Source organism: Pteropus medius, unplaced genomic scaffold (assembly GCF_902729225.1).
Source record: "Pteropus medius unplaced genomic scaffold, Ma_sr-lr_union100, whole genome shotgun sequence".
Lineage (NCBI taxonomy): Eukaryota > Metazoa > Chordata > Mammalia > Chiroptera > Pteropodidae > Pteropus > Pteropus medius.
In genome coordinates this window covers 3,844,171-3,915,877 of record NW_024350927.1, presented here as the reverse complement: position 1 = coordinate 3,915,877, position 71,707 = coordinate 3,844,171, and the positions used below count along the sequence as shown (strand labels likewise).

The following is a 71,707-nucleotide window of genomic DNA, read 5'->3' as shown; positions in this document are numbered from 1 at the left end:
GCTGGATGAGCAAACGGGGCAATTCCTCCAAAGATTCCTGACAAGGGCACGGTGGCACTGACTCATTTTCGCTGGGGCTGGTGGACTCACCTTGAGGTTGCAGGCAAAGCCCAAGAATTTTGGTTATCTTTCTTCCTGTCTCAGGAAAGCACCTGCGAGGCATAATGGGGTGTTGGTCATGAGACGGGCACTAGGGTGGCACATGCCGTCCATGCTATTAGCTGGGTGACTCAGCACATGGCTCCAGGACTTAGATTCCTCAGCTGTCAAATGGGAATACGAGAACCCCTCCCCCCCAATGGAGTGAGCTCACACACGTGGTGTACCTAGTTCACTCAAACAACAGTTATTATCACCATCATCATTGGTTCCCGCAGGTGAGACTTACGCCTTCTTGTGAGAGAGCGGATGCTCAAAAAGGTCTTCTTGAATTAATGGAATGAAAGGCTCCATACATCAACAACCAACAATGATGATGATGATGACGAAGTCACACCTTTCACTCAACAATACAAAGCATGCAGTACAATTTGAACCTTTGTCTCACAAGCCATAGTCTCAATTTAGTCATTTTTTTTCCATGCTGGAGAAATTTCAGAAGAATCCTCATCTGTTGGCAAAATACAGACTCAGAGGCAGCAGCTGTGTGGTGCCAGGTGCCCCTGGGTAATTCTAACCCGAAGACGCACATGCAAACATTTAGTCGATAGCTTAAGCCAGACTTAACTCGAATCAAGCTGCCAAGGGCTCAGAAGCTATAAATGGCCCTGCCTGGCTGTTGGGCCTTCCCTTGGCCTTCGGGATTGTATCCGAAGGGTTCAAGTGGGAGAGAAAGTGCCAGGCGTTCCTTCTGGGGCTTCAGGACACAGGTTGGATCAACCGCTGACGTCAGAGGGGAATTCACCCCCCACCCCGCCTGTTCTGGTCTAGAATTTCACAGCTCCTCCGCGCCAGGAAGGGCTGTGCCACCAGGGGGGACACAGAGCGGGGCTGGTGTGGCAGAAGGGAGCTGCCTTGGCTGGGCCTGCACGCCGGCATTCAGCAAAGGTGTAGAGGAAAACAAGTCTGCTCTGCAGTTGGTTGGCGCGGTTCCCGTGCCTGTCCCCTGCCCTGCCCCACGAGGCACACACCCAACCACCCTCCTGCCAACTCCTGCACTGACACCCGGTGCCCACAGGGCCAACTCTGTGCTCTGAGTGGGGACACGGCCATGGGCAGGCGACGTGACCAACAGGAGACAGACAACAAACATGGAGAAAAGTCGACAATAAGGTCATTTCAGACAGAGATGGCGTCGTGAGGAAAATAAAACAGCTCCATGCCCGAGGAAGATCGGGCGGGGCTCCTGCGGACAGGTGGCCAAGGAAGGCCCCTCTGGGGAGGTGACATTTGAGCAGAGAAGACCTGGATGACTGAAAGAGCCAGATGCGCCAAGAGCAGAGTGTTCTAGATAGAGGCAGAGCCTGCCACACGATTCGCTGGGCTTCGGGCAAAATAAAAATGTGGGGCCTCCTTTAAACCTATTTAAAATGTCAAGATGGCAGCAGGAGGGCATTAAAGCAAGCCTGGGGCTCCAGCAAGCCCAGGGCCCCATGTGACTGCATGGGTCTACGCCCAAGAAGCCAGGCCCGGTAGAAGGTTGAGTCAGTCTGAGAACCCTAAGGCTCGGATGGGCTTGGAAAGTTCCGGAATGAGAAAGAAAACCGGTGTGCCTGGAGGGCAGAGGGCATGAGAGGTGTGATTGGGGGTTTCGCACCCCTCTCCTCTGTCCGAAATTCCCACATGCCACGCATCCTCAGGACCTCTGCCTTGAACACCCACAGTCATCACATAACTCCACCTCCAAAGCCACCCCCTCAGCGAAGCCCAGCCTGCAGGCTGGCACCCACCTCCCCAGTTGGAGCGGGAAATCTTTTGTTTCTGGTGTCCTACAGAGTGCCTGAGACATGGTGGTTTGTGCTCAATCACTAGTTGACAAGTGAGTGAATGAACTTATTAAGTTACATTAAAAGAAACAGGGGCCTGCTCCAACCAGAAAAATCTGAGCCTAGACCCTGACCTGAAGAAGGAGGCTTTTTATTTCCAAACCCAACCCGTTTCCCTCTCATTAGACATTTAAAAAAAAAAAAGTCAAAAAAAGAAAGAGAAGAGAAGCTGGCATCCGAGGCTGTGGCACCCAAATTGTACCCTCTGACTATTGTTTACGCTATATTTGTCCTGTCTCCAGGCGTCATCCTGGGGCACAGGAAGGAACATGCCAAACTGTCCCCCACCCCCTCCGGCTGCAGCACCACAGCAAGAATGTTGCCCTATTGCGCTCTCTAGTGCCCAGGATGGACATTACATGTTTCCCAAAGTGATTTTTCCAAAAACTGAAGGAAGAACAGGATGGTTTGGACCCTGAAGGATTTAGCCAGAAGGAGGAGTGAGCTGCTAGAGAGGTTGGGTTGCTGAGGGCCTCTTGGGCTAGTGGCCTCCATTAACCTGAGTTGTTATTTGTCCTGGATCGTTCCACAAGCCCCGGCTTGCCAAACTGTACAGGAGTTGGATGAAAGCTCTCCTAGACAGGCGACTTGCAGGCTTTGCCGGAAGAGGACAGAAAAAATTGAGTCTTTACATGGCTTTTTACGGCCCCTTCACAGGGCTGTTTTATTTACCTGCAGCATGGATGAGGTCTAAGAAAAACCCAGATCCACCATATAATTTAGAGCTAAGTACATGATGGATGCCCAGAGATTTAAAATTAGCCAGTAAACTTAATACCGGGGCATTATGCTTGCTTTCAAGCGCCTGGATGTCTGTCAGAGAGGCCTCACTTGGGACGGACTCTTGATAAAATAATCAGACTCTATCCCTCCTAGAAATAAAAAAAAAAAAGGACCCACTCTGAAGGGCACCGATTGTCCCAAACCAAGTCAGTGAGTAGAGCTGGTTGTCCGTGCTCATTCACGTCCCACATGTAGGATTACTTTGTGGTTTGCACAAATTAAAGTAAGGGTTGGGGTGATTTCCAAAAGGCGAATATATATTTGCTATTTTATAAACACATCTCGCTTAGCTTACAAAACCGACGTCCTCCTCTCCTCCCCACTCCTTGGTGGGGTGACCGGTATGTGGGGTGGGAGCAATGGAGAGACTTGTCCCTGGGCACCTCGTGCAAGTTCATGATAAGAAAAGAGATGGCACAGATTCCCGTTAATAGCCAGCTTAGGAGGGAATGCTCATCCTTGTGCTCTTTATGTGCATTATTTTATTTAATCCTTACAGCAACTTTATGAAGTAACTATTATTACTTCCATTTACTAAGTAAGAGGTGAGGCTTCGAGTGGGTAAATAACTTGCCCGTGATCAAGCAGGAGGAAGTAATTGCAGAGCCAAGATTCAAACCCCGGTTTGCCTGACAGGTGCTCAAGCACTCTTCTTAATTTTCTCCCAAAGCAGAATGGAGTCTGCCAGGTGTTATACCTCAGACGCTGTCATCTGTTGGAATTGTAGGGAGACAATCAATAACACCCCTTTACTCCCCTTTGCAGTGCACAATGATTGAGAAATAGACTGTATTCGTTATCTGTTGCTGTGTAACAAACTATCCCCAAATTTAGCAGCATCTCAAAACTAATAAACATTTACTGCCTCAGCTTCTGAGGGTCAGGAATCCGGGGGTGGATTAGCTGGGTAATTATGAGTCAAGGTCTCTTCTGAGGTTGTGGTCAAGAGGTCACCAGGGCTATGGCCCACCCAAAGCTCAGCTGAGGTGGGAGGATTGGCTTCTAAGCTCACTCACATGGTGTTGGCAGGAGGCCCCGTTTCTTGCCATGTGGGAGTCACCTGAGGGGTGCTCATGATATGGATGCTGGTTTTTGCCATTTATGAATGGTGACATAGGCCACCCCTGATACAATACAGCACTGTGCCAGGGCATGAATACCAACCAGGAGGTAGAGATTACTGGGCACCCTCTCGGAGGTGCCTACTATGTAGACGGAGAAGTTGGACAGATGGGGAACAAAATGATGGCCCTAAAACTGTAAAAGCCGCATTAAAGGATGTGGCATAAGATGTGTAGCCTCAAGGGACTTCTTAATACTTTATCCCTGAAACAGACACACTTAGCCACCTGGTCACAGGTGGGGCTGGGAAACCACATCTGCACAGCAGGCCAGGAGGCTTAACACATGGAGTTGTTGAGAACAAGGCATTCTGTGAAGAGAATGGGTTGAGCTGGGCAGGCTCAGCAACCTCTTCCAACAGCCCATCCCTGGTCACTTCGCCTCTCCCAGGAGGCTGAGAGTGCTCCTCATATGAATTTATGGCCAAGAAACTAACACCTCACCTGGTCCAATCAGCACCCTGGTCCACCACTGCCTGTTCCATCGAGTGGATGCTCTATGCACCCCTGTGGGCGACAGATTTTTCTCATCGATGTCAGTGTCCCCAGAACCTAACATGGTGCATGACATGTGCCATCATCCTCATTGCCACCACTATCAGCATCATCCGTCATCGAGTGTCTAGTATGCAGTGTACTAATTCTTTCACAGGAAGGATCTCATTCCATTACCAGAACCCTCCGCGGCAGGTACTGTTACTACGTCCATTTAACAGAGGAGGCAAGTCGGCCTTAGAGAAGTCAGCGTGTCCGTGATCACACAGTGGAGCTGGAATTTGAAGCCGGCCAGTCCGACTCCATGGCCTCGCTCTTAAACCCCACGCCAGAGAGACTGTTTAGTAAATATTTGTTGAAATCGATGAATTCAAAAATAACTATTGACTTAAAAAGCAGAAGGAGTGTCTACGTAAGTAAAGTTGTTGGAACATAGCAAGTTCCAGAGAGAACCTGATCACCACAGAGCTTTTCCCAGGTCTTAGAAATCAGCTTAAGGTTGAAGAAGGCAAGAATGTCCTGCAAAATGAATGATTAGTTTCAAAACGGCAGAAGCACAGACGGGCTGGGAAGTGGCTTTCTTCTCAGTCTAGAATCGCCTCTTCTCACTCACATCCGCTTCTGTAGATGCTGCCTCCGTGGTAAACACAAGGGCTGTCCGTGAGACCTTAACAAAGCAGGCGCAGGTGTGAGCTTTGCTCTCCTAAATGTGCACTGGAGGCCAGCACGGCAGTCAGTGCAGATGGTTTCCTGGCTTTGAGCACCAGGAAATGGGGATGGGTTCATATCGTGCTTCTCTAGAAACAGAAGCCCAGAGTTTGTTTGTTTATGAGACAAACAAATGAAGGGCCAGGAGACAAGATGGTTAGGGTCTCAATGCCTCCACTCCGATCGTTGGCCTGCCTGGGAGCAATAACCCATTTGCTGTTACCCACTGGTGTCTTGCCTGACCCTTTATGCCTGCCCCTCCCCCACCCCACCGCCACCCCTGCCAACCATGTTCCTCTGGTTACGGCAAATCGTTTTAATGTCCAAACCCAACCAGAGTTCACCAACTGCCACGAGAGAACCAATTATGTGTAAGACACAGGACAAGGCTTATGGGGGTGACAAGAGCCGGGGATAAGGGGAGGTAAGCCTCATGGGGAGACTTAGAGATGTAAGGAATCACTCTGTGGAGAGTTGGGTTTGGGTTTTTCTTTGACTGTCCTCAAGAAGCTTGCTTCCGTCTTGGGGTGACTTAGGGGGCGTGGACCTGAATAAAGAGGTGATGATCAGGAGAGAGTCTGAGAGGCACTGGCCACAGTGCCTTAGTCACTCAGAGAAGAACGGGAGCCCTTGGGGCTGAGCCGAGGAGGGAGGCTTCTTTAAGGGGAGGACGTGGGATTTGAGGAACTGGGAAATGCAGTCCAGTGTGTTCCGACCCTCGTTGTCATACGATTTTTGCAATATTTGGCTATAGCCTATACGATTGTTTATTTAACATTTTCTTTACATCAAATCATTTTTTTCATGTATCAATTAATTCTTCCTTAAAGGAAACTTAATGTCACTACAGTAAATGGAAATCCAGTATCATTTTCCATCATAGAATGTAACCCTAAGATTAAGATAATGAAAACAAAACAATGGTATTAAATTCTAGCTAGATACTATTGCTGGTGAGGTTTCTGACTCTTAGCAGGTGTTACAGAGGCATTAAAGACACAGGAACACATAATTCAGACTTTCTCTATGATATAATCCAAAGATTAAAAATGAATTGAATTCCTCTTGCAGAAGAATGGCAAATCTGTTCTTCTGAAGGCACCTCCCACTATGCTATAAGTAAATCCTGGGACGATTACAGTAAACATACTTCTATGATTGCTCAACTTGTACGAAAATAAGGACAACCTCCAAGGTTGATAGGGGAATGGGAAAGAACATGAAAATGACTGCAGAATGGGAGTCGTCATCAAATGTGACGGCGGGAGATGGCTTACCAGCCCTGGGATCAGGACACCACACCTGAGCTCTCCGCAAGATGGGAGAACTAAACTTGAGATTCTTGCCATAAACCCCACTTTTCTAAATGGAGCTCAAGTGTGCCCAGTGTGGTAACGGCCTCTGCCTCTTGGGAAAAGCAAACATAAACCCTCCCCAGAAGAAAGCATCACCTGAGATTTAGGCTCATGATAAAAAATTACCAAATACAAGGAAACGATCTTCACTGAGTGCGATCAGCAGAATTAACAAGATCTACGTAGACTTAAGAGTCATATGGATTTCTGATATTGGAATGATAAGATACAAAAGATAACATATGACATGTTTATTGACAAAGTTATGTAATAAAATTGAACCAAGAAGAGGAGACTATCAAGATCGATCAGGTAGGTTGGAAAAAGAAGCAAATAGATCTTTTAGAAATTAAAAATATAATCATTGAAACTCGATGGGCGTGTTAAGCTGCAGATGAGAGAGAATGGGTCTGAATAAAGTATCTGGACTGCAAAACAGAGACAAGGAGATGAAAAATATGAGAGAAAATGAATTTATAAAGAGAAAAGTGTTATATACGCCCAATTAAATTAGTTAATATAGGTAAACACTTAGTGTGTGGCAACGAGTATGAACAAAGCCAAATATTGGTTCTTCAAAAAGAATGATAAAAAGTTTTACAACCTCTCGTAAGATGAATCAAGGGGAAAAGAGCCCAAATAAACAAGGTCTGGCATAGGAAAAGAGATTGCAGATATAGTTGAGATTAAGATAATGAGTATACGATAAACATTACTCCACTTAATAGGAAAATATAGATGAAATAGACAAGTTCTATTAGAAAATATCACTTACCAAAACTGATTAAAGGAGAAATAGAAAATTTGAACACTCATATAATTATTAGGCTTTTATCCTGGCTCCTCTGAACCTTGGGAAGGCAAGAACTTCTCCATGCCTTAGTTTCTTATATGAAATGGGACACTTTTTATATAAGTGAAACCTTATTCAAAATTGGCTCCCAACATCCACCTAGCTCTATGTTCATTCCATCAACTCTATAACAATGCCACTTGGTGTCTTAAATAATTGTGGGTTGTTGTTGTTGTTTTTTGCTCTCGTGTATAAGATTATGGTAGGATTTACTGTAATACCTGATCTATAAGGTTATTGTGAAGATTACATAAAATTCAATATATGTAAAATACAGGCCAGTGCCTGACACAGAGCAATTACATAAGAATTAGCTATAAAATGATTGAAAAGTCTGACATTAACAAATGATGACAGTATATGGATTAATGGAAACTCTCTGCTGCTTCAGGGAGGAGGCAGGGGTGTCGATTAGAAGAATGAATTACTTCGGAAAACAATTTAGCATTATCTTGCAGAATTAGTGCCTTAGTCCCTTCTGGCTGCTGTAACAAGACATCATAGACTAGGCAGCTCATAAAGACAGGGGTTTATGTTTTACAGTTCTCGAGGCTGGGAAGTCCAAGATCAAGGGGCCAGCAGATGTGGTGTCTGAGAACCCACTTCCTGGTTCACAGACAGCTGTCTTTTCACTGTGTCATATAGTGGAAAGGCCAGGTAGCTCTCTGGGGTCACTTTTATAATAATACTAATCTTATTCATGACCTAATCACCTCCCAAAGTTTCTACCTCCAAACGCCATCTTGGAGAGGGATAGATTTCAACATATTAACCCGGGCAGAAACTGACATTCAGTCTATGACAGTAAAACAAGCATGTGAATATGCATATTCCCTATAATCTAGTAATTCCACTCTCAAGTTTATACTAGTGGTTATCAAATTTTAGTGGGTGTCACAATTGCCCGGAGGACTTGTTAAAACACAGATTACTGGGTCCCACTCCCAGAGTTCTGATTCAATGGGCCTGGAGTCAGGCCTGAGAACTTGCACTTCTAACAAGTTACCAGATGATGGTGATGCTGGCCAGGGACCACACCTCAAGAATAATCGGTTTAGAGAAATTCTCAAAAGCAGGCGCCAGGGGACTTGTACATGAATGTTCATAGCAGAACTGTTCATAATAGCAAAAAACTAAAAACCCAACCCAAATGTCCATCGGTGGGAAATGAAAAATAAACTGTGGCATTTCCACACGATGGGATGTTACACGGCAATGAAAAATGGATGAACTATGCTACACGCAATAACAGGGATGAATAAAAGCAACCTAATTTTGAATGAAAAAGAAAGTTGTAGAAAACTACATACTTTAGGAAACTTCTTTTTTTTTTTAGTTTAAAAACAAGCAAGTTGCTAATTATTGTTCAGGTATATACATATGTGGTAAACCTATTTTAAGAAACTCAAAGGGAAGATAAATACAAAAATCGTGATGGTGTTAGCTCTGGAGGTTGGTAGAGAAGCATGGGGGGTGGGTGGAAATCCAATAGTATTTATGTTATTCTTGTTCTTCAGTTGTGTGGTGCTTTATAACTTACTCCTATGTTCTTTATTTTTGACATGTGTCAATTATGAAATAATATTTTTTATAAAGGAGAATTTAAGAGAGAGTAACTTACTGTGCGATTATTATTTAATGTAGTGAAAAACACTTTGTAGCAGAAACCAAAACTTAAACACTTCTTGGGGTAAGTGGAGAATGAATTTTTTTGTATTTTTCATAGATGTCCTCATTTTGATCCAGATATTAAGTATTAGAGGAACTTAATTAAATACTCCAATTATTGCTAACTTGATCTCGGGCTCAGAACAGCCCCTAACATCTATTCATTCTCTTTTTGGGAAATGCTCGATATCTCAGAACGTCTCTCCCTAAATATCTGGGTGCAGGTGAAGTTTTCATATCTCATGAGACAGTGGCTGCCTAACTGCCCCCCATCCTTTTATTGGCATTGATGAAGTTTTAATGTCACAGCGATCACCAAGCAGGTATCTCGATAAATTGCGGCTGTGAGCATGTGTGCCGCCTCTGGAGCCCTAGCTCCAAGCCTGCCATCTTCAGTGGGATTGGAGATTTTAAAGCACTATTAGTCTAAGCCAGTGGCAGGGGTCTGGGAAGTGGATGGTGGGCTGTGCAGGTGGGCAGGGCACACCTGCCACCTGTTGCCTTGTGCGTAGAAGGAGGTGATTCTCACACATGTTGTGACTGCTCAGGCTTTGTCCTTGGGCGTCCTGCTTGTCTTTGGGCCTTGATCCCTGTCCTTGCTGAGTTGGCTGGTGATGTCATCGGTCTTGCCTGCTCTTGAGCCGTGAACTGACATCTGTTGTTATTGTTGTTCCTCAACTCTGCTCTTTGCTCTGGTCCCAAAGTCACCGCTGTTTGAGGTCTCCCCGTACTGAACGGGGCTTCCGTTAGGACCACTGGTCCTCTTAGCATCTTCTTTCCCACGGCGGACACGAAGGACTTCTCGCTACGGGGAGCCTGCTGTGCGGTTTCATGATCACCTACCTGGAACTTATCTGGACACCTCCCTCACATGCCACCCTACTTCGTCCTCACCATGTTGGATGTTTCTGGAAGTAGAACGTCAACTCATAAGTTCTTGGGAACTTTCCCTCAGCCTGTCTGGGGTTTCTGTCTTCTCCCATCATCTCCATTTAATTTGATGACCTGCCCTCTTCCATAACCTGGCTCTTGACCCCGAGGGACTCTGGTGGCATCTGCCCTCCCTTTCCGAATGTCTTCTTTACTCTTCTCTCTCGCTTCAGAAGCATTCATCACTTCCTCCCGAGGAGAGGGCAGCCCAGCAGGCAGCTGCACGTATGACCCTGGAGCTTAAGTCACAGATTTGTCTGGAGACCTCAATGTGGGAGTTGTCACTACTTAAAAACCATCATTCTGATGAGGGTGGTTTGCAAAAACATATGTCATTTGAGCCAGTTTCGGTTTCTGGAAAGCATACCCAAAACATATTACGAACTCTCATTAAGTGACTAGTAATTTCCCTTATTCTTTCACTGAGAGGCACTTTGTTTAGTTGGTTATACGCAAAAATCATTTTTTTTTTAATTTCAAAACACCTTGGCCAATGTATTTAAATGAACCGATTTTATCTTATCACATAAGGGATAAAGATGTAAATGTATAAATAAATAATTTACATTTATTTTCACAAAAACCCACAGGGCTGCAATTTGGTTCATTCAATTAATGGGAAATTCTCTGCCATGAAACCTAATTTTCAGATTTCCAATGCTCTTTATTAAATCGGTCATCTCAATCATTCTTGCCTTCTGTCAAGAGTCTACCTTTACTTCAATTCCAAAGCACGTTATTATACACCTTCTTGAGAGTTCTGATTCTTCTGACTTCTCGTTCTATAGATTCATATGGATATACAGACACAGGGGGAGCCTTGATCTTGAATTTGCCTCCTGTTTGAAACAAGGTGCCCCCACGGTTTCCCTTCATCTTCTCTTTGCTTTGGTGTCCCAGGGCCCTCCCCCGGAGCCACACATCTATTCTGGGTCAAGAGCCAGGGTATGGAACAGGGCAGTTCATCAAATTAAATTGTCATCACTCTCACCACCCGAATTCAGAATAACCCAGCCTCGGTCCAAATACCCCAACGCCAAAGCTGGATTTCACGCTTAACAGAAATATTCAGGACAAAAAAAATACAGCATAGGGAATATAATCAGTAATATTGTAATAACTATGTGTGGTGTCAGCTGGGGTCACTTTGTAAGTTACATAAATGCCTAGCTACTATGCTATACACCTGAAACTAACATAATAATGAATGTCAACTGCAACTGAAAAATGAAAAATTTAAAAAAAAATAGAGAGAAATATCCGTATTCCAGGAAAAAACATAAAGCTTTCCTGTGGGCTGACGGTACTTCACTTAAAGGAGGCTTGCATGCCACCAGCTTTTCACACTGTCCCTTATCTGCCATTAGGAGGTTTTGACATCCCTTAGGCAGTGCACTGTAGCAGGATTAAAGATGCTTACGAGGTTTGTCTTTCTATAGCAAAGTGGAAGAAAAGCAATTGTGAAAGGGGAGGTAGGTCCATGTTAACAGAGAGGACACATGTTCATCGAGAATCTATAAAGTGATGTACATTCAACTTCGCTGCCTATGTGTCCCCTCCGAGGGTCAACGCTGCCTCCAGTGGTGTGCGCCCCACTTGGGAGAACACTGACCCTTTTTTTTTTCTTTTTCAAACACTCGGCACAACCTCTACTTACCTTATTTATTTCCATACCTACCATCTGCCTCCCCCACAGAATATAAAAGGCTCTGAAACAGCCACCTGGATGCCTCATTCCCAACTATGTCCCTGGAGCCTGGGACGCTGCCTGGCACACAGTTGATGCTCAATAGATAGTTGGCGAATGAGAGAATCAGTAATCTGTCACCGTAGCTTCCTGTTGTTTGTGCCAGTAAGAAAAAGATGCTCGTTTTCCAGCTTTGCTAAGGACGGCTGTTAAACAACACTTCCATTCCACCCCCCACCCCACTCCACCCCGAGAACATCTCCCAGAAAGTCCCCAGTGCCTCTCGCCATTTCCAGAAAACTCAACTGTGTTGTTCCAGTGCAAGGAGAGTCCTCGTCCTTTCTGACGGCAGCTGGGGATAGGGGTGGGGACCAGGATATTGGACGGCTAACATAAAAGCTGTTTTCTTCCAGCTTTATTAACTTTTAAGCCTTTTCCTGTTTTCCCATCACGGCCAAACCCACCTCTTGGCAAACGCTAAAGTCTGAATTTTTGAATTAGATTCCTGAACGGCGATTAAAACAGATTTGGGACTTCAGCAAAAGAGACTCCAAAATACCAACAAAATCCAGACGATTCCAAAGGGATTGTGCCCAGTGGAAGGAGGTGGGCAGGGGCTTCACCTCTGGGGAAGGTACCGTCCGCTCTGGGGAGGGAATTCCGGGCTGGAATGGCACGAGGTCTGTGGTGGGGGTTTGCTGTCGCTGCCCTCAGCATTTGGGCAGGGCGAGAGCTGGTGGAATGCAGGGGGAAGCGTCTCAAGCCTTTGGCAGACAGTCACGCCTCGCAGAGTCTGTGTTCTCAGTGACGTGCAGAGGCCTTGCCAGCAGCATTTTCACGAGCCCACTTTCCACCCAGGGAAACTGAGGGAGGGAAAGGCTGGGATCGATGTCTTCAAGGCCACCATCCTTTAAGAGCACAGTAAGATAAACATCAGCCTCCCAGCCCTGTCCCTGCCCGACCTCCCAGCCTCCCACACTGAGACGCATTCATTCAGATTGTTTTCCAAGGAGCAAGGACCCTTGTTAATGAAGGCCTCTCTGAACACACCGATGAAAGCAGCTTTCTGTGTGTCCTGGTCCGAATTGTAAAAAACATCAACCTCTCTCAATGCCTGTCTGTCCATTAACAACTCAGTGTCAATCCCTGCCCCCACACCCCCCCCAAAAAAAATCCCAAACAAAAAATAAGCAAAACTAACAAACACAAAACTGACTCTACGCTCTCAACCATTCAAGTAATCAGTAACCTTTTTCTCCCTAACTTTTTCTATTGGGTTGGGGTGTGGGGGGTAGTGTGTAAATAAGCAATTTGCTGTGATGGAAAAAACATTCCCAGTGGCCAGAGGGACTTCTGTTTGCATTTCTTTGGTGCAGTGTGGAGCCAACATCAGGTTTAGGGTAAATAAAATGGGGGTGTCATTCTTTCTGGGAAGGGAACACTCACACCCTTGGCCAAGTCAGAGCTGTCTGTTCTCTCAGATTCTGTGGCTCTCACTCTGTCCGGCAGAGAGGCCCCAGGCTTCCCCAGGACGACAAAGCACACAGAAGCCTGTTGATACACGAGCTGAATGTTTTCCTTATTGCTTCAAGCGAAAGCCCTGATGCTTTTAATAGACCAGTGAAAAAACTAAATATCACACCTCATTCCTTGTCCTAATGCAACCACAGAGCCCCGCCTGGCCAACCTTCCCCCATCAGAATGAGGTCTAAGCGTGGTGACCGAGGGGCTGATGGCATGTGTGTCTGTCAGGTAGAGGATGGCGAGAAGATGACCAGCTCCAGCCACACCCAGGAGATGTCACAGCCGAGCTTCCTGAATGACTGAGTCAACAAGTGACAACATCAGCATGAACCCTGAGCCGCCACTGGACCAAACACAATGAGGAAACGGGCAAATCGTGTCTTTAGCGCCCCAGGCCTTTCTCTTTTGTGTGCTTTCTCCTTGGCAGTATCTAAGAATCTAGTTCCTTGACGCCTTATCAAAACTTGATTGAAACCCAACTACATCAAACACTGCAGTTCCCACCATGCTAAGTGCCATCCTTGATGCCTGAGAGGGATATATCCTTAAGCTAAGAAATGGATCTCTGTTTATGGAATTTTGGCCATTTGCAGTGGGAGAGGTAGGGTGCACCAAGATTTAGAGAGGTGCCCATAGGGCTTTCTCAGCATCACAGAAATCTCAGAAGCCACTGTTTAGTTTTGGTCCTGTCTCTGCATAGTCAGGCTGGCCAGGGGTACATCATGGGCTATTGACTCAGTGTCTGGCCTGGGCTAGGGGGTTGGCGGGGAGAAGGATATGAGGGGTGGGGAGGTCCTCCACGGTGAGGATCTTCTAGTGGGTCAGATATTATCCCAAGCTCCCCTTTCCCAAATATCTACGGACCATACACCAGAGGCAGGGGTCACAAAGATGAAAGTATCAGTGAACATTGGCCTCAATCCTTTTATGACAGTGAGATGGGGTGAGTTGGCCCTAATGCTGAGAGGTCCAGCCAGGTGGGGGGACGGGGCAGGGCTCTTCAAACTGGGGAGGCATACAGATTTCCCCAGGGGCATGCCCGGCAAGTGGTCGGCTTCTCAAACCCTCAGCGTCCGTAAGTTTTCCTTTAAAACTGCCAGGAGAACGCAGCACCTGACCAATAACCTCTCTCCCACTCGTAAAAGGAAGACAGCCCCTTATCCACCCCAAGCCCTATTATGGAGCATTTTCATTCTACAAAATAACTAGCCTGTAGTCTTCAACAAGCATTGAGTTCAAGAAAGACAAAGAAAGGTCGAAGCAGAGGTCCAGGATCTTCTGGAGGCATGACAGCCAAGTGCCAAGCGTGGTCCTGGATTCGATTCTGGGGAGAAGAAAAAAAAAAACTATAAAAGACATCATTGGGAAAATTGTCAAAATTTGAATATGGAGTGCAGATGAGACGAAATTTTATTTTATTTTTAATTTATTTTTAAAGTGCTGTTTTAATATTAAATCTTGTGATTTTGCGATTCCTACTGCGACTATGAAAGAGACCATCTCTTTGTTCAGGAAATTCACGCCCAAGTATTTGGTACTAGTATCTCATGACTGACTCTCAAGCGCTTCGGAAGAAGACCAATATGCAAATAAATGTATATCAATCTAGAAATAATGATGCAGCACGCGGGGCAAAATCTAAACAAATCGGTGAATATGGGTAAAGGGTACATGGGAGTGCTTGCTCTATTCTTCCAATTTTTCTTCAAATTTGAAATTATGTCAAAAGAAAAAGAAAAGAAGCACACAAAGAAATCTGGCCATACAATAATTTTTCTGCTTTCCTGCTTGCCACATTTTCTTTAATGAATGTATATTTTTATAATGAAAATTTAATAAATCCACATTATTTTTTTTTTTTAAAAAAAGACCGTTAGTGATGCTGACTCTTTTAAGTGTAACTGGAACGTTTTGCAGATCTATTAAAAAATGTCAAGATGTATGGATTAAAATTCACAGATAAAAATTTTATATAATTTTTTTTCGTGGTCAGTGTGCTTATCCAGTCGATGTTTTCAAGTCATATCATGACATGTATTTTCTGATTACGGTCAGTCTTCATCTTATTTCTTTCTCTAAAGTGTTTAATATGTTCTACCTCCCGTTAAACGTATACTTATTGTTCTGCAGGTTCGGGGTACCGAAGCTTGGGGTGCGCGGTTCTGGCAGCTGGATGAATATGTGAGGAGCCGTGGGCAGATGCGACATAGCTTTATTCAGGCATAGCGGCAGGTCACAGCAAGGCACAGGTACAGCTCCCAGCTCTTGGCCTGCACAGGCAGGGCTGTTCTTAGAACAAGGTGCTTAATAGTGGCTTAAGACCTGGTACTATAATCAATCACAATCAATCACAGTGCGCATGCGTTCTACAGGTTGTATAGGACGCTGTAGCTAGGGCTATGTAGGACGCTGTAGCTAAGGCCGCAGGCAACCCCACGGCTTGCTGGGAGGGAGCCTGACTGCATCCATTTTGTTTGTCAGTCCCCTCACCCAACACTTACTCAACTCTTTGATGGAAATTAATTGGTACCTAGTTGTTCAAAATTCTTTTAGGAGGTCTACAAGCAAAACTGTGTGCAGCCCAGTTGGAATAGGACATGTGACAGTTTGAGTCTGACAATAGGAGAGGACGGTCAGCATTGGGGAGACTCCTGGGAGAGTAGTGGGGTGCTCTGGCAACGCGGTGGGTCTGAAATCCAGTCTTGCTCCCTGTTCGTGGAATGCAGGTCCTGGGGCAGAATCATAGTTCCTGGGTGGAACTGGGAATAATCTGATTCCTCAGAGGGGACCTTGGGCCCAGAGGGCAGGATAGGGGTCCAGGCGAGGCCTCTCAGGAAGAAGGTCAGAGTGAGGGATGGACTAGCAGAGGGGATGAGTTGATGCTAAGTCCCTGTGTGCAGGTCCAGCTGGGTTTCCTAAGGTCCAAAGGAACCAGTTCTATCGGGTCCATGTCAAAGAACCTCTGCCCTAGAGGCCAGGGGCTGGCTGAGTCTTCAGATGGGCACAGGTGGCCACCTAAGGACTCAGGAGGCTGAGAGCCAGGCAGGAGGAGGCACAGCCTAATCGTCATAGCAATCATAGCTGTCATACTCCTTGCCGTGTGTGAACCCTCCAACGCAGGAAAAACACACCCATTTTAAAGAAGCAGAAATCGAGGCCTGTGCCCAAGGCCACCATGGAGCTGAATTCTGATTCCAAAACACTGAGGTTTTTTCCAGCAAACCAAGCTGCTATGGTGGGTTCCTTCAGTCCCTGCGCCACCTCTAACCCCCCATCCCCACCCCCAGCCTCGCTCCATTCCTGCTAACTATATTTTGGGCTCCGCTCAAACCCCTAGGTGCACAATCTATTCCTGAGTCACAAAGGTGCCTTTGACATCAGAGATTCTATCAGGTGCCATGTCAGCTCCAAGGTCAGGTGTGTGGGGAAGCTGCCGAGAAGACGGTGAGCAGCCGGGGGAGGGATGCTCGGCCGCTGCTCTCAGAGAACGCTGGGAACGTGGGAGATGCTGACGTTAACGTTCCCGCATCCTGCGGCGTGGAGTGTCCGGGGTTGGATGGTCTGGCTCTGCCCTTTCTCCTTCCACAGCTTGGTCACCCTCTACCCCCCTCCCCACCCCGGGGGAGAGGGCCTCCTGCTCCCTAAAAGCAACTTACAGACCTCTCCCTCTAGATGCTTAGGCAAGACCAGCACACTCATCCAGCAACAGAGGGGCGCTGGCTCCGCCACTCCACGGGTCTGGGACAACCGCGGAGGGGTCGCGCCATCTCTAAACGAGCGGTTCTTAAAGTGGGGCCCCGAGGCCAGCAGCGGCGGCTGCACCTGGGAACTCGTTAGAAATGTAACTTCTCGGGCCCCTGACAAGTCGGATGCACACTGCCTGGGAAACCACTTCCGGCAACGTTTTGCTCTGGAAACCCGTTTTCTTGTTCATAAAATGAGTATTATCAGTGTTCTTCCCCCAGGGTCATTTCGAGGATTCCGTGAGATAGTGCTGGATTCCTGGAGTTCCTGGCGTGCAGGGTAAATGTCACCGTTATCTCACCAGTCGCCACTTTGGGGGCGCAAGCTGTTTCACAGGAGCGGAGGACTCTTCTGGCGAGCTGCCGAGTCCCCTTCTTTTGCCGCCTCTGGGCTTGGCCTCCGCCTTTCAAATCCCACCCGCGTCATTGACTCCGGGGAGCCACTCAGGTGTGCCCAGGCCAGCATCCCCTCTCTCTTCGCTGCTGTTTGCATTGTTGAGGGAGGTGCGCCCACTTGAGCAAGCCACTACCCTCAGTTACTCAAACCAAAAGGATCTGGACCCTGTCCCCAGACTACCGGGTCCTGGCCCGTCTCCCATCCCCAGAACGGCCTCCAACAGGATGCAACTCCTGGTTATCGATCTCCTTCCTCCTCCATCCTTTACCAGAAGGTCAGGTGATCAGCCTTGGAGAATCCAGACGCATCCCTGGAGGGCAGCGGGCTGGGGCAGAGAGGCTCTCCTTCAATAATAAGGTAGCTCCAAGCACCCTCTAAACGAGTGGCCCTTAACCCATTCTCCCACCTAGCTTCATTTCATCTCCCTGTCCAAGCAAAGGTGGCCTTTTTTTCCTCTTGACTTTAGAGTGGATTTATACATATTCTCCATCTGGCAGGCTTGACAGACAGTATCGGCACCGTTCAGTCCCTCAACAACACATTAGTGAAAATGCAGTAATCGTAATCAAATGAGTTAGCAAGATGGGCGAGTCAGTTCAGATCATCTTCTTTATCCCTAGTTTTTTCTTCACAATTTCAACTCCCTGACTCTCTGGGTGCCTGCCTCTCTTTACTTCAGCCATCATCAGCTCCAGGACCAGGCATCACCTGGAGGATCTTAGAAAATGCAGACTTTTCCTCCTCCCCCCGCCCCCCTTCTAGATCCGCAGAGGCTGCTCCTGCATTTTAACAATATTAAATATCCCTGTGGACAAGTTCTCTGGGGACGCCGGCTTCCAATGCAAATTCTCAAAGGGTCTGGTTTATGAGTAGGGGTGAAACCCTGGAATCTGAACTTTTAAAGTGTGGTCTCCCCATGGGACTTTTATGATAAGTCTGAGATAAGGATCTGAAAACAACCAATTTTTACCCCCAGAATGGAGCTTTAGGACGTTGGTCTTCAGATTTTTTATTGAATGAAATTGGTGGCATCTGGGAGTAGGGCCAAGGCCACCTCCTCAACTCTTCCTCTTAAAAATTAAAAGAAAAAAAAATTCCAGCAGTTCAAAAGGAAATAAAGACTCTGAGCTCTCTTCTTATCAGCCCCTGGTACCAGAGATCAGGACAAGATTGCTCAAACCAGCAGAGTGGGGATTATGGGGCCAAACTCCAGGATTAAAGAGGATGAGCTGAGACTGGACGTGGACACAGGTTTGGTGACCAGGTGGGTCCGCTGACGTCCTTGCGCTGCAGACCTCACCCGACTGCCCACGTCCACGTGGGCCCCAGCATCGCAGCCTCGCGCTACATCCAAAGTCAGGAGGGCGGATCTGGAGCTCCGCCTCCCCCCCTCCCAAACTACCAAAGCCATGGAGTCCCCCTCACCCCCACCTCACCCTCACCCCAGCTCCTGCCAGCTCTCTCTGGCAGCCCCGGGAGCCTGCCAGCTTGGTCCCCGCTGGACAGGCTGCCACTTAGCACAGGCCGCCTCCACCCAGATGAGGACCTGCCCCAGCCCCCGCCGCCCCTTTTAAGCCATCAAATTCAATATTTACAAGAACAATCTCATACTTGGCTCTAAAATTACTGGCCACACAAGGAACAGTTTACTTCTCATAACAAGAAAAACCTAGGCTTGTGCCTTGTGCTTAAAAAAAAAAGAATAATAAAGTTTAAACACTTTTTTAAATAAATCGTTTACTGCATGTGCCCCCTTCCTTCCCGTTGGGGAGCAGAGTAAAAGCCAATTCTGCCAGCGCTCGGGCCGTCGGCCCATCCTGGCCGCCCCCACAGCTGCGGCCCTGTAACTTTAAACCTGGCCTGAGGTCATCGTTTTCGCGCGGGCCAAACAGAGCGAGAGGCGGTCCTAGTGAGCCCCGGCCTGAGACCACCTTACCGCGGGACGCTCCCGCCCTCCTCGGGAGAGATAAATGCTGACTCCACTCCCAAAGTTCCCAGCTGCGAAGTTTGCTCTTTCGGCCGCTGCGGCGAAGGAAGCTTGGGGACCCCTCCCGCGCTGGGACTTTTGCTCCCTGCATTCCAGCCCCCACTTTCGCGCTCCGCCAAGCAAGGGCCTGTGGCTGCAGATTTTTCATCTCGCCCCAGCACAGAAACTAGCTGTTCCAAAGAGAGCGAGTTAACCGAGAAGATGTGGAAGGTGCCGGTTCTGCTGTTGGTTTTGGGAAGAGCATCGCTCTGGTTTTTGGCAGAAGGAGGTAAGACGCAGCGCCCCCGGCTCCCTGCAGGCAGCTGCTGGTGGGGGTGAGGGGGCCCCGACTTGCTGGAATGCCTGGGCCTGACATGTGAGGTTAACCGGGAAAGCAGAGGGGAACTCGGGAGTTTGTGCGCAGGAGTCTGGGGGCCCCGGGAGGAAAGGCAGCGGCTCAGCAGGTGCCAGGTCCCATAGAAAGAGCGGAGCAGAGCGTGAGAAGGAGCTCCTGAACCCACAGTCAACAAAGGTGGGGAGCAGAGGGGACCTTCCTCCTGGTGAGCCCACCTCCGGCCACCCCCGGCTCAGCTCACAAGGGACAGGGGGACAGAAAACAGCAAGGAGCCTTCCACGGGCCGGACTGGGCTTTCCTGCAGGCCTGTACTGGAGAAACGCCCATGGCCTCAGAAGGCACTGGGCCCATGGAATTGGGAGGGAGGTTCTGGAGTGCCGGGGTGGAGGGAGGGTCCCCCCAGTGGAGCCCTGGTCTCCCTCTGAGGACTGCCGGGTCTGACGCCCTGTGTGCCCACCTGCGGGACACATTCAGGACGCTGTCGATGGGGGTGGGCTGGAAGAGGCCCGGGACTGAAGTGGCTGGAGGGTTCCTGAGTAGCGCCAGGGAGTGGAGGAAGGCTGTGAACACCGAGGTTTGAGTAGGTTTGAGGCTACGTGTTGAACTTGGCCAGCGATGTCAGTGACTGCGTGAGTGTTGGTGACCCCTTAGACTTCCAACGTATTAGCTCTGAGGCTGGGGATGCTGCTAGCTCAGTCGTGTGCATCTTTCCATCTTCCCCTCTGCTTATTCTCACATCCTCTTCCCATCCCTTGTCGCTTACTGCCCAGCGTACTGTGTTGGTGGCATGTGTGAACATTTGTCAGTGTTTTATTTCTTTTCTTGGGTCTTGATTATCCGTTTCCCTGGTAAAATATAAGTTCGCAAGGACACAGCTTTGTCTTAGCCTTGATCTCCAAGGCCGAAACAATGTCTGGTGCCTAGGAGTTGCTCACTAAGTGTCGGTGGGAGGAATCGTGAGCTAACTCGTGACCTTTAGAGCTGGAGGTTGCTGCGTCCTGCTCTGAAAGGCAAATTCACACTTTCCAAAGCTCCAGGTGGTCCCAGTGTGGGAGGGATCCTACTTGGAGGGAGGAGTGGCCCTAACCTCTGCTTTTGTAATTCCACGCCAAGAAAAAAATCCCCAGCCCTAGGGATTGGGGGGGGGGTGTCTGTGCCGAGCCATCTGCTTTGGAGAGACGGAGCATCTCTCTACAGCCCCGCGGGCTCTTCGCGGTGGCCCTCCCTATTTTTTGGAACGCCTTTTTCCGCTACGATAGACACAGCTCTGCGTTTCAGTTGTTTCCTTTTCGACGGGACAGTGTGCAAATGACACCATTTTGTGCTCACCGGGGCAAGGTCGGGGAGGCCCCCAAACTGAGTCGCATCCCAGCTCTGCCGAGGAAAGAGGGCAGCCGGGTGGCATCCTCCGTCTGCTCCCGCGCAAGGGTCAGCTGTAATTATCTTCGAGCCAGTTCCTGAGCGTCAGAGGTACTCCCAAAAGGTCACCGTAAACCTTGTCTGGAAACACAGCCATCTCTGGTACTAGAAACTCAACTGCCAAAGACAGACACACACACTCCCGCCCCGCCACCCCCCGCTCCCCGGGCTGTTGTGTGGTGGGGGTGTTGGCTGGGTGGGGATGCTGATTTGCTGGCCCTCTGGCAAAGAGTCGAGAGGCCCAGGAGGGGTTTTGTCTGAGGATAATGAGTGAGGCGACTTGCATATGGATGAATAACTTCATTGAGCTGAGCTATTGCCGGTTTTGTTGGGGAGCTGGGCTGGGGGTAATTACGGTGATGAATTTTATTATCCTTCTCATAGGATCCTACTCCCTGCTGGGCTTGCCTCGTCCAGTGTTGTAATCAGGTCCAGTCTTATAATCCGGTCCCATGTGTTGTCCCTTTGCACGTCAGTGGCTTCAAAGACGCTCTGTGTTGTGGTCCACGCAGCTGGCGTTTCTCTCAACTGTCAGGCCCCGCCCTCACCCGGAACGTTCCTCAGGGCCTGTCCGTTAGATCGTTTATTTTGTGAAATTCTGCAGGCTGCTGCTTGCTGCAAACCCATATGTGCTTTTCCGGGACAAATCCACCCAGGATTAATCATGCGGCGGACAAATTTCCCTGTGATTTCCCCGAAACTCTTGCCAGTTTCGGAGGCCCTGAAATCTTCATGAGTTGCTACGAGTTTCTGTAGCAATTAGGGCACCGGTCAAGCGTTTAATAAAGATCAGGTCTCTTAGGGCCTGCATGCGGGAGGTGTATGAGATCTGGAACAGCGTTTAATGTAGAAAAGCACGTTTTTAGGAAGTGTCCAAGCATGAGAAGGCGTGGTCAGGACATGGCACATAGTGGGAAACCCTGGCCGAGCAGTGGTTTGCGGCCCCTTCTCTCCTCCTCTGGCCTCTGAAATCAGTGGCCCACGAGTGACTCTAAACCGGAGAGTTATAAAGACCCCGAATCTCGGTGTCACAGTAGATGGTCTGGCCAAGTAGGAAGGACACCACCTCCCTCCCATTCTCCCCACAAACATGTGCTGGGAATGTCACGGCTACCTCATGTAATAATCATCACAACTCCTGATAGTGTGCGTTACTATCTTCAGAATGTGCCAGAACTGGGATTCAAAGGTGGGTCTAACTCCAAACTCCAAGCTCATTTTGTGCTCCTTCACTGCAAAAAAAAAAAAAGTTGAACTTGAAAGGTTAACCTCACTTTAAGCTCCTTAAACATGAAAATGGAAACTTTTAAGAGGTATAAAAAGTCCTTTACATTAAATACTTAACCATCATAGTACTTTAAGCATGAGGATGTCACAGTAGATTACAACAGGATTCATTAATTCCTTTCCCAAGTGGTATTTCAGTGTCTCCTGAGTGCTTGGTACGGAGCTAAGTGCAGACTGTTTGCATTTTGTTGGAGAGAGACACACCTAATACCATAAAGCACACTCTGAATTCTTTTCACCAGCGAAGCAACAGGACCTAAGCTTTAAAGTCCATGGGCTTATCTGAATATTTGTCATATTTCTGGCTTCTAAGAACAGGCACGCCAGGTTATAACTTGTGAAAATATTACAGGGGAGGACGTAGAAAGAGAAAAGACTCAAATACCTAGGAGGACCCTGTGACACTCGACTCGAGGGATCTGAATTCTTAAGACCCTTGCCAGTCCTGACACCCTGCCACCCCTCAAGGAGATAGCTGCTGAGAGTTTTGTTGGAAGAGAACTGAATAATTGCGGGAATGAGGACAAGTTGGGCGGAGGGGTGCTTTTCAAGCCAAGTAAACAGTTACTGAGATAAGTCTTAGGATTCCCAAGCGGGTAGGGAGTGTGTGGCGGGGAGTGGGAAGGTGGGGGGCGTTGAGTGAGAGATAAAGCAGCTCTTGGTTCGAAGTTTGAATCTTTTCTCTACTGATTTCTTAAAACTTTGGGAAAGGAAAGCGATCAGGCATTTTATCCAGGGGCTATGGGATGGAGTCAGGTTAAGGAGCGGCGGGAATCCTGGCAAGTTCATCCAAGGCAGGAAGAGAGGTGGCTGTTTTCTTCCCTCTGTCTTACCCCAGCATCTACCAACCTGCCCGCTCACAGAGGGCCAGTCACAGCAAGCATCCCCTTGAGCTTCAACACACGAGTGGGTGGGCTCTCCTCTCCTCCTGGCCCAGTGCCATTGCCTCGGAGGAGAGGGGTTTGTTCTTTGAGGGGAATCCAGCTGGAATCCAGCTAAGTCCAGAGGGAAACCAGTAAACCTGGCCACCTCGTTCACCTCTTTGTCCGAAGACCTGCAAACTGAATTTGTTAGGGCATCACTAAATTTCATGCAGGAGAGACAAAAATAAAACAAAACGAACACCCCAAAAAACAAACCCAAAGCAACAAACCTACCAGAAGGATGATCACCTTTCCGGAGGAAGATTTGCTGCTGACCTCTGTGCAGAGGGCCAGAGCTGCCAGTGCTGCCAGCAGTAGAAAGAGAATGTCACTGGGGTAATAATCACCATTGTTACATTTGTAACATGCAGGGGAATGCCAGTTACATAGAATATGGATGGGAAGCAGGCCAGGGGAGCATGCTAGAATATGTGTAAACATATGACTGATGAGAATGGAGTATTTCCTGCAATTCATCAAGGTGTCTCCATCTGTGAGAATAAAACACAACTAAAATAAGCAAAGTTGTGACCCGTTGAATGGTATCCTGCCCAAAGGAGACAGGAGTGAGTTTGCCTCGAATCTGGAAAGGCAGGGGAAAGGAACAAAACCTGTCTTACCCAAGGAATTCATTTATATAACAAATATTTCATGAGTAACTGCTTTGCAAGTCAGGCAAGGCAAACCGTGCTTGCTTGCAGCGAGTTAGCAAGATGTCAGATCTGGTGGCCGTGGGGATTCTGAACTCAATGACACTGGTCCTATGGTGAGGCAGAGCTGCCTGTTCTATCCCATTCTGAAAATGATTCCACTCAATAGCCTCGCCCTCTGCCTGTGTCCTACGTACACCAAGCAGCATCTCAGGTAATTCCACTCTTCAGAAGGACATGCCTTGGATCGCAAATATGTGTGTAAAGTGTTGAAAAACTATTTCCTGTTCTCAATAAACTATTTGGTTTCCTGGCCTTTCGTGAATTTGGCTAATGTGAAACGTTTTTATCTGAGTTGGATCTCCCCCTAACAAGATTAAATTTCTGAATCTGAAAAGCAAAGGGAACTATATTCCAGATGGTTGGTGTCAATAGCAGTAACTATGTAATAACAGCTAACATTCCCTTAACCTGCACAATGGACTTGCAGGGTAGGAACTAATTGCATTTTACAGACGTGTAAAGAGGCTCAGAGAGGTTCAGGAACTTACACAATGAACAAGTAAATGGCGATGGTAAGACTTAAATTTAGGCAGCCCCTCCCCAGAGCACAGCAGCCACCTATGCTTGGGGTTGAGGCTACCAAGGATACCCAAGAAAGTCAGCCAGTTGATTTCTTCAAGTACCTCTTAGAGCAACAACACCACTGGTTATTTGTTGAATATATAATTCAGATGGAAGAACTAGATGGCACTACGGACAACAGTCCCTGGCCCCTTAAGCTTTTACAGGGTGCACATGTTATTAAGGACCTCAAGAGTTAGAGAGGAAGTGAAAAGTGGGATCGCAGTTCATACAAAGGTCAGACAGACGTGTGTGTGCTGTATATGTAAAAGAACTTACGAGGCAGCAAAAAATGGCATGTCCTGAGCAGCGCATACCATCGGCCGCTGCTAGGAGTTTGGAGATGAGATTCCTGTGGCCGTTGGGAGCCAGAAGATGGGACTTGATCTTGGCTGTGAAAAATGGTGGGGTTGGTTGGAAATGGTGGCAGGGAAGGGCCGTGCGGGCAGGAGAGACTGCGTGGAGATCAGAAGGATCTAGAGTAATGCGGGAAGAGGTGTGGGCCTCAGGGGCTGGGGAGGGCCATTGAGTCAGGGAGTACGAAACCACGAAACCAGGTAGAAGGCTGAGGCCTTTGTCTTGTAGGCAACAGGCAGTCATAGAAACTGGGAGTGGGCCGGGCCGTGAGTTAGTGGTTGTCAAAAGAAGATTAATGATGAAGGCGCCATATGAGGCTGAATCTAGTTTATGGGACCAGCGTAAGGGGGGTGGAGAGTCAGGAAGTAAAGAGACCGAGTGTGGTAACAACAGGAGAGGAAGTGAGATCGGATTTGGGGGAATAAGAACCTGCAAGGCTTGCACCTCGGTATCCTGATTTCTCCTTGTTCGCCTCTTCCGGCGCTCCTCACTGTAATGAGAATTTTTCGTTGACCTGTAATTCACGTATCATAAAATTAAGCCCTTTAAATTGAGCAATTCAGTGGTTTTTAGTATATTCAGCTGTGCAGGCCTTTCTTTCCTCTGTCAATTTGAGGACATTTTCATCAGCCCTTCTCCTAAACTCCCAAACCAGGAGCTGAGGAGTTTCTACGGTTTCTGTCTCTCTGCGTTTGCCTGTTCTAGGTATTTCATACAAATGTCATCGTATGATAGGTGGCCTTTTGCGTCTGGCTTCTTTCATTTCGCATGATGTCGTCGAGATTCGTCCATGCCGTAGCACATGTCAGAATTTCGTTCCTTTTTATGGCTGAATAATATTCTGCTGGATGGACACACCACGTTTTGTTTATCCATTCGCCAATTGATGGGCATTTGGGTTGTTTCCACTCTGGGGCTATTATGAATAAAGCTGCTATGAACGTTCACGTCACGAGTCTTCGTGTGGACATACGTTTTCATTTCTCTCCAGTACATAGCTAGAGGAGAATTGCCAGCTTGTACGGTAAATGCGTGTTTAACTTTTTGAGGAACTGCCAAACTGGCTGCACCATTTTACATTCCTACCAACGATGTGGAAAGTTTCCAAATTCTTTATATCCTTGCTTGTTATTCTCTGTTTGTTTTCAATGGTAGTCATCCTTATGGATACGAAGTGGATTCTCAATGCGGTTTTGATTTATGTTTCCCTAACGACATTGAGCATGTTTTCATGCGCTTACTGACCATTAAGTATCTTCTTTGGAGAAAGGTCTATTCATCTGCTTTTAAAATTAGGTTGTCTTTTTATTGGTGGATTTTTTTATATGCTCTGAACACTAGACCCTTATCAGATATATGAATTGCAAATATTATTCCCATTCTGTGGGTTGTCTTTTCAATCTCTTGATAGTATCCACTGAAGCACAAATTTTTAAAATTTCATGAAGTCCAATTCATCTATTTTTTTCTTTCATTGCCTGTAGTGTTGGTGTCGTACCTGAGAAGCCATCGCCTAGTCCGAGGCCACAAAGATTTATGTTATCTTCTCACAGTTGTGTAGTTTTAGCTCCCACATATCGGCCTCTGTTTTGTTTGGAGTTATTTTTTATGTACGGCGTGGAGTGGATACCAGTTCTATTCTTTTGCATGTGGGTATCTAGATGTCTCAGCACTGTTGCTTGAAAAGAGGATTCTTTCCCCACTAAGTTATCTTGACGCCTTGATCAAAATCAATTGCCCATATATATAAATGTAGAGGTTTATTTCCGGATGTTTGGTTCTATTCCATTGACCTACATACCTGTCCTTATGCTGGGACCACTCAGTCCTGATTACTGTAGCTTCATGGTAAGTATCGAAGTTGGGAAGTGTGAGTCCCCCTACTTTGTTCTTTTTCAAGATTGCTTTGGCTGGTCTTTTCACTGTGTTTTAATTATCTGTGTACATCTTGCCTGTTAGAGAAAAGAGCAGGACCCCTCTCTTCTTCAGCCCTGAAGAGAACACGTGGTTGGTACATAGTAAACACTTGGTAGGAGGAAGAGGAAGAAACTCAGTGACCTAAGCCTTTTGGCAGGAATGAAAAGAAGGCAGGCGATAGAACTCAGGTTAGAGGGATGAGAGCTTAGGAACCAATCTGCTGAGAAGGAGCAGGAGTTTATACACCCTGTTACAGACAGTGAGTTTGAGGCAATAGTAAGCCATCCACTGTGATGTACCTGATGGGTACCTGGGGAGACACTCAGCTAAAATGACATCAGAAATAAGCCCTGGGGACACGGTTTGCTGCCTGAATTCCCTATTTATTGGAACAAGGGGGAAAAGTGATGGTTGGGAGGGTCAGAGAAACCCTAGTTAAGAACAATTATTAAAAAAAAAAAAAAAACAAAACAATCTACCGCAGCACACTTCGACTGTCAAACCAGGCTTAGGATCAAGGCCAAGGGCAGCTCATGGGAACGCAGCTCATTCTGCACATTCCTGCGGGGCCTCATCGTCCTGGGCGCACAGCTGGGCCGTCTGCGAGCCACATGGGTGGACGGTGAGGTCAGATCCAAAGGGGCTTCTCTCTTCCCTCTTGCAACATCAGGGCCTGCTCAGCTGACGGCCCTGCATGAATCAGAAGCTCGGTTTCCGAGCAGATGGCGAGTGTTTCCCAAACTCTCCACCACCCCGTGGAGATGCCTGCTCGGGGCAGCACTTCCAGAGCCGGCTTTAGTCATTCGGTTATTCCAGGACTGAGCCGTCCTTCCTATGAGATGGCCTTTTGTACAGGACTCCGGCCCCAGCTAGGTCTAGAAAAGTTATTACAGAGGTGTTGATTGCAGCCGACAAGACTGCGAACTCATTTCCTCTTATACTGAGAACATTCCGCTCTTGGTCAAGAGCGAAACCTCTCCCCAGGTTGAGTAATCTCGGTGGAGGTTGTAATCAACAGCCTCCTGTTTTCACGTTTGAGGGGTTCTGAGCGCTGTTTGTGGTCGGGTGTGAACGGGTAAGTTGATTCACTCTGGTGAATCCTGAAAAGTGTGACTATTCATCTATTCATTCATTCATTCATTCATTCATTCATTCAGCTATCAGCGACAGTGCTAGTGGCTGGGCCGTAAACCCACAGTGACATGAAATGTGGCCCTTAAGAAGCTTATAGATGAAAATAGGAAATAGTGAATGCCAGTGTTATCAAGTCCTAGGCTAGCACAGAGATTACATCCTCCTGGCAGCGGGGGAGGGCTCTGAAGGAAGAGGCATTTTACCTGGTCCAGGTAGAAGGGTTGGTGGGGTTTTGATGGACATGAAAGATGAACCTGTAGGTGCCCCTGGCTTCTAGAAGCCCACAATCAGGGCAGCTCCAACTCTACCCCAGCCCCTTCTATGTAGAATAGAGAAGAATGTGAGTAGCACCTGTGAAAAGTGACTGATGTATGCAAAGGCTGTGGGACACTGAAGAGGGGATTTTGGAGTCTGGCAGAGCCTCATGTCTAGTGTCTGCGTCACCACTTGTTGGCTACATGGGCAGTTTACTCTCAGCCTCATCACCCTCATCTGCAAAATGAGACCGATGTTAGTTCGTAAGGCTTTTGTAGAGATGGAGAATGCTTAGCTCCACGTTTTGTACATTCTCCTGCAAATACAATGGATAATAGCCGTGATTAAAATCTGGATGGCCGTGGAGATTAACTGGGAAGATTTGCGATGGGCACACAGTATGGATGTGGGTGGGGGGCCCGGTGTTGTCTTATGGCCCTTATGTCCCGTTTCGTCCACGGCCAGTGCCTCGGCGTGAGTCCCTGCTGTTGAAGTGAAAAGGGAACCCCCAGCCACTGTGCGCCCCTCTCCTTTCTTTACGGCCCTTGTTCAGCCACAGGGACCTTCAGAATGCTCCTTCGACTTCGGGAGGTGACTCAGAGGGGCCACTCTACCTAGAACCTTCCAGAAGACAGACACTCTTGAGACCTTGTGCTTTACCCACCCTTCTCTGAAGTCCGGGCATGCTCGCTGCTCCAAATCGTAATGTGTAGCATTTCTTCTGATCTCTCTGGAGGAACTAGTGACACTTGTCTGATCTCCTCAGCTTTGACATGTTTCTCCTGAATTTTACGGGAGAGGCACAGGTCCCCAGTGCCGACAGTGGGCTGTCAAGTCTCAGAGGCCGACAGGACCCAACAGTGAACAGACAGACCGCCGCTGCTCATTAAAAATGAAACAGCAGAGCCGCAGTGTATCCTCATGGGGGGGTCGCTCTATTTTCGGTCACACTGTCTCTTTCATCAGGGGAAGGTATCGAACAACTCTTGGGGGAAGCACAGTGGACAATGTCACGGATTTCATAGGATAAGGGATAATTCAAAAGATGTTTGGTACTCGGCTGTGGGTGTACTCGTTCAGTCTGTGGCTCAACCAACATCTGCTAAATGCGTACCTTGGTGGCTGGCCCTGGGAATGTATACAGTGTGGGCTGAAGGTAGCAGTTTGCTGCCTGGAGGAAAACCAGGGAGCATGCTATTTCTGTGGGATACTGAGTGGCAGGGCCAGGCCTTCTGGAGGTTGCCCAGAGTTTTTCATGGCCAGACTTCTGATCCAGTAAGCAACAGACCAGGATCCACGGAGAGGATGGCCACATCAGTGATGATGTCAACCACAACCCCGTGTCTGCCGGGGCACAGCTCCGGGTCGGGGGATGGCTTTTGATATTTCAAAGAAGGGATTCTACATACAAGGTGAGGGGACGGGCCAGCCTTTAGGACATGAGGAGTACCTCGAAAGATGTGGTGACTAAAAGCGGTGTTCTGTCACCTTCCTTCCGGTGACAGAAGCTCCACTTCGTGGCAGCTAAGGGTGTGCTGTCGAAGGCAAAATGTAGGATGTTGTGAATCGAGATGAAGGGCTGTACAGAAACCCGAGCGGCCCGGTGACCACGGTGGGTGGTCTGCAGAGTCCTGGAAAATGTTGGGGGTTGGCATCTTACTCCAGGTTTGTGTGGATTGATTTTCGGGCTTCTGAGCACAGTATTGAGCCATGATAGAAAAATAATATGCAAAAGCCTGTGTCTGGGTGAAGGAACAGAAGTGGGTATTTCAGTTTTGTTTTCCAAATGGATGGTTTTTTGATCTCCCTCTAAAAAGCATGACTCCATCCTTTTTGAGATAGGGGGATGCCCGAATTGAGAGAGGGGGATGCTAGAATCAATTGTTTATTAATTCTCCTACAGGGGAAAACCAGAACTTCCTAGGATGTCGTAAGAAAAACAAAAAGAGATTCTACTTCTCAGCGGCCACAAAAATCATTCTGAGGTCATATAGTCAACCATCTTCAAAGGCTTACTTGTGCATTAAGGCACAAGAACAGCTCAAGGGGCTAGAAAAGACCAGACAACATGAAAGCTGCCTTAATCTGTTGGCTAAGACTCCAGGTTTTCTTTGAAAAACCCGAGGGTAACTCAGCTTGCAACTTCTTTATTTTTAAAATCAACTTTCCCATTTCAAGATAACATGTGGTCAGCACTGCTTCTTCAGCCGTCCCGTTCTGAAGCTTCAGGTCAACAGAGTGGACTGTAGGGCAGTTTGTCCTCACGTGGAGATGGGAACAGGCAGAGGCTCTTAACCTAAACTTACGGAGGGGACTTCTGTGGCTATCCCAATAAAACAAGGTGAAGTCCAGTAAAGCAGGGGCCCCCAACCCCTGGGCTGCAGACCAGTACCAGTGGTCTCTGGCCTGTTAGGAACTGGGCCGCATAGCAAGAGGTGAGTGGCGAGTGAGTGAGCGAAGCTTCATCTGTATTCGCAGCCGCTCCCCAGTGCTAGCGTCACCGCCTCAGCTCCGCCTCAGATCATCAGGCGTTAAATTCTCATAGGAGCACTGGTCCCTGGTGCCAAAAAGGTTGGGGACCGCTGCAGTAAAGGACTCAGTATCATGTAAGAACATCCTACTTTACACGGTACATCCATTCATATCCTAAATGCTGTTATCAACAAAGCTGTAACAGATGGTAAAATAAATTCTTGGCTCTGAGCTTTCGTCTTTGTTTCTGTTTATTGATGGGTAATGACTTAAGACACTTCCCGGCCACTACCTGTCCAGTTACTGCCATCTCTACTGCCACTGTCCTGGCACAAGCACCACCCACACCCACCTGGACACCAGAAATAGTCTAAAGTGACCTCCTTGTTTCAGTCTGGTACCAGCACCAGCCCCTGTGCACACACTCCGTTCACACGGTGGCTTCTGGAGTGGCTTCTGGAACTGAGGTTTGTCACTCCCTTACTCAGAGCATCTGCTGGCTTCCTTTCACACTCCAAATGAAATCAAAACCTCTTCCTTGCAGCGTTCCACTGACTGGCCAGTATTGTCTCCTCCTGTCCAGCCATACTGAGTACTCTTTGCTTCTTGAGTGTGCAGTGGCCTTAAGTGCATTCGGGGCTTCGGAGTCAGCCCTAGCTCTTCCCCTACCTGGAGTTCACTCATTCATTCAACAAATACTTACTGAGTGCCTACTATGTGCCAGGCGTTTTAGGCAAGGGGGACATTGAGATAAAACAGCCTTATCAAGTGTATGTTCTCATGAGACAGCCATTAGTGAATACAAAGTGTAGTGGGTGGCAAATACTCAGGCGTGTGTGTGAGTGTGGGGGAGGCGGTTATTGGTTTTACTGGGGTGGGAGGGAAGGCCTCCCAAGAAAATGCCCTTTGAACAGAGATCTGAAGCAGGGAGTAGAGGAGTACTATTCTGAGATTTTCCTGGTTGGTTTGCTTGTTACGAGCCCTCACCGCACCCCGACAGTGTCGAAATCCACAAGAGTAGAGACCTTGTCTTGTTCACTTCTCTGTCTCTGGTGCCCAGAACAGGGCCCAGCACACAGTAGGTGCACAGTAAATATTTGGTGGACCTAGAGGCGCACCTTGGCACAGTTCCGATCTTGATTGATCATTGCTGCTGCCTTACCTTACAGAGCCAAGAGGAGAGCTGCTGCTCAAAGAGGTACTTGCATCTTTTTAAAGCAAATCACACCTTCTTTCTAACCTGCCACTTCTGAGAGCTTAGTCCTAGAAAGGGGCTCATTTGGGGAAATTGAGTTTGTGGTCTCTAAGTAAGTAGATTGGAAGATTCTAACAAGATGAGATTCCCTAAGAGATCAGATGTCGGAGGAGGCAGTTGCTTCTGACAACCAGGATGATAATTTATGAGAGGGTGAGGTTGCGGGCCAAAGAGGAAGGATGTGGGAACCCGGGAGCGGGGCGTTGGGGTGGGGCGGGGGTGCAGCAGGCTTTCCAGCCCACAGCCGCCACAGAGGCGCAAATGTGCTTTTGGATTTGTGTTGGTGAGCAGTCACCGACCAGGCAGACTTGGCGAATCATTTTGCTTCTGATGTTGTTAGAGAAAAATTTGTTGACATCTTAAAACAGTTGAAAAACATTATTCAAGACTATTGCAATAGGGGAGAGAGATAGGACTCAACTTTGAATATGACGAAGACAGCTGGGGATTTATAGCCAAGCAGCAGAGTGAGGGGTCAGTGCATCGATGGAAAATTACCAAGAGGGGACACCAAGGGTAGAGGGGTTCTTGCTGAGGCAGGCTGAGGACTTAGTCATCAAAGGTGGAGGATGGGGAGCTTAGTCAGATATCAAGGGTGGTCAGATTCTGTCTAAACCGACTTAGCTGAAACTGGACTCTGCCCAGGGTCATGGCCTCATTGAGAAGGGCTCAGAAAAACCTAACTAAAGTCTGGCCAAGGGGAGTGTCAACCTTACTTTCCTTTTCCTGGTCTGGTACATGGAAGCAATATACTAGTGTCCCTGCCCCGTGGGGCCGTTTAAAATAAAGTCAGCCAGAAGGCACCATGTAGACCCTACGTGGATGAACAGATGTGAGTGAGGGTCTTGTTATAAAGCCGTGCCTCCTCTCTTGGGTAGAACCTATGACGCGGGAAGACCTGAGCATCCTCCTGTTCCGGCAGCCCACTCGTCCTCCTGCTCTCTGTATCCCGTATGATTCTCATTACATCCTTGGCACTGAATTAACTTGGTAGTGGTCAGCTGACGTGAGGGCCACAGACAGAGGCATTGGTTCTGGAAAGAATCTGTATGTATGGGGGTGGGCAGCTGGCAGTGCTCAGGCCATTTAAGCTGGCCCTGTGCTGAAAAGTTTCTTCCATGGCCATGACACAGTATTGGAAGGAAGATATTGTCTCAAAGAGAGCTGGTTTCGAGGCAGTAGGGCAAAGACGATTTATTGAAATGACACCCAATCTTTTGGAGGAAGTCAAATTATACTCCCATTTTACACTGTACTGCAAAATAAACACAAGACAAATGGAAAGATTAAGCATAAGGACAAAACTACAAGGAAAATATAGGTGAATATTTATATAATCTGGGAGGTAGGGTTAGTAATTGTGACATCACAGAGACAAAACGGGCTTAATAAATTTGATTAGCGACAGAATGCACCACTTACGAAAGACATGCAAATGCCAACTGGTTAAAAAAGGTAGCATTAATTCCAAAGCACATATTCTTAAAGTTATAAAGAACACTTATAAAGCTATAAAAAAGATGAATACCGTAAGAGAAAAAAGGTCACAAAAGAAATTCCTGATGGCAAACAGATGGAACAGCTCACCACCGCTAATGGAAAGAAATGTAAATAAAACCAAAAGATTGAAAACAAAAACCAAAAGAATTTTTTCAAGAATTTGGGATATTACACGCAGTGATAATAACAGTGTGATTTAATGTGGCATCTAAATTTTAAAGTATTTTTTTCAATGCCATTCCATAAATGTTTGTAAAGTAGAATAATTTGTTTGGCGTTACCAGGCTTTAATGCCTGGTAATTACGAATCAAAATGATTCATAATTAGCACTTTCAGACCAATAAGCATCTCTTCAGTTCTTATTCGTTCTCGGACTTAAGAACCTTAAGGTAAAATCGATTTATCCATATTGTCTTCTCAAAGGTAGTACACACTTTGGCCCAGCTTTTAACAAAACACATACACATACGCACACACAAAAATTCCAAAGTGAATGGATTTGGGGGTTGCCACTGTGCCTGGAAGCTGCCATTGTTCTGACACCCAGCTGGATGAGGCTGGGCGTGGCAAGGAAAGGTGTTCCTGTGAACACGAGGGTACAAGGCTTCAGAACTGACAGCGTGATCGTAGGTTCATCGCTGACCTTATATAAACAGCTGCGTGTCGCCCGTGTGCACACGTGTCTTAGGAAGAATGAAAAGGACTGGAGAGCGAAGGCTTTAGTACGTGATTTGAATTTCACCATTCAAGAGAAAAGGGTGGCAAATGCTGGCTGCAAACTCGGCAGCTGGGCTCCAGGAACTCTTCGCCCAGGAGAGCCTTCAGCCAAAATAACGAGAAGGACAATCGAGCATCTCTTGTTATAGATCAACTTTCCCATGGAGCCAAAAGAACGCCAGGGCGGTGAGACAAAGGACGTGCATCTTAATCATGAGTGTCATTCATAAAACACCCTTTGTCTATTCAGAGCGTTTTTAGTACTTGGCTCTGTGGGCCAAGAGTAGAAAAGAACCAGAAGGAATTTTTTTTTTTAACAAGTTACTCTTTCAATGAACTGAACTTTCTATGAAAGAATTCAAACCGACTTTAGTACTTGATTTTTTTTTTAATGCAAGGTGGTTTTGTTTTATTTTTCAAACAAAGTTAAAGGATGCCCCAAAGTAAGCGATTTTGCTGAACAGCCCCAGAAAACATTTTAATAATTGATGATTTGTTCTCTGAGTTCAAAGAGTGGGAGGAAGAAAAGAGAATGGGATACTTAGTTTTTTAAAATTAGGACTGCTCGCCAGGCAAAAGGTATTTCCACTTGAGCTGGATAAACGCATTCAACATTTGTCTACACCAGAGTCATAAATCCTTGTGGGAGGCAATCGCTACCCCGCCCCCACCCCAGCAAATGGCCAGGAGGGGAGGCCAACCATTTGCATGCACAGCGTTATTGCTAACTGATGAAAGGCTTTCACCACCCAGATGAAAAATAGATGCATATACTTAGGAGATTCATCCAAAGCCATTGATTGGCAGCACTGGATTAGGACTCTGCATGCAAAGAGATCAAGCATATTGACTCCTGAGGCTTTCTCCCTCTATGCATCAGCAAAGAAGTTGTGATCAAATATTTATTAGCTGTGCCTTTGGCTGGGCTGTCCAAGCCTAGGGAGAAATACGGTATCTTGGCTGCTAACTTGAGCACTACGTTGATACAAACCTCTGCTCTGAGTACACACAGCAGCCCAGGAGCACCCCTTCCTTCTTGCTCTTGGGCTGCATGTGCTCCCTTATTTTGCAACTGTAGTTAGTCATGGAATTTCCAGAACCATGCTGAGTCTGGAGAGGCAGACTGTGGCCAATGAGTCAGACTTTTTTTTTAACTCGTGAAAAGAGTTATTTGGTGAGCCGAGATGATGCTCCAGCGTGGTCACCATTAGTTCAGATCATTGCGACAGAGATTGAAGAAGAGGCAGGTGGTGTTGATCAGTTCTCTGCCCAGTCGTGGAATTTCGTGGAATTCAACCAGCTGTCCCACCCCACCATCCCTTACTTCCCTAGAAACCCAGGGTCATTCATCTGATATGAATGCAGAAAAGCCAGGGCGGGGGGCAGTAAAGGCTCTCGTTAGTTAGCATTGGTTCCCGAAGAGTTCTATTAGTTACCTCTGACGTATGTTACTGACCTTCCCCTCGGGATGTTAACCCATCAGTAACATAAGAGGTTGAAGTCTGTGTAATCTCTGAGATCTGTGGTCAAAGCCGATGGTTCCGCTCAGCCAGGTAGGCAGCAGTCTCAAAACTAAATGAAGAGTGAACTTGGTTTTGAAAAGATGGAGGCCCCGCTTTTGGACATTCTGATTCAGTGTGTTTGAGATAGAGCCTGCAAATTGAGATTTTGAGAAATCTTTTGAGGTGTGACTCTAATTTAGAATTTTCCAGGTCGAAATGATATTCCTTTAACCTGGAAATATTAATTCATCATATGAAATGGCACCAGGAAGACTCTGGTTCATTACTGAAGAGGGAAGGTATATACCGCCTGTTCTGCCTGCTTCGCTGGGGTGCCGGGAAGGGGCTGGACACCTGACCTTTTTCTATTTCCATCTTCCATTCTTTGGCAATGGAGACAACCAGCCAGAGGCACGGCAGGGAGAACAGTTTGTGGTAAGTGGGAAAGATGTCAAAAAAAAAAATCTCCAAAAGAAATGGGAAAAAAATAATCTTACTGTAGCCAGCCAGTTAGGTCTGCCCACGCTACTTCCACCATAAGCCCTGACTCGGTCTTTTGTTTTAGCCATCACAGTCCGGCCAGAAGATGACATTAGAACTCAAGGTGTGGAAGATGGCATGGTGACCCCAGGTGCCAGTGAAGATCCCTATCAGTCTGTTGACTGGACAGCTTTGGTGAGTGTCCAAGGAAGAGAGTAATTTGCTTCATAGGCATGCAGTCACATGCAGGGACACACACACACACACACACACACACACACACACACACACGATCAGCAGGAGCCAGCATATGGAGGAATTGCTACAGTGCTTGTAATAAAAGCTGCTTCCTAATCTCATCCAGCTAACAGGTAGCTGGTGTGTTGATCACAGGTAATTTGAGCGTATACACTAGGATTCTCAAACTGGTCAGGAAGTCGGTTTATGGATGTCCAATCTGTTATAGCCAATCTTCAATACAGTAAAAGTCTTGAATCTTGCAGCACTGTCATTGCTATAAAAGTTTCTAAAATGTATTCACAATGTCTTGCCTTATTATAGGCTGATAATAAACACAGACTAGAACCCATCCACAGACCACACTATGCAGAGTCTCAACTGACACATTCCTAGCCTGACGAATTTCAGTCAATGTGTCTTAAGCACCTGCCATGGGCCAGACAGGATGCCAGGCTCTGGGAGGCCTTGAGGAAATATATAAGCCACACTATCCACCCTTGAGGAGCTCATGAATTAGTTATAACATGGAATAAGGGCTCCTGCCTGCCTCTCCGACCTTGCTGCACCCCTGCCCCCCTCACTTTCTCTATGTCTATCATGTTGGCCCTTCTGACCTTTGAACTTATTCCACCTTAGGGTTTTCTCTACTTAGAACATTCCCCAGATCTTTCTATGGCTGACTTTTTCGCATATTCTCAAATTCAAATATTATCTTGAAGAGGCCAACAGTAATCCTGTCTCCCTCCACCCTCTTTTCCCCCCAGGAGTTACTCTCTAACCTTGAAGTCAGCAACTACCCACCAGATTTGGCCCACTGCCTGTTTTTGTAAATAAAGCTTTATTGGAACGCAGCAATGCCTATTGGGTTAAGAGTTATCTGAGGCTGCTTTCATTCTATAAGAGTAGAGTTGAGTAGTTGTTTGTAACAGAGACCAAAAGACCTGCAAAGATGAAAACATTTACCATTTTGCCCTCTACAGAAAAGTATGCCAATCTCTGCGCTAGTCTATCCCCAGGGTTTGGAATCATGCCCAGCACATAGTTGATACTCAGCATATTTTTTTTGTGTTAAAAAAAAACATCACGTAACGTAAAATTTACCATCTTAACCATTTTAAGTGTACAGTCCAGTAATGGTAAGTATATTCATCTTGTGAAACAGATCTTGAAAATGTCCTCATCTTGCAAATCTGAAACTCTGTACCTATTAAACAACAACTCTCCTTTTCTTCCTCCTATTTTTTATCTCTATGATAACCACCATTCTATTTTTTACTCTATGATTTTGACTACTCTAAATATCTCATATAAGTGGAATCCTACAGTATTTGTCTTTGGGTGACTGCTTTATTTCACTTAGCATAATGTCCTCGAGGTTCGTCCGTGTTGTAGCATGTGACAAGATTTCCTTTTTTAAGGCTTAATAATATTCCATCGTATGGACATAGCACATTGTAGTTATCCACTCAGTGTTGATAGACATTTAGGTAACTTCCAGATTTTGGCTATTGTGAATAGGGCTGCTATGAACATAGGCATGCAAATATGTCTTTGAGACCTTACTTTCAGTTTTTTTTTTAGGTATATACTCAGAAGTGGGATTGTAGGATCATATGGTAGTTCTATTTTTAATTTCTTTGAGGAAACTCCTTCCTGTTTTCCCTGGCGGTTGCACCATTTTATAGTTCTACCAACACTGCACAATGGTTCCAATCTCTCCACATCCTTGCCAACACGTTTTTTTTGTTCTTTTGATAGTAGCCTTCCTAATGGATGTGAGGTGATAATTTTGTTGTGGTATTGGTTTGCGTTTCTCTGATGATTAGAGGCATTGAGAATTTTTTCATTTACTTGTTGGCCATTGTGTATTATCTTCGGATAAATGTCTATTCAAGTCCTTTGTCCGTTTTTAAAACAGGTTATTTGATTTTTTGTTTTTGAGTTGCAGAAGTTCTTTATACCCTTATCAGATATGATTTGCAAGCATTTTCTCTTATTCCATAGGTTGCCTTTTCACTTTGCTGATTATGTCTTTTGTTGTATGAAGTTTTTAAGTTTGATGTGGATGCATTTATCTATTTTTGCTTTTGTTGTTTGTGCTCATTAGCATATTTGTTTAACGTTACTGGCATACACTTTGGGGTCAACAGAACCATTTCCGGGTTCTGTTCTGTCGTTTGTTGTCTATAATAGGATCTAATAATAGGATCTACTTCATGGGTTTTCGTGTGTTTTTTTGTGTGGAATAAATAAGGTGTTTAAATAGGCTGGCACATTATAAGTTCTCAATGAAGGCTAATTATTTTTCTCATTGAGAGAGGTGGGCATTGAAGGATGATACAACATAATATGTGTCCCCAAAATGTTGCGGAGTAAATGTGCCATTCAAATTCAAGAGAGAAAAAAAATCAAAGCTTAGCGATCCGGTATTTTCTGAAGAATTAAGACCCATGGAAGTAAACATTTGGCTTTCATTTTTACAGTAGACGGATTTTTTTCCATCCCTATTCTCATAGTTTCTGTTTGTTTGTTTTCTTGTTTTCACTTTATATTTACGTCATCCTATATTTTATATATTTATGTCACCTTAAATTCTTTTCTGTTATAAGGCAGAGTCTATATTTTAAAACATTATGGTTATTTCTCTGTTCTGCCTCATTTACATCTCCAATAGGTGCCCACAAGTACAAAGAGCACAGTCACACGTATAGAGGACCTGCCAACCTCAGAAAGCACAGTCCATGCCCAAGAAGAAAGCCAGAGCACCACAGCCTCGAATATGGCCACTAGTCACTCCATGGGTAAGAAAACCAGTCACTCCAACAGGGACTGACCTTCCTTTGCATAAGTAATGCATTCCAAAACCATGAACAAATACAATAATCAATAGGGCGCATATTGGAATGCAAGAGCGAATTCTGAACCAAGCTTTATGCGGCAGGTTCAGAATCCGATGTATGAGTTCGATTTATTGGGTTGCTGAACACAGTTCTCTACCTTGAATGATGACTAGCGATAATGTCCCCACGAGGGCAAGTTAAGTAGCTATTTATGTCATGTCGCTGACCCTAAGTTGATACTGATATAACTAAGAACTTTGTGTTGACCCCCAAGGCCACAAAACTAAGCCAACTTATGTAAATATTAATAGAGTCTATAGTGATATTTATCATCTTATATGGAATTCTTGTCTGTCCACATGGAGCAAGAATCTTTTCTAAAGCAGTCTTCTTACCAGGATTTTGGGTTGTACTTGTGATTCACAGTTGGCACCTGCAACAGTATGAATGAAACATATTGGAGAGAAACTGGAGGAGACTTCAGATCTTTGCCATTATTATGAAGTTTAGACCATCACTGATAAGATTGGGGAAAGATTGTTGCCGTTACAACTCAGCAATAGAAAGAGATAGCTTCCTATTTCTAGAGCTTTCTTAAAAGAAATTCAGTTGATTGTGATTTTTAAAAAATATGCCCTAATTTGTAATAAATAGGGGTGGGAGAGAAAAGAGACTAATCCTGCAATAACTGTAATGAGTGCTTGCTAAGTTGAGCAATTTTATATAAATCATTTTATCTAGATAAGTATTTCCATCTTTAAATGAAAGTAAACACAAAGACCTTGCCTAAAGCAGTGGTTTCTCAAACCAACTGCACATTTGAACACCTGAAAAGTTTTTTTTTTGTCAATATATATTTCCAGACCCAAAAGCAATCTGGTTATACACAATCTATAGCACTTCCAAGGATTTAAAAAATGCTTTATGTCTTTACGCCCATTTTCGTAGTAGCGTTATTCACAATATCTAAAACACGGAATTCATTGAAAGATGAATTAGATAAACAAAATGTGGTATATGTATACAATAGAATATTATTCGGCCTTTAAAAGGAAGGAAATTCTGATATATACTTCAACTTGAATAAACTTTGAGGACATTATACAAATGGAATAAGCCAGTCATCAAAAGACAAATGCTGTATGATCCCACCTAGATGAGTAGTAAAATGATAGGGACGGAAAGTAGAAGGGTGGAGCCAGGGGCAGGGGGCAGAGGAGGAAGTGAGGAGTTATTGTTTGATGAGTATAAAATGTCAGTTTTTGAAGATGAAAGAGTTCTGGAGATGGACGGTGGTGATGATTGCAGAATAGTGTGGATGTACTCAATGCCGCTGAATCGTATACAGAAATGGTGAATATAGTAAATATTGTTATGCGTTTCATTGCAATAAAAAAACCTTCATCAAATGCTTTGAAAATAAAGACTAAAGTTTACTCCAAGATGCTAAAAAAAAATGGCTAATGTTTAAATACCAGAGAAAACCAAGTAGGGCTAAGCTAGGAAAGTATTATCAATATAATTGATCATTAGAAAGCATTTCAAAATTTTGGAGAAGAATTGACCATTTGTAACTTGATTCGACAGTTAATTACCAGCAGAAAATAGAAACTTCCAACCTGAGTGTTCTTTCTATCATTCCAGGATACCTCTCCTAATCCTTAAAAAAAAAATCTCAATTGCCTGAAAACTCCCATGGTTACTCTCCTGTCCCATCCCCTGCCCCACCCATTCACAAAAAGTGTGACTTAAAGCAGATTCCTACTTCATACGTCAGTGTCCGAAGAGATGTTCACATCAGTTAATGTAATTATAAGCACTTGTTTTTTTAAGAGGTAATTTATTAGGGCAGCAGATGTCTTTCCCATGAAACGCCCAGGTTCCATGATGTTCACACATATGACACATTTTATGATCACAGTCATGTGATTGGGAGGAAGCTAGAGAGTATGAGACTAATAAGCTCTCATTTAGTAAGGAATTTTCCATAAGTTTTATTTTTGGTATTTTCTAACCAGTGGTGTCATCAGTGGTGACGGTGTGTTACATAAAGGCTGGAATTGGCAGCCACTGTGTTAAGACGTGAAATGCAAATGATTGACTTAACTCTGTGGATAGTTGGCAGCCAGGGATGACATTTTGGGAGTCTATTCAAGGACACCATTATTCTGGGCAGGACTCGAAGTCTCCATTTGCAAACCAGATAAATAAATATCATGCAGAGGAGTTACAGACTCTGTATACAAAAGAAGTTGGTAGGAGAAACAAAACAAAGCAAAACACCTTTTTTTTTTTAATATAGGAATTGTGTAAAATTATCTGAAAATTTAATTTTCTTGCAGGAAAGGTACTTGTGAGTAAATAACTTAAACCCATGTGATAGGTAAATGAAAATATTCACATTGTAATAATTAGACTAGGTTTGGCTGCAGATAGAAATTCTAAAACAACATTGGCATAAACACAGAGTGTATTCTCTCATTAAACAGAGCTGAGTATATTGTCACCCTGTAAGATGTGAATTTTGCTACTAAAGCAAAAGCAGAGAATTAATATCACAAAACAAAATCACAGTCTTGGCCACATCTTCCAAAAATGGAGTATATTGTTCTTGAAATGAAAATCCTTCAACGTAGATCTCATTCCAGTGGGTAAGTTTTCTATGGTCTTGACATTAGACCAAGAATCAACATCCTTGATTCTTTCGTTAACTTAAGCTCTGAAACATTTTGATCATTTATTTAAGATCTGTGGGTCAGTTTCCTTGACTCTGCTCTCTAAAGTGGATGATAGAAAAGTAATGTACACAAACGTATTATAGGCGTAAAGAAGCATTCATAAATTCAATAATAATAGTTTTGAAGACAGAATCATGTCAAAGCTTGCTTAAAAATCCCCTAATCCAATTTATTTAAGAAATTATCCTCTTTGCTTGTGTTTTGCTACCTTCCACTTAGGGCAAATTTATCTTTCGCCAATTGTGAAATTATAGTTATTAAATTCTAATAATTCTATATCATTATATCTCTCACTTTACAGGAGACACACAAACAACAATTGAGAAAGGTAAGCTAGATTTTGGTATCAAAATATTCTATGAGGATTAAAAAAAAAGATTTCTTTGAACCTAATCTTTGTGATGAATTACATTCTCTCTTGGATTGTAGTCAACAAGAGCAAAACACAGAACCTTCCAAGAACAGGATTCAAACCTCTTTTAAGAGGGAAAAGGGAATTGCCTGTGTTTCAAAATAAGCAAACTACAAACGAGACTATTCACTTAGTGACAACTACAGAGAATGGCGTCATATCACAATTTATTGTTACTAAGAATAAAAACGGGTGCTAATTTAACAGCCGTACACAAATGCCACCCAATAATTAACAGTAAAGCCACCCAGTATGAGTGATATGCTCGATAGATCCTGAGACCCAGAAATCTTTCCATTTGTAAGATGGGGTTAGAATATCCCAAGATTTCTCCTCTTCTAAGACAACTTCCTCTGGGTATAGGAGAAGCAATGTGGACCATTATTTGCTATCTCTAGTAGGACGGTGTGTTGTGTATTAATGACACGTTGTATTATTGCAGTGTATTGTTTATCTGGGCTCAAGCTTTTTCCCCCTCTCATTCAGATGGCTTGGCGACAGGCACCCTGATTGGAATCACTGTCGGGGTCTTACTAGCCATCGGATTCATTGGTGGGATCATCATTGTGGTTGTGCGAAAAATGTCGGGAAGGTACTCGTAAGTAAATAACTTACACCCATGTGATAGGTTAATGAAGATGGTCACTTTAGGGCTCCAGCCTTTGAACTGATAGAAACCTCTAAATGAAGGTCATAGTCAGAAGCCCCGTATCTCCATAAGTACTACATCTGAAGCTTTATCAGAAGGACAAGTGTCTATACAGGCCTTAGAAGTTTCTAAGAAAAAAGTCACAGTCAGAGGTGGCTCTTTGGTTGACTCCTATTGAGATCTGACCAGATTTGACCTCTTCTCTTCATTTTCCAACTAACTGAACTTGAGAGAAAAGCCAAACCAAGATTGAACTTGAGACCTAGTCGTGCTGCTCCCGATCATCACAGGTGGGAGGTTTCCAGCAGAATATCTCCTGCAGGGCCCAGCTCCATTCTGATGACGGAATCTACTGGTGGTGGGGCCCTTCCTCCATCCTGTCCTGCACCCCCCGCCCTCATGGTCTCATGCTCCTAGCATTGACTGTCCAGGAGGGGAAGGAATTCCTTCTCTTTATTAAAACTTCCTAAGAATTCAGAGCACTCAAATTCATAGCCAGAGGAAACACTTTTGCTTATTTCTGTTGGGGAGGTGACATATGAATGAGGAGCAGGGGAAGTGGGGAGAGGGCAAATGCTTTACAATGTGGCGGGGTGGGGGGGGCGTTGAGCAACACAACTGGCCGTATGGTCCCAGATTTATATGTTTGGAAATGCCCGGGAATCTGACTCTGACTGTGTGAGGACCAGGCGTGGAAGAAGAATGAGCAGGAAAAAAGAGCACAGGTCCCAGAACGGGAAGATGCAGAGCACAGGACAAAGAGGAACCTGACTCACGGGGTTGCTGTTCCCAGTGCCAGTAAAAGAAGTGACACTCACCTTTCCCTTTGTTTTCACAGGCCCTAAAGAGCCGAAGAATTGTGTCCTTCTGCCAACATGTTTTCAAAAGAGAGTTTCCGGTGGCCCTGCCCCCCTGTCCCCCCCGAGCATGTGGGAGAAGATGATCCATAGAAATGCTTGGCCAGCCCACTCAAGATCCATGGTGATTCCTCTACTTGCCAACAGTAACCGAAGGAAAGATCATTCACTTGCTTCTCCAAGCATTTGTCTTTTGAGAATTTTTTTTTTAATGTAAATTTTGTAAAAGATGACTTAAAAGACAACGTGCATAGGAAATGGAGCAAAACTGTGTCAATCGATTCATAACTAAGATAGATAATGTAATTCCATCGATGTTAGAAACTGTAATCACGTCTTTGGTCCGACCGTTCACTGTTATTGTCAAAACGCAAAGGAATCTGAAAATATTTATGCCAGCAGAGTCCTTGGGTCTAGTGTTATGTCAGTAAATGCCATAAGCATTTTTGCAATTTCCGATCTGTTGAAATGTACACATTCTGGTCCAGTTTGGTCTACTTTTAAAGCCTGACTTGGTGTGAATAACCAAGTAGGAAATCGAAACGGGGCTAAATATGTAATGAGCAACTGTCTCTTGCTGTCAGATAAATAACTTCCAAGGCATTTATTTTAGATCATAAACAGGAAGTCCATACTTTGGAGAAGCCATTTTGTTTATCACAGCAAGGCCACCGGGCAGCCTGTAGACTTGCTTTACTGTCTTCTTCCATGATGACTTGATGACTCTCACTTGCCCCCTCCACTTCCCTCAGACGACAGGGAGTCAGAACTAAGGGGGTGGCTATCTCTCGTTTCCATGACGTAACTCCTTCAGATTGGCTGCTTTGTTCTGGAACATGGAGACCTCAGCCCCGATGATGGCCGGGGAGGCTGCTGGAAGCCTAGTGGTGCCCGAGACCCACTCGTTCCAGAAACCAAGAATCCCAACCAGAAAGAAACCCTGTCTGTGCCTCTGGCAGGGAAAATAGAACCTGCCAGTTTTCTAACATTTATTTTCTGTCTCAGAGGAAAGCTGTGGGAAGCAACACTAATCCTGTAAAATATAAATTTTTAAAAAGCAGCGGGTTTAAAAATAGAAGGTATTCTCCATCTTCATGACATACCACCTATTTCTATGGGGTTATAATTAAAAAGATCACACTAAAGGAGCCTAAGCTGCAATTCTGTGTTGGCGACATCCAACCCTTAGTACTTTTCTTCCCAGAGGTCCATTAAATGCTTCTTCCTGAACAAAACGTGTTCATACTGAGCAGATGCTCTGTTGTGACTGCACTGGGCAGTTCTGACATCCTCTAAACTTGTACGAGTTCATAAAACAGGAAAAAGTAAACTGTTAAGCGGAAAGCACAGCCTGTTCTTCCCATTTTTTGCAGCGACGTGTGTGTGTTATTTTAAACAGTGCCCTTCTGCTGCCCAAGCCCAGCTGGCCCACCAGACCAGGTTCCGTATTTGAACATCAGCCGATTGAGAGAAGGGGGTTTAGAAGAGCTTGGTGAGCTTATTATCTTTCCATTTCATCACTCAGATTCCTGAACAGGAGTTGGGAATAACGTCCATTTTGTCTTTCCTGGTCTTCCTTTTTTTCTCTCACTGTGAAAAATAACGGTCCACCCCAAGTCGTACACTGGACCCATTGCCTGCTGGTGACAGGACCGTGGGTCACATCTTAGTCACATCTGTGTTGATGCTCAATGCGGTGTAGACATGTTTTAAAATAAAACAGACGATTGCTTACAACACTGAGTCAGAGCTTTATCCAGTCCGGGTCACACCTGCGGATGTGATGATAAAATATGTCAGCATCTGCCTCTTGACTCGATTGGGAGCGAATTATAAATGCTCATAAGAGGTACCTCTGTGGGAAAGAAATGTCACTGCGCCTTTTACCTAGGGCTCTGTCAAAGCGCGTCGGTTAAGATCAAGCAGACGGATGGGATGAGAAGACAGGTGGCACCTTGGGGCTTCTTTTGCCCTTTCTCTGGTCCTAAACGGTTAATGTGCTTTTGCCTGGCTCCTGATTTCTCTGCAGTGAGGGAGGAGCCAGGTGAGGGAGTGGTAACACCTTGCTCCTGCCAGTGCTCCCTGGGGACCTGACCTCAGGTGTGTCGGGCTTGGCTACATAAGCACAAGAGGTAATAACCCATGAGAGGGTGTTCCAATTGCCTGTGAGTCTGGGAGCATGTTGCCTCAGAATTACTGTACCTGGGATATGTCACTGCTCCTCGGGCCTCAGCGGCAAATGGTTTGTCTGGTCTGGAGGTTGCAGTGGCCAGGTGCTCTGCCTGTGTCCCTCTCTGTCCGTCCATCTGCTACCCCCCACCCCCACCTGCACTGCTCATAAGAATTCCAGGAGCTAGGAGCAGGAGAGCTGTGGGAGGGTCGTGCCTTCCTTATAATAAATACTCAGTTTTGTTAAATCGAGATCGTTGAACTTGCCAGATGTCGGGAGTCCTGGATGCCCGTTTTGTAAGTGGTGACAAACGGGGCAAAGAACAGGCCTCGAGTCCCATCCTGCTGCTGCTTTTGACAGCTGTACTTCCTCGGACGAGCCAATTCCTAACTTCTTGGGGCTACAGTCTATAATCACCTCTGTGCGAGGGTTCAGAAGCATGCCTTTTCTGGCAGAAAACTAACCATGGCCACCTAGTCCCACAAAAAAAGTGAACGGGCCCTCAGCTATGTCAGATGTAAATTTATGTTCCCTTCCACGCTCCCCGTGAGCAGGAGGTGGCTGACAATATGGAGCTGCCAAGGGCACGGGCAGTTTAAAGAACCAAGTCCATCCACTCCACCCTCAGAGGCGTTCAGCTAGCAGAATCTCTAGCAGGGCAGGAGACTGCCAGTTTGCTGCGACATCTCTAGCCCCTGGAGCCGCAGTTCAGTCACCCTGTAAGTGTGCAGTGCCACCCTTCTAGTTCAGACCTTCAAGCAAAACCTTATCATTATTGCAAAGTTAAACACCCACTCGCTCACCTCCAGGTCACACATGGGCGGGTCTCACCCCAGCCTCAGCATCCTCTGGGTGCTCTCTGAGCTTCAGTTTCTGTCACCAGTGGACTGGTTCACTCTGTGTTTCCAAGATTGAGGTCCGAGGGAATCTGCTTAGCCTGAGTCTCCATCACTGTCTTGGTCGGTCAGAACTTCCTGTGCCAGGCCTTGGGGGTCACCGACCACTGCTGTTCCCTCACTCCCAAGTTGTAGCCTATTCCTTGGTGGTGGTGGGGGTGGGGAAGTGAGTGGGTGGGCGGTGGTTCTGGAAGGAAAAGATGTGGAAAATAATACCGGACGTCATAGAGCTGTTATCAGCCTCAAAGAAAATAATGAGTGCTTAGCGCCTGTTTGAAAACACAGTAACTGCTCAATCATTAGCAGCAATTACCCCAACGGCCACTTCCCACTTGTTATCATAGCCTCATTTACTCTCACGCATCCCTGTGAAGTAGGCAAGGCAGAGATTATCCCCATTTTACACAGGAAGAAATGGAGGTTCAGACCGTTGCCTGAAATTACAGAGATACGAAATGCCGGGCAGGCGTCTGACCGACTCTGGCCCTTCTCTCCTGTTTACCCCGCGTCCTCTTTAAAACCTGTCATCTCCCTATCAGCTCGACGGTGCTGCATTTTGAATACACAGTCTGTTCAGTCGGCGAAAAATAGGGAACTTACTTTTCTAATTATGAATTATCTCAAACACAGAGAAAAATCCAGAGAGTAATAATGAAGCCCCATATGCCCACCATTCAGCTCTAGCAAACCCACCATTTTCTCATATTTTCTATATGATATATTATTTTGAGAAATAAAAACACGCATGTATTGTCCCTTGGGCAACCTCCCGACATCAGTCCCTTCATGCTCCCCTTCTCAGAGGGACCATTCTCCTGAGTTAGGTGCATTTCATGTGGAAACATGGATATTTTTCTACCCTCCTTATTTCATGTGTCCGTATCCATAATCGAGATATAGCATTGTTGTACATGTTTTCAACTTTTATGTCATGAAATCATTCTCCGTAACTTGCTTTCTCTTTCCACATTATTTTTGTGAGCTTTTTTATCCTCACTGACGCACGGAGCTTTAATGCATCTGTGCAGCTGGCGTCGAGCGTCAGATCACGATTATACCACCATTTATATTTATGCTTTTCCTGTTGATGGATATTTAAGATGTTTCTAAATTTTTGAATTCCAAACAGTGTTGGGACAAGTGCGGTCATAATGAAAGAACTTCCATTTTTCTAGAGAGCAGGATTTTGGCCTCTAGAAAAAAATAAAAATAAAAACGAGGCGTTTTTTGGGGAGGGGGATATTTAAATATCAAGACTTGAAAAAGAATTATTTGGAATTTTTCTTACAAGCATGATGCTTGTAGAAGGAGGGTCTAATTACTCAGATTTCAATGAACAATAACTTCACAAACATCCTTTATCTCTATCCCTCTATTTTCCTTCAAATGACACCTAATCTGAGTTTTTTCTATATGAAAACATTTGAATAAAAATACATTTAATATTTCTTTTTCAAAATGATAGAAATGTTTCATCTGTATTCCATGAAAACATTTTTGGAACTAGTTAACCGTTTCTAATAAAAATACAACTGAGTGAATTTCAAAGTCAGCCTCTTTTTAGAGAACGATGTAATGGATCAGATGTTGAGAGAGATTTTCTAAAATGTAAAGGAAGAGAATTTAAAGATGTCAAGTCGGCTGCTGAGAAAAATTCTGGTGACACAGAGTCCACAATATCCATGGAGAAGGTGTCAAAAATGCAAAGATTTCATAATAGGCACCTTCTCTGAAATGAAAAAGAATTGCTAGGTACACAATATTAAATTCAACATTTTCCTCTTGAAAATGTGAAATAAGGAATGTGCTTGGTGTTGACTGGGAATTTCTCAAGGATCTCCACAAACCATCATTATCAGCATCACTTTCAGAAAGCAACCCGAGCCAACCCCCCCTGTAGTGGGTTGAACTGTGCCCCACCCCTGAAATAAACATATATCAAAGTCCTGACCCCAGTATCTTTGAAGGATGCCTTGTTTGGAAAAAGGGTCTTTGCAGATGTGATTAAATCAAGAATCTCAAGATGAGATTCACTCTGGTGTAACTGGGTGGGCCCTAAATCCAATAACAAGTGTTCTCATAAGACAGGGGAAAACACAGAGGAGAGGCCATGGAGGATGGAGCAGAGATGAGAGTGATGCTGCCACAAGCCAAGGAAACACCTGGAGCCACCAGAAGCTGAAGGAGGCTGACGGGCGGCCCTGGAGCCTTCGCAGGGAGATGTGCCTGCTGACACCTCGATTTCGGACTTGCGGCCTCCAGAACCGTAAGAGGATCAATTCCTGTTGTTTTAAGCCACCCAGTTGGAGGCAATTTGTTGCAGCTGCCCTTGGACACTAACACAGCCCCGAGTAACCCATCTGGGAGGGCGGCTCCCCCACCCCTCCCGGTCCAGCCCATCCCACATGGAAAGCAACACTGATCTCTTCCCCTCTGACCTTGAGCCACACCCTTGATTCTTCCAAACAATGAGTTGGCAGCCACCATGCTTCCTTTGTGACAGACAGATGTGACTACACCTTCCCATACTGTCATTCCCATTTTTTGCTCATGTTGGAGGAATTCACGGTGAAAGAAATGTAGCTTAGAACAATAGGCAAAACCAACCGTTGCATGACAGGTGGGATACCCAGGCCCACCCAGCTGCTCCGATTTCTCCACCCTTCGTGATGACTAACCCTGAAATGCTTTCATTTCACTCAGCACTCACCTTGAGTGGTCAGGAATGCTCTTGTGAAAATAAAATCCCAACGTCTATTTACTGAGCATTCAACCAATATTCACGGAGAACCTCTTGTGTGTCAGGCTCTGTGCCATAAATGTTGACAGTGAGATGAAATTATTCTAATAATTCATATGGCATGCCAATAAAAATATTCCTTTGCGTCTGTGGTTGGTTTGGGGTCTGAGGAGCATTCTTCATTCATGGATCTCAAACAGGACCAACTTGAAATCGTGATAGTGTTTACAGATTGCTGTCAGATAGGCAAACACTCAGCCGCACAATGTCTGAGATGGTTGTAGCAAAATTAAGAACTTCTTTAGCACCCTCCCACCTGCCTTTGTCCATTCCCCTCCCCTAGGCTCATCTGTGCCCCATGGACGGGCCTGCCCCTCAGTGGGCTGCCAGCTGACCCATCTAAGGGAAAAGACTGTGCAACAAGGAACATAGAGTCAAGCACGGGGAGACCTGGCTTGCAGTTCACCTGTAGCGCATTACCTGTCTATTTCTTCACCTGTAAAAATAGAACTGATAACACAGTCTAGATCAGCTCATAAGACTGCATCTGGAGCAAATAGATAGTGCATATGAATGTATTTTATAAATTGTAAAGCAATATACAATAGCAGTAGGGGTTATTGCTTACTTAGCAGCCATCCCATCAGGCACATGCTGGATTCTCTGCACGCAGCATATAGACTCCTTACGACAGCCCTGAAATGTGGCTATTATTGTACTTTTTCAGGTAAGGAAGCCAAGAATTGGGGTCGTTGACTTATCTAGGCCACCCAATAATAAGTAAAGGAGCTGCAGCCCCAGCTCTTTCCCTGTGCCCCAAATATAAGGAATTATATCTGTAGAGGCTCACTCAGACGAATTATGATGTCATGTCTAGAAAAGTAAGTTGTTTTTTAAAAATCCAAGAATCGAAGAAATATCACCAATGGTGAAATTTCAAGAACTAGACAGGTTTAATGCCATCTTACTCTTTGTCACAGCTCAACTTACGGCTGCCACCTCTCTTAAGAAGTAAGGTGGAGTCATTGCTATTGGGAATTCAGCACCCCAAGCCTTGGTGCCAAGCAGGAGACACAGACTGAAGGCCGTGTTCCTCACTCACAGCCCAGCACGCAGAGCTACCATGGGCGGGTGGAGCTTCGGGTGCCTTTGACACGCCCCCTCTCCTTATTTGGTGGCCGCGAAGTGGAGGGACAGGACGGGTAGAGGGAGGTCCTGAAAAGAAGAGCTTATTTCGTTAGGTTTGGGCTCAGATTCCACTCTCGCTTCACAGCCCAGCTCACAAAATTATGATACTCAAACTTCCCAAGGCTCCAAGAGGCATGTAAGGAGCAAAACGCAAACGTGAAGCTTCCGCATTGCCCTGAGCTACGCTAACCAGAGGTCACGGTCAGGTATGTGAGGGAGACGAGAGACATTAAAAGCTGCAGTCCCCACATTCAGGGCTTATGATCTGGTTCGGGAAAGTAATAACAAGGTAAGACAGCACTAATTTGACTATACTGACCAAAAACTTTTGATCCCCAGCAATAAAAACCCTGCGAACACTCACTCTTAATGTAGTTTTAGGTTGAACCATATGAAACCACCATTTTGCAAGACAAAAAAAGTAGTCCAATATTGACAATTTCACATCGTGCAACCCAATATATGTTCATAAAATGTACATGCATGGACCTCTACCTACCTGCCTGTTGAATTCTAGAAGGGCTTAATTTCTTTTCTCTTCTTTTCCTTTCTTTTTCTTCCTTTTTTTTTTTTTGAGAAGATACAAACTAAATACAAAGAAAAGTTCTCAAATCTTCTCGTCTCTCCTGAGACCTCTGTGTGAGCCTCCAGCTCTGGAGATCGCTGCTAAGTGCCGGGGTGTTTCGATGTAAAAGAAGGGTTGTTTGAGTCGAGCCTGGAGAATGGGCAGAGTTGCCTAGGACAGCAGAACCAAATCACAGAATTGTGGGGGGCTCGTGGGTTGAGGGGTGGTGGAACCTGCCTGTCACAGCACCCACGGCCAGCCAGCTAGCCCACCACCATAAACATGGCCACGACCGAGCCTTCTCCTTCAGCTCAGTGAGATACTTAACTCTCTTCTGAAAAATTTTGTCTTGCAGGATAGACCATGCCCCTGGGGCATGGTCTCTAACCTTCTGTGTCTAGGTGTAGGTGGTTTGATGGTGACCTCAAGATATATGTCCATGCCCAGGTCCCTAAAAACTATGAATTTAACCTTATTTGGAAAAAGGGTCTTTCCAGATGTAATTAATTTAAAGATCTTGGATGAGATCATCCTGAATTACCCAGACGCACCCAAAATCCAATGAGTCCTTATAAGACACAGGAGGGGAGACACAGATAGGAGAGGAAGAGGCAGCAAACGTGGCCAAGGAGGCAGAGATTGGACCGATGCAGCCACAAGCCAAGGAACGGCCCAGCCAGCAGAAGCTGGAAGAGGCAAGGAAGGCTCTCCCCAGAGCCTCTGGAGGCAGTGCGGTCCTCCGACACCTTGATTTTGGACTTTCGGCCTCTAGAACTGTGAGAAAATTAATTTCTGTTGTTTTAAGCCACTGAGTTTTTGGTACTATGTTATGGCAGACACGGGAAAATGCACTGTAGCTTCCTGTGCCGGGCTATCTGCCATGGCGGCATTAACGTAAAACTGGTGGGAAGAAGATTCATCTTTGAATAGCCCCCCAGAACACTACCAAGAAGACCCTTTAAATCCAATCTCTTTAGCATGATGTGCAAACGCTAACCGAAGCCTGCTGTCCATCTCCCCCAGCGCTGCATGCGTAAGGCGTGCCTAAGACGGGGAACAGGCAGCCTGGCGAGTGGAGCACCCAGAGGAGGTGGAGCTGTGACCAGGGTCTGAGTCACAGCCTCGTGCCTCCCTCCAGCCGCAGCCCAGCTCACTCACTAAATAAACCCCACATCATGCCAGCGATGTGTCTCCTTGTCCGTGTCTGTAGCTCTAGGCACGGGACCAAACCCGCAGATGCTCTTGGTAACAAATCGGTGGGTGAAAACACAAAGATCTGCACTCCACCTCCTCGCTCGTTAGTTTCTCTGGGCTGAGGAGAGCCCTGTGCGAATCTAATCGGAGGGCACTTTAACAGGCCGGTGCCCTTCCTCGTTCCTACACTTTTGGGAGGGTCTCGGTCCTAGTCACTGAGTCATCTGGGCACAGAGTGAGGACGAGCTTGAGGAGTGAGGAGCTGGTGAGTGTTACTTAGTCAGGGGCATCCTCTGCATTCAGCGAAGGGGTGACATGTTAAAAGTCCCCACACCTGGCAGTTCTTGAAATCAAAACGTCTCATCACGTCGAATGTGTCCTTGATAGAGGCTACGGAAGATGTTCCAGGAGGGAAGCCCCAGTACCCTGTGACACTTGCAGAGTAACTGGCTCATAGTAACTGGAGCCACCATGGCCTTGGTTTCCGGCAAGGAAGCAGAGTAACAGTTGGATCCTGAACTAAATGGACTCTAATGTCCTCTCCTGAATTCAAATTTTTATTGGTTAAACTGGAGCTACACATGCAAAGAAAGCAGATGGCACGGTCCTAATAATCAGAGAGGGGTGGCTTCCCTGGGCACGACAAAGCCAACTGTATGACGAGCTTTCTGAAATCCTTAGAAAGCCGTAGGAGTTAAAATTTCTCCTTTCAGCCCCTCCTCCCACAAGCCCATGTTCATGCTTATTACAGTTCCAGGCCTGTCCCAGCCCTGGGCAAGCGCAGATTCGGTCTGAGCGTGACAGAGCCTGGGGCCTCTTTCCTCTGCCTGTCTTGAGCCGACCCCTATCACTCACGGGGCTCGACAAATGGCAGATAATAACAGTAAACCCTCACACAGCCTCGTCCCATGCTTTACACATCCTCGCAACACCCAGGAGGTGAACGCTATGAGCTGTTTCGTAGAAGGGAAACTGGGGCTTGGAGAGGTCAAATAGCCCAAGGGCACCAGCACTGAGAGGCGATCTTGGGGTCCGAGAACAGCCATCACCTGTCAGGGTCACTACCCCCGAGAAGCCTGCCCTGCACTCTCAGACGGGGTCAGGTCCGCCTCGCAGAGGTCATCAGCATCCCCTCCTTCTTCACGGTTGTCACTGGCGCACGCCGATAGCGATCTGCGTGATGAGTTATTTAATGTCCATGTCCTCTGCTGGGGGAAACTCCTGCACTAGTCTCCTGGGGTCGACGGACCGGATTACCCCACACTGGAGGCTAGAAGTCTGGGTCAAGTCTTGGCAGGGCTGTTGCCCCACCCCTGGAGGACCCAGACGAGGGTTCGTTTCTTGCCCCCTCCAGCTTCTGGTGGCCGTGGGAGGTCCTCGGCTTGCAACTGCCTCATCCATCTTCACACGCCCTTCTCCTCTGTGTGTCTGTCCCGAGACCCCCTCTGCCTCTCTGTTACTGGGATGCATGTGATAGCATTTAACATCCACCTGGTTAATCCAAGGTAAATGCCTCCTCACAAAATCATTAATTTAATCACATCGTTTTGCAGATAAGGTAATGCTCGCAGGTTCTTGGGATTAGGACAGGGACATATCCATTGGTGGTGGGGAAGGGGCCACCGGCTAGCCCACTGTGATTCTCAAAGAGTAGGAACTGTGTGCCTCTTTCCCAGCTGCACCTCTGGGTGGACGGGCCTCCCTCAGGGCCCAGAGTCCCCACGCTGTATTTCTGTGATCCTGGCAGAAGTCCCAGCTCTCTCTGTAAGGGAAAGTTAGGGCTGCAGCACGTTCGAATTCTGCCCCTTATCACTGGCCCTGTGGACTGAATATCCAGCAGTTATTCCTACGTGGAGAGGAACTGGGGGACATCCCTCCACTCCAAGACTCACTCGTTGCCGAACCCCATTGGTCAGTGTGCATTTGTGATGACCCTAGACCCTCAGGAGGGGCATCTGGAGAATGATTGGGTCAGAACTACTTATCTCCCAGACTCACTGGCCACCATCACAGGGAGCGAGGTTAGTGTGTCTTCCAAACAGCTTCTGTCTGACAGACCTCTCAGGATTACATAGTTTGGGATGAGCTGGCCTAGCTGAGGTGCTAATGTCCAGATTTGACGTGTATTTGGAATGACTTGGACCCCTGTGCCTGATCAGGTATAAAAAATGCCTCCAGAGCCTCCAGAGACGTGGATTGTCCCTCTTCCCCCATAGGTCTCACCTTCCAAAAGCACACGGGGCCTCTCATCTCTTCTTCAATCCAATTCCCTTCATCAGAACCTTCTAGGCCAATCCACTTTCTTCTTTAAATTAGGCTTGAATGAGTCTTGTTTTCAGAATAAGTTCAACTGTGAAGACTGGTCCCAGAAGCTAATACCCAGGGTACGAGACAGACCACCTTGGGAAGAGAAACAAAAAGCAAAGCATTGAACATCCACAAGGCAAGGTGGCAGCTCAACTCCTGCCTGAAGTACCCTGTGTACTTTTCAGGTCCTTCAGGCAGGAAACCCACGCGTATGGCTCGTTTTACATTGATGGTGAGTTCTAAAAAGACAAACAGCATCCAGTTTTAACTTACGTATGAAAAAAATTCAATAAAACCAACAATTATAGAATAGAAAGTAGACTCTTGGATGGCTTCAAAAGACTTAAAATTAATGTTTAAAACATTACATATGTAGGCAAAATCTCATTTTAAATAGCAACTTGAGAAAAGACCATTTTGCATCCAAATACTATAGTTTAAAGAAGTATCTAAAAATCTCTTTTGATGGCACATGATATATTCTGGCATATCACTGAAGCTTAGACTTTGTTTCTTGGACTTTCTGGTTAAAATTTTTATACGAGTTGTACCACTTCATTATTTGAAAAGAAAAAATCTTGTCCTGGATGTCGGAAGCCAGGGTGCCCTGCAGAGTATACAACTTTGTGTGAAGATTCACGCTCAGTTACTCATTTTATTTAAAATAAAGCAAGCGATGTGATATTTTCAGAATTTATCTTCAATCCTTTATCAATCACCCGTTTATCCCAAAAAGTTGTAATTGCATTGAAATTTTTTTCAATGGAAGAAACGAAATCTGGATTTCACATGCATTTGAATCATAGCTAACCAACTAATTTTAAAATACTCTCCATTTCAAAGTGGTCCCACTAGAGATCACTAGTTTGCAACATGTGCCACGTGTGGTTCATCCTGTAAGTTCAAACAACACCAAACTGGCCTCTAGTAGAGACTTTCAACTCACTTCAAAGGGATCAGTCCTGACTGTGAGCTTGGATGTTACGGCGGTGTCAAACTTCACAAAGGTCTCAAAGGTGTCACAAAGTGTTTAACCAGTAACAGCTCCCAGGCACCGGTCCACCAACATTCATTTATTCAGCAACCAGCAGCTGAGTGCCAAGCGTGTACCAGAAACGGGGCCTCGAGTAGTGAATGCTTCCAAGAAGGTACTTCCGCTGTTGCGGGGAAGACAAATTATAAACACAAATACGCCACACGATTTCAGGTTGTGACAACTGCTGTGCAGAAACCTAAAACAGAGGAAAGGGCTATAGAGAATGAAGCGCTGGAAAAGGTGCTAGTTCGAAACACAGTGGTCATGGAAGGCCTCTCGGAGGAAGTGGACGAGGCGAACATCTGAGCCAAGAAATGAGATGACGCGTGGAGGGGAGCCACGCAGGGTTCCGGGGGGAAGTTACCAGATAAAACTGCAAATGCGAAGGCCCCGGGAGGGGAAAGAGTTGGATGTTTTTGAGGCAGAGAAGGTCGGTGTGGCTGGAGCGGAGCGGGTGAAAGAGAGAGGAGTTAGGAGATGAGGGTGGGCGGCGGGAAGGGGCTGGATCAGGTAGGGCCTCGAGGCAGGGAGTTCGGTGAGGACTTCAGATATTATGCGATGTGCTATGGGAGGCCATCGGAGGGTGCTGAGCGGGAGAGTCTGATGTGCCAACAAGGGGCTGGGTCCAGGTAAAGTTGAGTAAACCTATAGCAATGGCTCCCAATGACCTTCACCTTGCGATGGTCACACGCTTGCGCAGACCCCTTCAACGACAGACCTGTGCGATCAATAGACTATTGCGGACGTGAAGAGCATGACTGCAGAGGCGAGTTCACGAAAGGCCCTGCGGCCTCTTTCTCGCTTTCGCTCTTGGATCGCTTGCCGGGGAGGAGTCGACTGCCATGTTGTGAGGATGCTCAACAGCCCTGCGGAGAAGGCCGCGTGATAAAGAGCTGAGCGCCCCTCACAGCGGCCAGCACTCACATGCCAGCCGCGTGTGTGTGTGTGTGCCATCTTGGATGTGGGTGGTCCGGCTTCAGTCAACCCTTCAACTGACTACAGCCTGGGCCCCCACCATCTTGACCGCAGCCTTGTGTGAGACCCTGAGCCGGAACCTAAGCTGCTCCCAAATTCCTGAGCCACAAAAGCTGTGAGATAATGAGTGTTTATTGTCCTTTTAAGATGCCGGCCTTGGAAGTAAGTGGTTGTTGCGGCAACGGATAACTCATGCACGGATAGTTTTGGAATTTCGGAGACCAGTTTATCGAAGTAGCACAGAGGATAAGGGGATCCCGAAAGGGAAGAGTTCTGGGTCATGAAGGTCAAAAATGTTTTCGAAGAGTGCCAACCCCAACCCATGTCAGAGAGCGTTCTAGAAAGCAGGGTCTAAGGTGCACTAGGGAGGTGGAGGAGGATGCATACCTTTGCTGTCATACAAAATACTTAGGACGGCCCAGCGAGGATCCATTTTCTGCTATGAGGAATATCCGAAGAGAGAATAATCAATACTTTCTGAGATAAGGCAAGAGAACTGTGAAGGAGACCCCATTCATTCATTCATTCATTCATTCAAAAAAATATTTATTGGAAGTCAACTGTGTGCCGAGTATGTGATAAGTATTGAAAATCAAGCAGCAAACAACACAGACACAGCTCTCGTCTGTACGAATATTGCTGTCACAGGGACTGGTGAGACAGGGATCAAATTATCCCTCCAACAACAAGGCAGTGCAGGTGGGTATGTACGTTGAAGGAGAAGAAAATATATGGCAGGGACCTTAAAACTCGTTTTGGGGGTGTCACAGAGGCCTTTCTGGAGAAGCGATGTTTAAGTTGGGTCTGAGGGATCAGCAGGATTAGTTGGACAATGAGAGGGGAAAGGAGCACTCATTAGAGGGGAAAGGAGCACTCGAGTGAAGGGAAAAGCGTGTGGGGGGTCCTCAGGCAGGAAGGGTAGGTTGAGGGACCCGCCCTGGGGCTGAGGTGCAGGGAGCAAGGGAGAGAAGCAGCAGAGGAGGCTGGATTGGTGGGTGCAGCATGGCCACGCCCAGCCTCATGGACACGTTAGGAGTTTGGGTCAGTGGGAAGCCTGACGGTCCGAATTCTGATTTTGGATCCCACTAATTTCCATCAATATTATATTGATCCTCTAATTCAGTCTTGTGTTTTCTTCCCAACAAGGTGACACGTCCACATGGGACATTAGCCGAGTCCAAAAATGAGAGGATTATTGGTAACGGTGGCAGAAGCTGGTGCCCCAAAGAGGCCGATTTGCCTGCGGTTACGGATCAGCGTATGTTCTGAGTTACCAATGCCACCGTTCCTCCAGAAATAACACTGTGAGGGGTCCGGGAGGAGCAGTCTGTGGCTTGGCAGCATTGCTCTGCGTTTGACCTTGGGTGAAATTCAGTCCATCTATCGTTATTTCAAAGAGGCTCCTTTAGAATAAAGGCTAAGTGTCTCCAGCCTTGCACTGAGCTCCGAGAACCCACACAAATATTTGCATGTATTAACTTTCCTAATTTTTTCAGATGAGTTTTCATATAACCTATGATAGATGCCAGTTTTTCTTCAAAGCAGGCAGTTTTCTTGCCTCTGAATGTGCATCGAGGAAAAGAAAACTTGATCATTTCTTCAACTGAGTTGCTGTTCTGAAAAAATTACATTTCGTGCTGTTGTGGGGATAGTCGACAGCTGTAGATTTGCATGCCGAGGCAACGTCCTTTGGGAATCCATTAGAGTTGTATTAAAAGGACTTCGGCATCGCCAGTGATCGTTAAAGCACCAAGCCCGGCTGTCAAAGGGGACAGAGGGACACAGGCTGCACGGTAGGGCTCCCAGCCAACTGGCGATCATCTGATCATCTCTAAACACTGAGGGCTGATGTCATGCGAGGAACGTTGCTGTAGCGAGCGAGAATGGTCTGAGCCATGAAGAGATAGATACTGCACCTTTCCCTGGCCATCACCACTGTATGGATTTGTCATTTATACAGAGAATGGACAATCTGTGGTTGACTCTCCAATGTCCATTATTGCTAAGCAATCAGTCCGAGTCCATCAGGGATCTCGTCCTTGCCGGCGGTTGATTTAGAACAGGCACGAGAACTTGTCCCGACTCCCGAGAAGGCAGAGGACATCTGCCGGGGCCGGGGCCTCTGGACGAGGCATTTTACCTCTGAGACTCCAGCGCTTCATCTGTATCTTCCTTAAAGAGCTGTGGCAAGGATCGTTTCTAGTTTATTAAGAAGAGACTAGAAGTAAAATAGGGTCAGATTCTCCCAGAACAGCTGTCCTTAACTTTTTTTGATCTTAAGTTCTCTTTACACTCAAAATTATTTAGCGTCACAAAGAGTTTCTGTTTATGTGGGCTATCTGCCAATATTTACCATATCAGAAAATAAAACTGAGAAAAAAATTTTAATGTTTACCTATTCATTTAAAAAGGCAATGATAATAAGCCAGTTACACAGTAACATAAATATCGCATTTTTTAATGAAAAATAACTACATATTTCAAAACGAAAACCATATCACAAGAAGAGTGGCATTATTTTACATTGTCGCAAAACCTTTTAGTGTAATAGAGGACAGCAGATTCTCATTTGTGCTTCTGCATCCAATCAGTTGGTTTTTGCTCGAAGTATATGAAGATCCTGCCTCACGCAGATAGGTTAGAAAAGGGAGCCCCCTGCCCCAAAGCTTCCAGGGTCCCTCAGGAATTGTGCTGTAGAGATTTTTAAAATATAAGGCTATTTCCCACAATACTATCATCTCTTCTAACTTAAATTAAAAATTCTTTAACAAGAAAGATAAGTCAGTCTGTCCTCTGATTTCTCACTCATTCTGCTTGATTATTAGAAGACTCTTAAGTCTTATAATCTGGAACATCCCCCACTCCTTTTACTGTTTTCCTTATGCCCTTGACTTGTTTAGAAATGGATTCGTTTTTCTACAGGATGCCTCACAGTCTGCATTTATTCGATTACTTTCTTCCGGAGTCATTTTTTTTCCCTCTCCTATTTCTCCTGTAAACTAAATATTAGGACTAAAGGCTTGATTGGATTCTTGGCAAGAATACATCACGATGGTAACTTTTTATTGTACTCTGTTTATGGGATACTTTCTATTGCAACGTATCAAAAGGCTTGCGATCTGGTTGTCCCATGTTTAGTGATGCTGAGATTGGTGGGTTCAGGTGATGGTGGTCTGGTCTCTCCATTGGAAACTGTCAACCATTCTCCATTAGGTTTTGTATCAATTTAATCTCTGGACCGATTATTCAATTAGGAGTTGAAAAATGGTAATTTCTCTACTATTTTATTCTATTATTCTTTCTAAGTTTATTAGCTGGAATTCTCCTATAAGGAAAAACTTTTCCTCATCAACTAGGACTATTTAGTAACCTGTTCATATGGAACAAGCAGGATACAGGCTTGATTCTTTCCCTTTAATTACCAGTTCTCAGAGTAAGGAGTTTGTTTCAGTTAGCTCTGGCTGCTGTAACAAATACCACAGACTGGGTGGCTTAAACAGCAGACATTTACCTCTCACAGTTTTGGAGGCTGGAAAGTCCAAGGTCAAGATGCTGGCAGATTCAGTGTCTGATGAGAGCTCTCTTCCTGGTTTGTAGACAAGTTCTTGCTGTGTCCTCATAGGCTGGGGTTGGGGAAGGGACCCATGGGAGGGAGGGAGGAGGGAGAGAGAGAGAGAGAGAGAGAGAGAGGAGAGAGAGAGAGAGAGAGAGAGAGAGAGTGTTCCAAAGGCCTCACCTCCAAATTCCTTCACAGTGGGAGTTAGTTAGGGTTTCAACACGTGAATTCCGGGGGTACATTCAGTCAGCAACAGAGTTAGTGCCCTAGCTTCCAACAGTAGCTTCAACGATGCCCAATGAATTTCTTTGAGCTGCTATTGCTATTCCTCTCTCTCTCTTCCTCTTGCTCTATCATGACGAACTCATTGATTCTTCCATGTTGGTTATGTGTCGACCAGTTACATTCATTCTTCTTTCTGATGTTCGAATTGTCTCATTTAGGCCGTGGCAGCCCCACAAAGTGGCTTTTTGACATGACCCCATTGTTCTTGATAGTTTCCCTATTTTCTGGCACAACAAGAAGCCCCAGGATCAACTCAAACATTTCCTGCCTCCAATTTAAACTTCGCTACTTCCCTAAGAATTCTCGTCGGTGTTAGTGGGGAAATTGTGTGTTCATTGTTATTGAGCTGTTACTGCTTCTGTCAATTGATTTAGAAAATACAGATTTTTCGAAAACAAAAAGCCTAAAATATTTGTAGTAATATTTCTGCTTCAGATTTAACATCATTGGGTTTTCAGTCAACTTCTTTAATTCTATATTTGTGTATCTTTTCTGTTATACTAAAAAACTTGATCTGTAACAATTTTTATTGCTGTAATGACTTATTAACCTACAACACACATACAACAATTTCAAAATTGCATTCTCGACATGGCTGCAAATGGAAAGACATTGAATGAAGTTCAAACTCTGCAGTTCTTTTCAGCCTTAGAATATTTCACTAATGATGTACAGTTTAAACGCTGCATCCAAAAGTAACTCGAAATAGCTCTTTCATCTTCGTGGTATGACATTAATTTGATATATAATTTAGTACTTTTTTTCCGATTTGTTTTCAAATGGTAATAATGTTTTTCTCCTCTTCTTTTGATTTAATTTCCCTCTTTTGTATAAGTGAAATATTTTATGATTCCAGACTCAAAGCTTCACAGAAAGATGTACCCGACAAGCTCTCATTTCCATTCCTCCTTCTGCTTCTCATTTTCGCCCTCTTCTTTCCAATGCTTCTCCCACTGGTTTATCCTTCTTGTATTTCCTTTTGAAACTATGAAAAAGTGTGCATATGGGTGTGTGTGTGTGTGTGTGCGCATGTGCGTGCGTCTTAGTATTTCTTCCAGGAATGTTGAAAGACCCCACATTTGCAGACAGACTTTCAGTGACCTCTGTAAATAGCTGAATTGTAACCACAGACTTGAAGAAAATTCATCAGCCTGAGGAAGAATCGAAATTTCAACCTTAGCCCGTTTCATACTATACCCTTATCAGCCAAATCAGCAATGAAATCAAAATTAAGTAACTCTTATTTATTCCCAGTAGATAAATTGCTATTTAAAAATGTCAATCAATTTATAAGTGGACCTTAGTCGTGGCGTAAAAAGACAACACCACAAAAAATCACAAAGAAGAAAATACTAATAAAAAACAGAAATAATTGGAAACAAATATCTAATAGAGAAAATCAATAAAACCCAAAGTTAGTTCTTTAAAGAAATTATAAAGTTGCCCAAACTGTGATTAAAAAAAAAAAAAAGACAGAGACAGAATTCACAAATAACCAGTACCAGAAATGAAGAGAGGAATATACTACAAGTGTCATAGACATTGACTAGAATATAAGACATGATAAACAATTATATGACAACAAATTTAAAATGTTTTAAATGTGCATTCCTAGAAAAAAAAATAACAGCTAAAGCGATTTAAGAAGAAATAAAACACTTAAAAATTTCTACAACCACTGAAGAAACTGAACGCTAGCAAAATTTTTTTTCATTAAATATTTCAGACTCAGGTGGCCTTACTCATGACTTTCACCAAACACTCACACAAGACATTATTCTATTCTATATACAGTCTTTCAAAGAAAAGAGGAGAATCTCCAGCTCTATTTCGTGAGGCTAGTATAACCTCAGTGCTACCCCCATAAAGAGAGCCAAAGAAAAAACAAAAAAACAGCCAATCTCACTCATGAACATGCAGGCAAAAGTCCTATAAAAACATTAGCAAACCAAATCCAGCATTATATGAAATAGAAAAAATGTGATGAACAAGTTGGGTTTGCCCTAGGAATGCCATGTTGGCTTATCCTTAAAAAATATTAATGTTACAACATTCAGTAAGTAAAGGAGAAACATATGATCTGTTCGACAGATGCAAAAAAAAAAAAAAAGTATTTGATAAAATTCAACATATATTTCTGATAGAGCTGAGCAAATACATTAATAGTAAAAAGGGGAAAGCTCTTGTTATCAGGAGAAAGACAAAGCTATCTGCTGCCATCATTTTTAACTCAGTATTGTCAGGGAGTCCAGGAAGACACAGTAAGACAAGAAGAGGAAAAAAACTAAATCAAAACATGGAAATATGAAATGGGGGAAGAAGAGCCCTATGGAACTGGATGGAAGCCATAGCGGTGAATTTATAAGAAAATATGTAAATGCTACCATTGCATCACCTATAAATGTCCCAGTGTAAAGTTATAAGATAAAAAGAAGAGTTCTGGCTAGCTAGCTAGCTCTGTTGCTTCCTTCAAGGAGAGCTTTAATGTTAAACACAGATTTGGGGATTCGTTTTTTTTTATTAGGATATCTTTGTCTTCAAAATCTCTAGCCACCCCCCGCCAAAGTCACCATTTATATTATTAAGATTCAAGAATAATAAAAAAAAAAATGTGTTTATGTGTTGGAAGTGACAATGAAATCAGAAAGTTGTAGTGCTGAAAGACATTAAAGACCCTCTCCTTCAAAAGGCAACCTCTTTGACGTTTTGAAGTGTCACTGTGGGGTGGCAGACAACCCACAGCTGGATCGCTTGCTTCCTCCACTTGATAAGCCAGACCGTGGCAATGATATAAGGGCACAGTGTCAGACAAAGAGGAACGACCCACTTAAGGTGACAGATCGAGGCTGATTCAACGTAATTGCAAGCTTCCTAAGCGGTATCCTAGCACCAGCTAGTGGCAAGAATTAATGAAGACATGTGCCAGGAAAAATAGAACATTTGTCATAAGGAAATCTTATCTTTCAATTCCTCGACCACGTTTTAGGTGCCTTCCACAGTGCATAATTTTTACCTTCTTGACTAAATAATTCAGACATCTTTATATAAAATGCCGAAGGGTGCTATTTCGCTGAAAAAAAAAATGATGACACAGAATCCTGGGAAGAAGGTTGAAGATAGGGGTGAGTAAGGAAGGAAATGAAAAATCGTTGTGTTTGGAAAAAACTACCCTTGAATATATAGCCTTCATGGAGCTCGTATGTAGCAGTTTCTTGGTATTTCGACCTAATTCGGCCTGAAGGATGCTCTAGCTGCCCTTGAGAACAGTTATTAACCATTGGGCCCCAGCCCATTTGTCACATCCAACATGATGGAAAATATAGAATTTCAGAATTCCAATCACATTTGGAGCCAGCTCTGACACTGTCTTGCTGGGTCTCTACAGACAAATGGAGAATTAAGGTACTTTTGGTGCGAATGAGCTTGGTAGCTGACCTGCTTGGCGTTGTCAATGGAACTCACCTTTGTTGTTGTTTACACACCCCGAAAAGCTGGCGAGTCCACACAAGTACATGCACGCAGCACTAATTCATGATGATCATGAGTCGGAATTAAATTGGGTGGAATAACTATCATCTGTGGCTATAACCAGAAGAACTGGAAACTGTACCTTTGTTATGCAAGGAAGGCTTTTTTTTTTAAGACTAAAATCTCAGGAATAAAAACTATCCTGTCAAAGTAAAAATGTGTCTCGAAAGATCATTATCGAAGAATGAAAACTTTACTGGTAAAGCATTTTGTTCAATAATAGACCTCGTATCTAACAAATTTTTTTAAAGGTATACAAACTCATGGTGTAATTTGTTTATATTGAGAAATTAGATATGTATGTATAGATGGATTTAATTATAAAGTCCAAATGCATAATCGCGTTTCTATTGGTTTGCTTTTGGTTTCTGAAAGGTAATTGGCTCAAAGTATATTGCAATATTTCTGAACAGTTTCCTTTAGTGACTGTGGCTTACATGACCTATGGATGTTAAAGTTCTGCTCCTGGTTGAGTTCCTTTGTGACAGGGAGCTCTTCCACAAATCACCTGCTACTCACAGGTGGGAAGAAGCAGCTCACAGACTCTCCAAGAGTCAGGCAGGGAAGTCCTTGGAAACCTGCATGCCTCTTCCCGGGACAGAAATAATCAAGGGAATCGCCCAAAGCAAGGGCTCCTGCCATGAGTGGGTCTGCTGTCTCTCAACCCCAGTGCTCGAAAGCAGAGTGCCATTGTCTGCAGCCAGTAGACCACAGTTCTGATCACATTCACACAGCCCGTCATTGGTTCGTGCTTATTTAAAATTACTATGCAGTGGATACTGATGTTTCAGAGGTAAACTGTCTCACCTTCCTGACTCTACAGTTTAGTGGTGAGGAGACCTCAACTGACAAATAATACAGAGTGGAAAGAAAACCTTAAATTCTTAAATCGTGCTAGCACCACGTAAAGAGATTTAGAGGGATGGTCTCATTAAGTCCTCACACAACAAGGAGATAGATACCATTACTGTCATGGTTTTAAAAATGCAAAAAAAAAAAAAGAAAAAGAAAAAGAAAAAGAAAAAGAAAAAAACTTAAATCAAAACAGCCTTCAGAGAGATGAGGAATTTGCCCAAGACGACCTAGCTGGAGGTGGTGGAAGAGGAGAGAAAGTCCCTCTGACTCCAGAGTCTGCGTTAACACGTCTCTTGCAGGCATCTTTAAGAAGAGAAAATTAAAAAGCTTGCTGATTCTCCATCCCAGGCTAGATTGATTTATTCTTCCCTGTTGACTTATGTTATGTTAGTATGGATTCATGGATAGTTATGTTATGCTTTGATTTATAACCCACTACCTTATTTATTTTGTTGTTTAAATTGTTCCAACTTTGGTCATTGGGAGGTCTTGCGTCCAGCTCATGTATCCCTTTGACATACCCCCGTCGGTGCATTTTTAAATTTATTTGAGCACTTTCTTACTTCCTGGCACTACGAGATGCTCTAGTCTCATCTTCTAAATTTCCCTGTTGGCAGTGTTTGAAAACTACATTAATGCTATTGATTCGATCAGGTGTACCGTAAGCCACCATGTGTAAAGTAGCCCAGATTTACAGCTACACACTGAGTTTTCACAGTACTTTATTTCTGTACTTCTACCTTTCTTTCGGATGGAGTCGGCAGTCATCTGGATTTGGCCATAAACCTACGATGCTGGACTTGAACTCTGAGCAGCACCGATCTGCAGTAACGGCGTTAGCTCAGTGCTTTCCGTTGCTCCCAATAAATGGGTAAAATTGTCAGTCTCCTAACATCTTGCTTACTATATTCCACACTCTGCTTTTGTTGAACATTTCTGGAAAAGAGAGGATGCCATTCCATTGCAGCAACATGCAAATAAAAATCAGTCATTCTTCCTCTATGTTGGAATAAAACAAGACCAGAGGAATCTAACAGCTATATGCCGTCTTGTAATATTTCTCAACCTCACCTTGGCCCTGCTGATGTGTGGGGGCTGGGTACTTCCCTGCAGTGGTTGCTGTCCTGCCATCATAGGATGTTTAGCAGCATCCCTGGCCCCACCCAGTAGATGTCAGCAGCGCTCACCAAGTTGTGACAACCGCAATGTCTCCGGGCATTGTCCAGTGTACGCCCGAGGGCAAAATCAGCCCCGGTTGAAACCACAGGTTCTATAATAGTAACCTGAGAGGTTTCCATTTGCAGCATTACCACAGAAAAGAGATTCAGAAGTCTGAGTTAACCACTGGGCCCTTTGACTGTGTTATCTGAACAGCTTTGATTTGCTGGGCAGGACGGAACTGGGCAAGTCTTGGCAAAGGCGACCTTCAAGGACCAACGAGGGTGGCATTTGGGTAATCTGAAAAGTGATTCAAAAGGTTGGAAGGTCGCTCTGTTTCATTCATTAAAACACCTGCACCTGAAAGCTGAGTGTTAGCTGTGTGGTCTGGCCGATTTCCAGCCCAGGTGCCTGCAGCTCACCTTCTCCCTTGGTTCTCCTTCCAATTTCTGTTGCACGTGATGCCTTTCCTTTACTTCCGTTCTACACTGCATGACTAAACTGTAATTATCCTCTTCGCTTCTAGCGATTAGTTAAGGGATATTAATTTGTGATTTGTTTATAGTGTTTAAGTTGGCAAAGCACCGGAGGATGAAAAGGACAAGTCAAGTTTCCCATTTTGCCTCTGTGGGATGGAATAGTGGAGAGAGAAACCTTTAAATCATCTTGCCCAAAGAGACCAAATTATCCAATACTTCATAAATCTGTATAGGGCTTTCTTTAATGAAGACCAGCCCTCGAAGAAGGGAGACGGAGCTGAGTCACACTGTCCCACAGTCTGCTGTTTAGACACAGGCGAAGGACCGAGTGTCCTCATGTTAAGAACGTCCCCCAACTTGCCTCTGATCTGCCTTCCCAATGGAAATTCCGCCATTCTCCAGGCTTTTCTCAATTCCTGCTCCTATTTAAACTGCCAGCCCTATAGTCCGACCACCGTAGAGGCCTTGCCTCTGCAGAGCAACAGAGTGAATGGGGTAAACGGAGGAAAACCAGCCCGTCCAAATTTGTCTGGGACTTGCTAGGAAAGTCCGGGTTTCAGGAAATCTTTCAGTCCCCTGGGCAAACCAGGACGCTGGGTTGCCCTAACTCCTTGAAGGCAACCTCCTAACACACACCTCAACCCTCACCTAACACACAACCTCAACCCTCTCCTAACACACCTCCCAGCCTCTAGGTCAGGAAGTGCTTTTGCATCTTAAAAAAATATTTTGAATGAAACGGAAATAAACTGCCGCTCTCAGACCGACCACAAGGGGGCGCGTTCTCCCGCACCTACAGGGCTGACGTAAAGAAAGGAAGGAGCCTTCTGAGTTAGCAGCAGGGATCAAGGTAAAACGCTAGGGTGGTCAGTGACTCCCTGAAGGTTGGAACTTTTAGCAAAAACGGTCGAGTCAGTGTCATTTTTGCCCCTTCAAAAGAAAAAAAAGGGAAAGGAAAAAGAAACAATGCTTATGAAATTGACCCTCTGTTCTGAGTCCCGGCAGCTTCCAGGAGCTTTATGTACTTCATTCCCGGCCTTGAAACAACCTTGCGAAGTGGGAACTGTGGTCAAATAGCCTAAAGTCACAAAATTGGGTGAAACGTCAAAGACCACCATCTTTCCACTGTACCGCACCACCCTATTATTTTAAAGTCCCGTGAAATGGGTGAGTTACAAATTGTTCCCTTGGCTGAAGGCTGGGGCTTGAGGGGCGGGCCAGGGATGGCGATGTGAATGATGTCTAACAGAGACCTCAGTCCGTGCATGTCTTCGGGAAACGGGGTTTGACAGGGGCGGGTGTCGGGCACCCCTTCACAGGCCGCTGGGTGGGAGATGGGAACATACCCCAGAGATGGCGAGGCAGGGAGTCCCAGCCCTTGTTACGTCCAAGGCAGCGGGAGCAGAGGCTGTGAGTGCCGCACCGCGCTAGGGAGCTCAGACAGCAAAGCAAATGCGATCCAGGCAGAGTTCGAGGCTAGTCGGCACGAGAACTAACCAGGGCTTCTTTAATAGGAAAGCACCGAGAAGGGCCAGGTGGGACCGCACGTGCGCAGATGCCAAGCCACCTGCGACTGCCGCCTGCCAAAAAGAACTGGCAAAGCCAACCCAAACTAAATTCAGAACTGAAATACCAAGAATACCCATGGGGGAGGGGGAAGCATCCGGTGGTCGTTGTTAAAGCAAAGAAACGGGAAGAGCATGGCAATTCTCCTCGTGATGATTTAAATATCTCCATCCTGGGGTTGGTGCGGGAAACACACTATCCTAGAAAGGGTCAGGGTGACCGGGCGGAGCGCGTCTCTTAAAAGAGAAATATTTAGATTCGGTTTGATTGAGGCTCTTCTGCTGTTTCTCGCATCTTACAGATATGTTCGGGAATCCTGGGGTTCACTTTCTCTTTTTCTTTTTTAATGAAAAACCTCAGCAGTAGGTTTCACTATGACATAGAATTGATTTTTTTTTTTTTTTTTTTTTTGTAAGTCTCTACCATTTTGAGAGTCACAGCCCGGGAGACCTGCTGAGCTGTCAGGAAGAGGACTCATCTTTGCATTACTATAACCAAAACAAATTATGGTTTTTCAAACTACAAATTTGATTACTATATTGGTCCCAACTTCCTTGACTGCCATCTAATGAACTAGGCTAACGTTTCTGAATTGCAAATAATCCTTTCCCTATGGATATATTTTTATCCAGGGCAATATCCCTCTAATTCGAGGCTTGAAAAATGATTTAAAAAAGATGAGCACTTTTAAGTCGTGAAGCATGTTTTAGCCTAAAAAAGAAAAACATAGCCTTTCAAGAGAATAACCGAAAAAAGAAAAAATTCTTTACTGACAGCTCTTTTTAAGTACAAATGACAGTGACAACAAGAAGTAGTTTAAAATTCTCATTAAGTTGGATGTCACTTTTGCTCTTTTAATGTACAATTTAAATGTAAATATCAATTTGTAATCTGGTTTTGCCTGTCAAAAATCACTTATGCAGAATTTAATACATGTATTCTCGGTCCCTTTCCTAAGTCCTGTATTCTTCTCTTTCTAACTCCTTTCTCCAAGGAGCAGAGGGTACGCATTTTGTCCAATTTCAAGTTGGCAGTGCTGAAGAGCACCCCCAAAACTTGCCCATAAACAAGCAAAAAGAGCCAATATGTTTACACACATGAAGGCCCAATTGTTTCCCTGTCTGGTTCAAATCTTTTCACTAGAGTTGTGAAAAATGCATTCAAAATGAAAAGGAATTTTCCACTCAGATGGCTAACTTTGTAATCAGCTCTTTGATCTGCTTCTGTAGACATGCTTGCCACATAGGCCGAAGGGCAGGGTGACCTCGAGATCAACTGAAGACTCATCCTCCCCTTTGCTTGTTCTGCTTGTTCTGCCTAAATAACTGATGTATTGAATATCATGCCCTGTAACTGACTGAGGACAAATTAATCAATCAGCTCCTGCCAACTATAACTGCACTGATAAGCCCTATAAAATCAAGGTTACCCCTGAGCTTGGGGCCCAGATCTTCAGAGCGCTAGCTCTTCTGGGATCACCGGGGTAATAAACCTGAGTTCTACAACTCTCTGAGTGGTGCTTGGTTTCTCGCTAGTTTGATTTTTCTGCAACAAAAACACATACTTCCATACAGAGCTGGAATGTCATAGAGCCCTTGTCTGGCACATGAGGGAAAAGCCTCAGTCAGAGTTTTTCAAACTAGCAGCCTTTGCAGAGGATTTTATGGGGTTTTGGAGCACAGACAACTCTCCAAATTCAGGCCAACGTATTTTAGATTTCACAATAGTGCTTTGTTATAGAAATAAAACATACTTTGAAATCAAGAATAATACTTGTTTATATTAGTGAGCAGTATAATGCAGTTCCTTCTCTTTTAAGAAGGTATCTATATTTTGTTGATGATAGGTCGAACCAAAAATCTGGGTACAAATACCATTGGTTTGGTTTTTTGTGTTTTATGAGTTGCTATTTCTCTTGCAAGTGATAACTTTAGAATTAGCTTGATTTTTAAAAAGAATGTATTGGCTTGCAAAATCAGAAAGTTACGGGGGACCCCTGACTTTAGGTATGGCTGGATCTAGGCACGTAGACTATGTCGTCAAGAACATGTCCCTCTTCATCTCTTGGCTTCCTCCCTGCCCCCTTTCTTTTCTGAGTGGCCCGTATTCTAGGCCTTTGTCCATGTGGCAGCCTGTCCAGGCTGCTCCAGACTTATACCTTATGGCCTATGCTCTCAAAAGGACAGAGAGAATCTCTTTCAACCTAAGCCCCTGCAAAAGTTCCCAAAAGGCAGAATGATTACAGATTTGTCTTCTCAGATCTAAACCATTTGCTGTTCACAGGCAATTCTGGGCCCATTGGGCAGGCCTGGATCTGTTCTCATCCTTTGAACTTAGCATGGCCTCTGCGTAGACCATATAACCTAGGAGCAGCAAGGGGTAATTTCCCAAGAAAATTGAGGGTGCTGTTGTCAAAAGAAGTGGGGTGTTAAATCTGGTGGGGAAAAACAATACTTGTCGACTTCACGTGCTAAATGAAAAGTTTCTCCTTAACAGTTCATGTCATCGAGAATGGCAGGAAATATTTGGTGAATATGCAGCTAGAAATAGGACCAGGAATTATGGGTAGGTCCCCTAGGTTAACTAAACCAGCATGTCACATGCATTCTAGAAGTTTCTATTTCTGCTTGGGAAGGAGCCGAGTGTGACTTCCTGTCTCCTCTTTGGTTGCTGGTGGCACGGAACAGCTTTCTTATTGTGCTAAGCATTTGGACGTGGTATTAAAATCATTCCCCAGAACATAAAACTGAATTATTTCTTCACTGAGTAGAGAAAAATGATTGATTCAGGGGGAAAGAAAGCAAACTCAATGATTGGACGCCACCATGCAGTCCCCTTAAAAATCCGAATTTCTTATAGCGACAGTGTTAAAAACCATGCAATTTCATCCTCAAGTAAGAGGTTCCAGCCTGTGGAGAAAGCCACTCAAGCACACACAAGTCATGACAGCAGTGGTCTTTGCCGGATTATCAACATTACGAGGAAATGTTTTCATTATTATCAGCTCTAAGAATTTTTTGAATTTCCCTTTTTTATTTCTTCTACAACTTACAGGTTATTTCTCAATAGCATTTAGTTTTCCAGACATATGGTACTTCTGTGGTCATCCTTTGCTATTAAATTCGAATTTTATTGACATCTAGCTGAAGAACATGGTCAAGATGGTGTATATGATCCTATTCTTTTGGAATTTATTGAGGTTTCTTTTACGACCTAGCTCATGGTCTATTTTTTTTTTTTTGATATTTTTTCCATATGTACTCAAAAATGTGCAGAAAAGGATGGTGTGTTCTGTTTTTTGTTGTACAGAATTTCTTCACTCTCACTATGTATATTGGATGTAGCAAATATCTGAAAAACAAAACTAATTAATTCTAGCTATATATATATGTGTGTGTATATGAGATACT

At 45.1% G+C, this 71,707-nt stretch overlaps 1 protein-coding gene and 1 long non-coding RNA gene across 3 annotated transcripts; one reads left to right on the top strand and one right to left on the bottom strand.

The window, feature by feature from the left end:
* The first annotated feature begins 19,149 nt into the window (after window positions 1-19,149).
* On the top strand, window positions 19,150-45,533 carry PDPN (podoplanin). 2 transcript variants are annotated; one of them, XM_039842176.1, is made up of 6 exons: window positions 19,150-19,504; window positions 36,149-36,258; window positions 38,978-39,104; window positions 42,183-42,209; window positions 42,780-42,885; window positions 43,781-45,533. In XM_039842176.1, the coding sequence occupies exons 1-6, from the start codon at window positions 19,438-19,440 to the stop codon at window positions 43,785-43,787; spliced, it is 444 nt and encodes a 147-aa protein (XP_039698110.1). In that variant the 5' UTR covers window positions 19,150-19,437; the 3' UTR covers window positions 43,788-45,533. The 2 variants fall into 2 exon arrangements, with proteins under 2 accessions (XP_039698110.1, XP_039698109.1); XM_039842175.1 differs by having other exon boundaries at window positions 42,780-42,891.
* Window positions 45,178-47,473, bottom strand: LOC120585800 (uncharacterized). Its single transcript, XR_005648522.1, has 2 exons — window positions 46,773-47,473; window positions 45,178-45,571 (listed from the first exon to the last, which is right to left on the bottom strand). It is a non-coding gene; the product is annotated as an uncharacterized LOC120585800 (long non-coding RNA).
* Between the last annotated feature and the right edge of the window lie 24,234 nt (window positions 47,474-71,707).

What these genes read in the sequence shown, in the direction of transcription:
- PDPN (XM_039842175.1), top strand. Translation starts at nt 19,438, where the DNA reads ATGTGGAAGGTGCCGGTTCTGCTGTTGGTTTTGGGAAGAGCATCGCTC. An exon ending in GGCCACTAGTCACTCCATGG is followed by an intron (nt 39,105 to 42,182) that starts GTAAGAAAACCA and finishes CTCACTTTACAG; the next exon opens with GAGACACACAAACAACAATT. An exon ending in ACAAACAACAATTGAGAAAG is followed by an intron (nt 42,210 to 42,779) that starts GTAAGCTAGATT and finishes CCTCTCATTCAG; the next exon opens with ATGGCTTGGCGACAGGCACC.